The sequence below is a fragment of the Maylandia zebra genome, linkage group LG10, assembly GCF_041146795.1.
Source record: "Maylandia zebra isolate NMK-2024a linkage group LG10, Mzebra_GT3a, whole genome shotgun sequence".
Lineage (NCBI taxonomy): Eukaryota > Metazoa > Chordata > Actinopteri > Cichliformes > Cichlidae > Maylandia > Maylandia zebra.
This window is the reverse complement of record NC_135176.1, coordinates 9,102,229-9,160,798: the sequence shown is the minus strand read 5'-3', so window position 1 is coordinate 9,160,798 and position 58,570 is coordinate 9,102,229. Positions and strand designations below refer to the sequence as shown.

Genomic DNA, 58,570 nt, shown 5'->3' with positions numbered 1-58,570 from the left:
AAAAACATTGACATGTATTAGCCTGGAAAAGGCCACAAACTCGTTCCTAAACCTTTGGGACAAACCTTTGGGGAGATTCATTGTCCCTGGAACAGTGGTGAACGTTCCCAGTAGTCGGCAGCCTACCAAAATTACTCCCAAGAGCACATCGCAGACTCATCCAGGAAATCAGAAAAGAACCCAGAGCAGCGTCTGAACTGCAGGCCTCACTTGTCTCAGTTAAGGTCAGAACATCTTGATGGTCAGAGTCTGTTGAGAAAATATTCTGAGGCAACTAGACAAAAATGTAACTTTTTGGATTGCCTCCCGTTACACGTGGGGTCAAACTAACACAGCATTTAATTAAAAATTAAAAGAACATCATACCAACAAACGCACGGTCTCTGAATTAAAAGAACTCAGCAAATAAGAGGGGGGCAGAATTCCTCCATGACAAACATCTAATTGCAGTTTTTGCTGCCAAAGGTGACACAACAACTTTCGGTTTAGGGGACAGTTACTTTGTTATCTAGTGCCAGGTAGGTTTGGGTAGTTTTTTCCCTTAATAAATAAAATCATTTAAAAACTGCAGATGAACAGTACCTGAAGGTCCCATTGTTAAGAAATAGGAAAAAATGGAGATTAAGGATTCATCTGTCCCTTAAGTTGATCCATCTACTGTTCACTGAAGCCTCATCAGAAATGGCTTCAGTGGAAGAGTGGCTCATTCACTCATTAGCGCTTCATCAGCATTTAAAGAAGGGAAATGGGGCAGAGGTAGGCCATTACAACAGAAGAGCTGTATTAAATATAGACATTCGAGCTTGAGATTGTACAAACTCTGTTTTCCACATATATTTGCTCATGTTTTAGTAAACCTATTCCCCATTTTCCTAGCAGCATATAAGAAAATGTGGGCCTGAGCTTTATAACCTCAGCTAGTTTCCCTAGATTTGATTAGCATACACACAGTAGCTGTGAACACAATGACAAAGTTGTTTATCCGTTCTAAATGTTTCTCACAGTTGCATTCAAATACATGTTTAAAAGAGTTTAAATCTAATATTTCACAAAATAAGAAAGGTTTCTGAATTCAGCAAGAATGTAGATTTGTATAAACCTTTTGTGTAACATATATTAACATTTGCAAGCCACTGGAACTCTATATACTTTAAGTGAAATACAATTTTGAATATTTTTAAAATAATAGTTTATCTAAAAAGAAAAAAAAAGTTGAAGGATGACTCCATACAAGGTCAGACTGGATAATAACTCAACTGTGTCACAGCCAACAAAATTCAAACCAGACCAGCTGTGGTACTGTACTTATGCTTACTGTTGGTAACTTATTATGTGTTCTCACTTTGATGTGCTGTAAGAACGGTTTTGACTGTTAGAACAGCTCTTTCTGAAACAGACTGGCCTTCACATGTTGGACGCACAAACACACACACACACACACACACACACACAAAATCATGTTTCATTCTTAGATAATGTATTCTTTGCATTGCTATCTGAAATGACTGAATTGGGTAAACTGTTCCACCAGCATGATTACCAAGCAGGAAACAAACCGAGAGGCTGGTTGGAGCAGGTGCTGCTAATCAACCATGAAAGCCATCAGCCCAACACATGCTCTGTTCAAGTGTTTAATGTCCACTGCTAGTGTGTGTGAAACACAGACTTTTAATGTTATTGATAATGACTGCTTATGAGTATGCATATCCTTTCATGAGATCTAATTTCCTTGACTTTATCCAATGGAAGTTCTTTAACACTCTTTTTAACAGATGTCCAGCAGATGGTGGTGTTGGCCACTGTGTGGAGTGGAGAAATCAGCTGCAGTTCACTGCTGTCTTACTTCTTTATTCACGTTGTGATTCATGCAGTCATATCAAACAGTGTGTACATAGGTCTGTATTTGAAAGTATTGTTTTAAAATTACATTTATTTACCAAACTGACAGCCAGAGTGATAGTAGCTGATTTTTGTTTTGCTTTATTTTATTTTGCACATTTTTCTTACATTTAGTTTTGTTTTAATTAGTTCGCAGGGTGAGTTTTCTTATTTTAGTTTCCATTTTTTTTAAGTGTTCAGTTTACTTTTATTATTTTCAGTATTAGTTTAAATTTCATTTATAAGAGACTAAAAGTGAAGGCATTTCCTATACATTTGTTCTTTGTTATTTTAGTTAGTTACCTAAGTGCATCATACCATTTGAGTGTGTTTTTCTGGCACTGTAAAACATGCTTTTCTATGACTCACAATTAATCGAAATGCTGTTGATGGACATATTTAAGAACTGTAAAATTAGTTCTTAAAAATGGTCCTGAATTGGAATAATCCTCACTGATTCTTTCAAAATAAAATGGAGCAACTGAAATTCACCTCTTAGCTAATGTAAAATGTTGGTATGTATAGTTAGTTAAAAAAAAAATCAGCAAAAGCAAAAGCAAAGCATTTTTCAGAGCACCAAAGCAGATTTATGACTGTCACCTTTTTTTTTAACTGACCCAAAATTTCGAATGCAGTATTTATAACTAAAGTAGTGAAAGTAGGAAGCACACAGAAGACTGTATTTCTGGATAAATAAGAGCTAAAAACTAAAAGGTTTCCACTGGGAAGTTGTGTAAAAAATACCAGTAAAAACAGCAATCAGTGATGATCAAATTATTTAAAACCTGCTTGCTGTAACTAACAAAAGACTGCAAAGTTACAAAATTCTTAAGAATGAGTTTCCCACCAGTGGAACATCTCACAACTAATTATGCTAAATATTAACAGGACTGGGCGAAATAACAGAGGAACTCCCAGAGCTTTTCTAAAGTAAAGCTGTGGAGTGGGTCATCAAGTTGTGAAGGCTTTGTGGGCACATAGGCCAACAATTTAAAATTCTATGGACGCTTAATGATTTTATCATCTACAGAAGTGTCATTAAAGAAGAAAAACTCATACTGAATTGATCCTTCAAGTTACACTAAAACTGAAATCTTTTTTTTTAAATCACAGAAGTTGCATTCATGGATAAAGAGAGAGACCATCTGGCTCAATAGCCAGCATCTGTGATGGTATCTGCGCACATGGTATGAGTAATTTGTAAATCTGTGAAGGTCCCATTAATCCTGTGAACAATATATACAGGTTTGGGAGCCACATATGCTGCCATTCAGGGAAGAACTTACTTATTTCAACAAGACAATACACACCACACTCTGCGGGACACAACAACAAAAAGACCTCATGGTGAAGGAGTTCAGGTGAACTCTCCTGCCTGTAATCCAGAAACTGTTATCTAATGAAAACATTTATGATTGGATAATTACTACTGGGCTAAATAAATAGCCTGACTTGTGATGTTTTGTCTCACTGATGTAAAAATCGCGATTGTGCAGAATTATAGAAAATACTTAAGGGTTTACAAAGCTATGTGTACCTGGGATAAGTATCCAAACAGTGCAATGAGACAAGTGTCTTGTTAGCTATGCTGCAGGCCTCGTGGGCAGGCTTTCCAGGTCAGAGGTCGCGGGTCTTAAATGCTGTTTTTGGGGCTCACCCTCTGAAGACCTGAAGGGATGCCTGCTGGGAATCCTGGCTAGCAAAGCAGATGGAATTAGATTGTCTACGGTCTAATTTAATCTAAAGCCGGGAGCTCCGTGCCGCGTGTTGTGCCTTGGCTGTCCAATAGTACAACAGTTTAAAGGGCTTAAGAGACCATGAGGCTGGGAAAGGATCATGTCGTCCTCAGCTCTCTGAGTTGTGTCAAGCGAGCTGACCGTTGTGCTTATGCTCCACTCAGATACTTGTGGGATTTCTTACATGATGTACAATCATATTTCTGAGGTCAATGGCCAGTTATTTTCAAGTATCATTTAAAATGGAAACAAAATCTTGGGGGAAAAAACTGCAGCAAAAACAGAAAATGGGGAGGAAGAACAACTGGTGAGACTGATTTTTTCTTTTTTTTTGTTGTCCTTATCAATACGGTACATGTTTCACGAGAAAGAGCGCACATGAGGTAAAAAAATAAAAACTGCTCAAAATTCACCTTTTTGTCATATGTGAGTTTAATAGTTATGTCCCCTACAAAGACACAGGATCCAAAAATAGCTGTCGTTATATTTCGAAACACAGAATAACCATCTTTTCCATTTTGCTCGGTGTGTTTGATTACTAGAGCATGTCCTCGAGTAGAGAAACTTTTAGCATACTAGTATTGTTTTCTTTGTAAAGCCCTTATTACAATGATCCCTCTGTTTCCGCTTTGTAACTTGATTTTGAAGGCAGAGAGGAGCTGAAATTGGCGTGGTGTCCTGCTGGCATTTCATCATCAAATCTGTGCTGTTAATACAGCAAGGCTGAATTCACAAAGTGGTGGACCAACAACAACAATAACTCGAGAGTGAGACTTTGTGTCTGTTTCATTCCATTACAGCAAGGCTCCTACATGTACTTCTAATATATTTGTGAGAAAGTTACAGTGTCGCCTTGAAAAGATAAAGCAATTCAACAAGCTGCTTAGTTTAATCGACTTACATTTTAATATTTCATATAGCAATCTAAGCTTGTCGGATTTCCTAGTAAGTCTCTTTTGTGTTTCAGTCGAGATTTAGGTCTGTCCAACTTGACGTGTTGTTTGTGAGTAAATATTGATTAAACTTCAAACATAAAGAGACTACTTATCAGCGTCACCTTTCTCAACCCATGATTCTAAATTTAAAGAACTTGCTTATACTGTATGTGCATTAATAAACATAACATTTTAATACAGCCGGGTTACAGATTATTTTAAGCCGAACTAAAGTTGTTCATTTTGACTTTAATAGCTTCTAGTGATTTGAGGCTGACTCAGTGGTGTACCAAAACAGCTAGAGTGAGGTTTCTAATCCCTCTACTTGGTTTTTCACTTCTGCACTGTCTGATTTCTATGTGCTACCATGTGCGGCTGATATTTGGACTGGTGTAATTTTTTTTTTTTTTTTTTTTTTTTTGGCCAGTGTAAGACACAGTTACATTTTCCCTGCAAATCAGAAGAGGAGAAGAGACAGACAGATGGAGGAGAAGGAACACAGGGCTACATGAGAAGTGACTCACGTTCCATTGTATAATCAGGGTATATTAAAGGAAGGAACATCACACCCTCATTGCAGCAATAAGCCATGTGTACTGCTACTTAACGGTTGTGGAAACCTGCAAATTCATCCCACCCCCACAGATATAATATGCACTGTCCTGATATGAGGACAGACGACCTACCTCGGCTTCGACTTTGCAGTAACAAATTGTTATTCCTTCATTTCTGCCTCCATGCATCCTATGGCTTTCGATGCTCTGTGAGGATGACAATAAAATCACTTTTTAGTCTCTTTTGTGCCAAATATGCATATAAAAGTGTACTAAATATGCACATATCCTTTATTCTCTGGGTGTAAAGCTCACTTTTACTCAAAGTACACCTTGTATATTTCACTATGCAGTTATGATGTCGCCTACAGTCTGTGAGCTTGATCTGATGAGCTGAGGATTCAGCACTGATTCACAGTCTTTAAATAAATGTAAATACAAAGAATGTGGGGATATACTAGTCGGCACTCTTGTAATCATATTGCTAAATTTCCTATCCAAATAGTTCTTCTGGTGCATCAGCTTTGCTCCGCACAGTATAATGACAGTGTATGGAGCTGCAAGTGAGGTGAAAGGTGGTGATTATTCTTGGTGTCCAAAGCTACTCTAGAATTGCCCTGCCTCTCTGTACAGATCTGCAATCAGAATAGAAAAAGTGGGAGTATGCTGAGGCCTGGACGTCCTCGTAGCACCACAGCAGTATATTTTGCATTATTTTGCAGTTGCTTTATTATCTACTTTGCTGCCAAAAAGCGATTTCCACTATTTGCTAAAATGACCTGCTGGCCTATAATCTGTCAAACATATCTATCATGAATGGTGTCAAGTCATTTTGAAACACAAAGATCATTCCTGTTACAAGGTAGGACCTATACAAAGTCATTTACATAATCTTTATTTATCTAGGTATATTGGTGATTTTAGGCCTATTTGGGGGGGGGGGGGGGGGGGGGGGTACTTAGCATCCCTAAATTGCACTAAAAAAATCACAGTAGTAAAGTAATATTCATTCAGTAAAGTAATATTTTTTGGTATTACTGAATGGATACCAATGGATATCTGTTGGAGTGGGTACAGGTTACAGTTAACACAGATTTAAATGTCCACAGTTGTTGATGTGGTGATGTTACAGTGCAGTCACACTGAGGTTTTTAAGTAGAAGTAAGAGATAAGTAGTTGCGTAAGTAAGATGGACTGTCTTTATGTGGTTAAGAGACTGAAACAGCACATTTCTCCTCTCACTCACTTTTCTACAAATAGTTCTTTAACTTACTTTGAAAAATTCTGGAGAACATTGTTGAGCCTAACGGCCTTTACACAGACACCTGTACTGTATGCATTACATTATGATTGGAGGCTGAGCCCCCCCTAAATGTTTCATCCTAGAATCGCCCCTGGATTTAGGCTTCTCTACCTGTGACCCTGCATACTAATCTTCTCCCAGCTGAAAAATGGTCACAATAGGAGAAGCACGGACTTTTAAAACAACAAAAACCCTGATAAGTGCCAGTAAGCACGTGACAGTGGATCAGCCTGCAGTATATCAAAACTGTTTAATGCAATTAAGCCGTCGTTAATTGTATTATTAATACGCTTTTCCTAGCTTGCAATACAACAAAAAATAAATTAAAATAAATAGGAGGACACCCGGATGAAGACAAGTTACTTTAATACTTCTCAAAACCTTCATTTTCTTCATTCGCTTTCTTGCGTGAGCAACTAACGAACGACAGAGGAGTGCACGTTGGTGTAACCCATATGACTTCATTTCCCAGATTGCACCGCGCTCCATGATGTTCCCAACAGCTGACAGACGGTGGAAGCCTCTGTCAGAGCTGTGTCGGTGGAAGCTTTGAGTATCCTCTCAGTCGAGCCTCACTGGACTTTGGACCCGGGTCACCGTCGAGCACCTTATTTTCATCTCTGTCAACATTTTTGTTTGCACACAGGGCTTCCATTTCTTTTCTTTTCTTTTTTTTTTTTTTCCAGATTCGGAGCTGGGGACAATTGCTGTCAGCTAACTTCCACAATAGGTCGCTGCGTCGCCGGACTGCTGCATATGTTTGATTTATTTTTATTTTACATTTTTTTAGCTTAACACTTTGACTCCAGCCCTTCCAGCCGTGCCCAATGCCGAGGAATGGATAGTGTGTCTGCTAAAGGCGGAAAGATGGTCGAGAGTGATGAGCAGCCGGAGAGGGATAGCGGCGGTGGCGCAGCGATGGCCGCGCTACATCAGTGCGAACTGATCCAGAATATGATTGATATCTCCATCTCCAGCTTACAGGGGCTACGCACCAAATGCGCCGCCACCAACGACCTCACACAGCAGGAAATACGAACTTTAGAGGTAATGAGCTTCCCCCTCTCCTCCTCCTCCCGAGCACGGGCTCCGTGCATAAGCCCCGTCCGGAGATAGAAAGCAGTATAGCCAAATTGCGGAGTCATGAAGCCCCAGCGCTATGTCCGCCTCCCAGGCTGAATATTGGCTGAGGCGCCCTATCAGTGTCAGTGAGCCGAGCACATTTTGTCGCTTTACGGGCTACTGCTGGCTCGCTGTGTAGAGGTGACTCAAAAATAAACATTAAAAAAAAAACACAATAAAAGGAGCTCATAATGAAGTTTTGCTTTGTCCCGTTGGGTTTTACTATCCCTCTAGAATATTCTTTATTTGCCCGGAGCTCCTTGGATAGTTCCCAGCACCGTGCCGTGCAGCTGTATTGAGCCTGGCCTCATGGCACACATTCAATAGACACTCACGGCTTTTATTTATATAGATATATGTATATGTTCGTGTATGGCGCTCTGCACTTGGTTTTGCCTCCATACAGTGGGGCCTGTGAGACAAATACAAATGTACGACGCGATCCATGTGGTTACCCCCCCTCCCCAACCTCATCCAGCAGGCAAAGGCTGGTGTGCTGCTGCTGCTGCTCTCCTGCATCTGGATGCCGATTCACCTACGTCGTGCGGGGATGACTTGACATTGCTTTGCGCGTTGCTCTTTTGGAGCAACATACCCTACTATAGCAGGCGGCACGGTGGAGAAGTCATGCCTGGTGGCGTGCAGGCGTCAGCACAGGACGCACGCTATATTGCTCTCACTTCGCATGTTTCAGGAAAATTCAAATGAGGGACGGGGGAGTGCGTTTTTTCGGTTTACCACATAATGATAACTGATACATGCGAAACAGGGTTATACATATAGCTCTCTTCTGCAGTCGTTTCAACAAAAGGGCCAGTTGTTTTTTTTTTTTGTTTTTTTTAAATCTCAGCCCTGGATGTTGCTGAGGAGGGTGATGGGAAGAGGAAGGGGGGGGGGGGGGGGGGTGCTGTGGCATATAAATGGCTGATACAGACAGTATATTTTGATGAGGCTTGAAGATGTGGAAAACAGTTGAATATTACAAGTTCAAAGCCTTCAAATGTCACAGTGACATCCTGGAGACATAATAGATGATGGGGGTTTTCTGGTTCATGGTTTATTTAAAGCCTTGTACCTTAGCTAAAAGGAATACTCACTCCTGATTGGCTAGAGGCTATCAATTATCCATGTCTCTTTTATCTCTTTATAACCAAACACCCCGTGAACAACTGGGCTGTTGCCCTACATTAAAAAAAAAGTATTGCTTTCTATTCAGCCTCACAGTGATATAATGAGCTACTTTTTAGAAATACTTAGCGCGGTCCAGAATTGCTGCTAATGAAGGAAGAAGCCCCTTAAACGACAGGTTACACTGTGTCCGTAACCTCTTAGAATCACAAATACAAATATCACCAGCAAGGCCTGGGGGGGTAATAATTTACCCAAAGGCAAAGGAGAGATGACTGAGCTGTTTTATGGACTCAGCTGCAGCTTTTTATCCAGTTTGAGAATACTGTATGAATCTCTATAAAATAATTTGGTTGCTCCCTCGCTGGCTGACAGGCATCAGGTGCGAGTTGGCAGCTATTCTGTGCAGGAACAAATTTTTACAGGCTCGAGTAAAGAAGCCTGGTCTTAAAAGAACATTCAAATTCTTCAACTGAATGAAACCAAAGCAAACAAAGCAAATCAGTTTGGATATTTGTAGCCTTTCTGTTCGGTCCCAGCCGAAACCCAAAACCATATATGTGTGTGTGTGTGTGTGTGTGTGTGTGTGTGTGTGTGTGTGTGTGTGTATATATGTGTGTGTGTGTGTGTGTGTGTGTGTGTGTATATGATCAAATATGGGCCTGAGCTGAGCTAGATAAACGGGTTCAAAACAAAGAGTACAAAGCGAATCCTGCTCCACATTTTCACCCCCTCTTCATCTGTGGTCATGCATACCTTGTCTCTGGAACAGGATGTGATCTGGCAGAGTACTTCCTGAGAAATGCTGTCATGTGGACACATTTTGCACCAGCATTGTTCTATATGACAATGGACAGGCCGTGCCGCTCTCACATGTTTCTTGAAGGCTCCTGGGTCTCTTTCCTGTGCCTATGAGACCGTTATTAGGGGCTGTCTCTGAAAGTCAGAAGTGGAAGCAGTGGATGTGGTTACTTCAAGTCAAAGTTTGCTGCTTTATAGACCTCGCAAGCTTTCAGGATCCTTTCCTGCTGTAGGATCAGAATCAGAAATCAAACGAGTCCTGAAGGGGAGATAAAAAGTGCATCAGTCTGCGTTTCATTATCTGATTTTATGCCTCAGCTGTACGTGTGTGTGTGTGTCATTGTATTTTTTCTTATTTCCACTGATTATAGCTGTACTTTTGATTGTTTAAACTGCTTCAGCGACTAGTTGGCAGTGAGCTCACGGTGCAGCTGTTCATACACGCTGCGTTGTTACTGCAAGTGGCAGCATAAAGATAAAAAAATCTGACAACAATCGACTTGTCTGAGAACACGTGACTCGTAATATCTTAGATCACAGCTCTAGTGGAAACGTGCAGTCACCTCTTGGGTTCCTTTGTGTAATTCTTTGCCATGCAATGACTGTGTTTGTGTTTGCTATGCCAAGCCAGCCTAAATGGATCCTCTAGCACAAGATTTTAAGGCTGTTCAAATGTTGCAGTTGCTTTATTTGTCCTTATTTTCTAATTTTGTAGACCGTTTTTAGAGAGTTAGCAGACTTTGGAGTGATTTTGTCATGCTTTTCTTAAACTGGATGCTTCCTACACAGTAAAACAAATGGGGTAGTAACAAGAATTGGGGAAAAAAAAGACTGATGTGATGAAATCTTAAAGATAAGCAGAGATCTTTGGCAGGAGGGGAGAATACAGTTGCGGTCTGCTGATATAGATAGTTTTCTGTCTCCGAAAAACTCAAGACAAACTGAAGAAGACATTTGGAAGTCCTATTTGCTGTTCTCTGGGTGTGTTCTTCAGAAAGCATCCATTTGTAACATGAAGGATTGGTTTAGTAGGGTTATCAGACGGGCATGATAATGTTTCAATCATGATAATGTATCGTGCCAGAAACGCTGCTAGGGTTAGATGTCTTTCAGGCTGAGGAGGGCATTAGGGATCCTCTGCCGATCAGCGGTCTTACTTCCCACAGCTTTACTGGCACGCTCTTTTGAAACCACCTCTTGCCTTCATTGTGTAGTTTCACTTCTCACTTGGGCCCTCTGTTAGATTCTTCTTACTACGTTCCCCGTCTCTTAGAAGTAAGTGGATTAGTGCATTGGTCGTAGATTTCAAATGACTCTTAAGAAGTATTGTGTGAGAGGTGTTGCTTTTCCAGGCGTGCGCGAGATGTGTCTGATGAGGTGGGGCGTGCAGTGGTTGCAGCGGCATGCCATGGTTCTAAAGTTCCAGCAAGCACTCCACCATGCAACCGTCATATCAGAGGAGGTCTGTTCTGCAGCGAGGCATGGATATCGTTCCTGCTGGAGCTGCGAGTACTTTTAATTTGTGTGTTGAATTTGAGCAGTCTGTGTGAGGTCAGAGTAGTTGTCACGCTTGTGGTGCGAAAGGGTTATCTTTCCCATATTGCACTGGAGTGCAATCAAGAGCAGCTTGAACTCACTTTATTCTCTCATTGAGAGAGCTTTATTATTCCACTTGAACTGTGTGTGTGTGTTTGTGGGGGGGGGGGGGGTTTCTGCCTTGCCAGTGAGAGGATAATGATACTGGCCTCTCAAATGGAGTGCTAACTGGTACTTCACTTTTCACACGTTAATCCCACTCAGGCTTAGGCTCTGTCTGCCTCTCGTGGTGCTTCTGTTACATTTACTGTAGCTCTTCATGTATGCTTGACTCTTGCTTTATTGCATCCACGCATCCACTTGCTCTGCCTTTTAGCACCTTGTTTGTTCCTGAGCCGTAATCCCAACAGAATCTCAACTTGGAAAACAAATGCACCCTAATATCAAGTGCTTTGCTCGTGCACGCTGGCCTTAAATGGTGTGTTCTGAGGTGTATGTATGTGTGTATATGTGTGTGTGTGTATATATATATATATATATGAGAGAGATATAGATATATACATTGATGCTGTAAGTCTTTCCATAAAAGCAGCCTGTGCCCTTACCTTTCTTTTTCATCACCTCTCTATGTAATGCAAACAGCAAAGCGTCACTCTGTTTTGTCTCCTCACAGTGTTGGAGAGAGTTTGCTGCGCGCTCGTGGTGCGAGCTGTTGTGGCTGCATCTATATTTAGACATCTTTCTTCCTACGCATTTTCAGGGTTGGTTGTTAAATAAGAAAATCAAATGACGCGCAAAGAGCCCGTTCGAGAAGGGAGAGCAGGGAGGAAAGGGGAGGGGAGAATCAAAGCCAATCCGCTGTGCTGCTTCTCATGACATGACAACTGCTGTGTGTGTGTTTGCTGTTGGGGGGGTATAAAGGAGGAAACACAACTGTAGTGACTATATCAGCCCTGACCCTTTCTCTGTTTGTTGTTGTTGTTTTTGTTGTAACCAATAAGATAGAAGTACATACTGTTGAACAGTGTAGGCAGATGTTGATCTATTCTTAAACCGACTGGGGGTGAGTTGAGGATTGCATCCTGTAATTTTGAGGCCTGCTGTACTTTTTTCTTTTCTGGGAAGAAGGGATTTGCTTTGTCTAGCTGTAAATCATACCTGGTTGTAATTGTCTAAAAATAGACCTTTTAAAATGTTTAAAAGTGCAATGCCTCACAGCAGCTTGTAAACCTTACATTTTAACTGGCTAAACTTGCCACATGTTCTCCTCTTAGACGTGTCTTGTTTGGTCTGTCTGAGGCTCAGACAGACACGTACCCCTGGACCTACCACTCCCACCCAGCATCGACTTGCATGGGTGCTAACAATGATGGAGGAGGGGCAATTTATAGGCCATTGTCTTGGACTGTCAACTGTTTATACCCGACAGACACACCCCCACCTCCCCTCTGTGACCTGGCCCCTGCATAAATATGTCAAGATTAGATTTTTTTTTTTCCTGTTTTGGCCAATGGTGACAATGTAGCATACAGATATGATGAAGCAAATCTCTGGGACACAGTTTTAAGAGGTGCTTTGACTTTAAGTGCTCTCTACTTTCTGTTCAATCTCCACCAAAACTTATATCGGTATCTCCTCTTTGGGTTTTTCTTACCTAGTCCAGAGGGGCCACATGGCTAATGATATATGACATAAGGCGTGTTCTTATTCAGCGAGCCTGTTCTGACGACAAGACGTGAGTGCAGATTTCTGGGCGGGAGAGCTGACCTTCATCTGCGAATAACATTTCCGGGGATAGAGCATTGTTGCTCAGTTCTGTGATAGGGCCACGCTTATAGCCTTGGCAGGTGCACCGAAGTGGCTGTGTCAGCAGGAGCCTTGAGAAAACAAAACAACTGAAGCGGTGGGATGTGCTCCCCGAGTCTGCTGTGTCAGGCTGGCCTGTGCTCGGACTCCCTTCTCCTTTCCTCGGTGCCCAACAAACCGGCTGTCACTCATCCCCTCGCAGCATTAGGCTGTTGCCATGGTGTTGTTTAGCTCTGCTGACAGGTGGGCTCTGACGCCATTTCCCCCCCTCCTCCTCCTTCCCCCTCCGGGCCACACGTCAAACACTGCTTTCTTCCCTTTGCACCAAAAATAATATCCACCAGGCCAGCCTGCCATTATTTTGTTGACGTGTGCGTGCCTGTGCTCTTCTTATGCACAGTACTGATATCGGTGAGGGGGTTTCGTGCTTGTGTCCTCCTGTCTACCTTACCCATTTAGATGATAATGGGTAAAGAGACTGCTCTCTGTGGGAGGAACAATATAAAAGAAATGTTGGTCGTGTTTTTGCTCCTACACATTGGGATGTTTATATGGTGATATGTATGTTGCCTGAGCTCTGTGTTTCACATGTTTGGGAAAATCCCACTGAAATGTTGCTGACGACTCAGAAGAGGGGTTGCTAGGTAACCTGACGTCACAGGGCTGCACTGGTGTATAGGGAGGTAAAGCAGGAGGCTAGCTCATTAGCCACACTGAGCAAATGCCATGCTAGGCCTGATCTAAAAAACCAAAAGGACTACAGGCTCTGTTATTCTGAGTTTATAATGGATTGGATGTCACATTTATCACAGGTTCACTTTGTGCAGTCCTGCTTCTATCTCCCATCTACTCCGTATACATGGGTCTGTGTGTGTGTGTGTGTGTGTGTGTGTGTGTGTGTGTGTGTGTGTGTGCACGCCAGTACATTTGCATACATGTCCATATGTAAAAAGGTTTCCAGCAAAATATGTTCCTGTCTTTTCACTCCTCCCAGAGAGGGAGCTGGTCTTACTTACTGGCCTCTAAGGCCAACCTCTGGCAGCTGAATGCATGTTCAAGTCAGAAATGCTGCTCTGTTTTTGTCCTTTTTTAGTAAAGCTTGCTTGCACTCTTTGGCATGTAAGACCTAAACGTTTGTATTTAGGCACATTCGATTTAGCCAAAGAAGCTTTTATGACAAGGTGCTTTCTTGTGTGCTGGTAATATTTCTTTTTCATTGGATTACATTCAGTTTTATTATTTTATAATGCTCTCACTGCAGCTGATGATTGACGACTGCTCGCAGAGCTAAAAAGCTTCAGTCAGGGTCAACACGTTGAGAATTTAACTTCTTTCTATCATCTTTCATCTCTCTGGCCTCCAGTGGAGAGGCTTTTGTTGGCTGCTGTGAAGAAGCCTTTTTACATCCCAAGGCCACACTTTCCGAGAGAAGCGCGGTATGCTGTACGAGTTTCTGTCTGGTCGGTGAGTAGAGGAAGCTCAATGAGCAGAGAAAGACACACGCTCGTCGCTGTTGCCCAGGCACTCGAGAGGTGCACGGTGGGTCGAAAGGTAGCTGGTGCCGTTCAGCTCATCTCAAGGTGCTGCCTGCTGTAATGGATTCTTACAGATAGACGGTGAGATAAGGACACTCTATACAGTCACGCTGAGCTGCACAATGCAGGCCGTTGCAAACCAATACCACGGCGAGCATTGTTATACTTACTCACAGGACCACTGCGCTCAACGTGGGTTTTTTGGAAGGCATCAGATTAAATTGTTACAGCTTTACATTTTATTTGTGCAGACTCCAGTGGAATCATTTGCATTGATAGGCCGATCATTTATTCCTCTACAAAAACAAGGTAAAGCAATATTAACTGATGGGATGTTAACTGATGTTGGGTCTGATGTCATGTGACACTACAACAAAGGTTGCACCCAGCCTGCTAATTAAAAAAAACTGAGGAGAAGTAGGTGTCTGTGCATCTTGTTGAAAGGAATACTTTATTTAGAACCTGACAGAGTTACAGCTCATCTCAATATACTGGACAATAGTTTTATATTGTACACATAAAGGTGTACAGCTTACAGTGGTGTTCTTTGGGTTATACACCTCTTATTTCTTTCTCCAAACATAAGCAGCATTTCTGCAGCCCAAGAGCTCTAGTTTTGTCTCATCTGACAAAAGGACACATTTCCAGTACATATAATCTTTCTCCAGGTTGTCCTTTGCATATTTCAGTCTGGCTTGAAGGTGTCTCTTGGTTTGTCACCTCACAGTACATTTCTGTGCAGGGTTCCAGTGATTGTCTTCTTTGAGATTGCAATTCCATACTTGGCTAAGTCATTCACTAGTGTCTTAGCAGGTGTTCTGGTGTCTTTAAACACATCTCTCATTAGTTTTCTTTCTCTGTCAGACTTGTCCTGTACTGTGTTTGAATATCTTGATGGTATTGCTCTGTGGTAACTTTGTTTGTCCATCTACCTTTTTTCTCAAATCTAAACTGATTAGTGTCTCAGTTTTTAACTTGGGAATTGATTTTACAAACTCTGGGCATTACAAAGTTAAAGCACACCGTTGCACAGCAGTGCTTTGTGCTATGGCTCAGTTAAAAGGTCCGTTTTTCAGAGGGCTAATAATATCATGGTCATTTTCGCTTTCTCTGTAATAATTCTGTAGTGCAAATAGAAATAATTCATGGTTTCTAAAGAAATGTAGTATGTTTAGAAATGCTATGATGAAAGCCCCTAGCTCTATTAAAAATAAAGAAAAAAATTAACTTTGAAAAAAATTAGAAAAATGACATGTAAAGGAGAGAAGAATTGGCCTCATAGAGGCATCACATTGTGGACACATTGTGCACAATGTGTTAAACCTGGAAAGAAAATGATGGCTCCTTGGCTCTGTCATGAAGTGGAGGGTAAAAGATTTGTAGAAGCTCAGAGAAAATAAGAAAGTTTGAAGGAAAATGCCCGTGGGACGAAACTAGTCACATGGGCACTTTCTTTCCATCACTCTGAACTTTGATGCTTCTCAGCTGCAAACAGACACATTTGCTTTGGCAGCACTGCTGATGCTCTCATTAGATGACCAGGTCATTGTTCCTCTGGATAATAATAGCAGTTTATATCTAATTAGCTTGTCTCTTTGAGGGCACAGGGAAACATTGGAGCTGTCACTGCAGGTACACTGAGCTCAGTAGAGGGGGAATAAACAGTAAGCGAGGGTGTGGAGATATTCACGTGTCTGACTTTATCGTAACAGAGGCTCATCTGGTGTCAGGTCAGTGTCATGTCACTCGTGTGAAAACAGCAGTTTTCGGTCTGTTTCTGCTTTAAAGGTGGTACCTCTGCAACAATAAAACCCTGCCAACACAGGTGTGACAGATACCCTTCACAGTGAATGCCTGCTCTTTCTCATGTAGCTCGTAGCAGACTCCCAGTCTCCCCCGCTAACCTGCCCCTCCCTTCTCTGCTATGTTCTCTATTGCTCCCTGCAGGTGAAGCTGATGAAATACATCTGTAAACAGCTCCAGTGCAAGCAGAAAGTGCCAGAGACAGAGAGGCCCGAGGCCCTAGACAGCTATCCACACTTGCGAGACTGGTTACGCACCATCAACCTGCGACCAGAGCTCATTGAGGTAGGTCATCGTCTGGGCGCCAGTACTCTGGCCGGAGTGACTGGCGTTTGTCTCCCGTTTACAGCTGTTCTATAAGCACATCAAAGACTGCGTATAAAAGTCTTTTATATGCAGTCTGTGATGTGCACTCAGTCAACATTCACATGTGCATGAGGAATTAACCAGCGGCCGTCAAAGTGCCTTTCAAAAAGAGAAGCTGCTTCATTTTTGACGTCCTGAGAACGGCAGCGCCAAAATCTAAACTTGAGCTGATTCATTTCAGATAACTGTTTCTACTGTCAAATTTTATTTTTTTGTTACTGAAACAAGGCTCACAAAACTAGCAAAGCAAAAAAAGCGAAACTGGAAGAGACATGCTGGTCTGTGCTCGGAGAAAGTCTTGAATGCTTCAAAAATCTCATTCTCAGCCTTCTGCTGCTATTTATAGCTCCATGCCATGTTTGTAAGAGGGAAGAGAAGGCCCTTTTTATACAAGTGTACAAAGTGTACTTATCTTTATTATAGTTCTTTAACTGATCCACTCTGTGCCTTTTCTTTTTCATTGCTCTAGCATTGTTGATGGTTACATGTACATTAAAAAAAACCCCCAGGTATATTAAAGTCTTGTTTTTCAGTAGATTCTTTTAAAATAAGATAATGACCTGTTCCTTGCCTAAACATACACAATTAGCATTTATTTAGGTGCTGGATCACTTGGGCTGTGGTGGAACCAGGGTAAGGTCTGTTTCACTTTCTGTCGGTCTCCCAAAAAGACAATGACCCAGAAAATAAAGAACTGACCTTGGGTGTGAGAACCATGTAGTGCAGTAAAATGTTTAATATGTGTTTTTCAGCACCGCTCAAGTGTCCCGCTCCTGAACTGTGACTCCAGCCTGCTAATCTGCGGCTGACACTGACCTCTGACCTCCTCGTGTAGCAGTGGGGAGTCTTGAGCAGAGAGATTTCCTGCAGAAAGCCTCCCTTATTAATGCAATTTCAGAACTCGCTATTTGCTGTCACTTCTGATCATGATGAAACTTTAGAGCATTGCCGTGTGCAGTCTTCCATTGCAGAAGCTACCAGCTGGTTAACTTATCATTTTTGTTTCAGTGTTGTTTTTAAGCTCCGCTATTGTTTAGTGGCTGTCAGCTGTTTGTTTGTTTGTTTTAACGCCTGGATTTATCATTTTTCTTATTGGGTTGTCAAAATTGTCTCTCCTTTCTCTCCCCCTGTCCTGTCCTGTCGTGTCCTGCTGTAAACTGTTTTAATCCATGTCAGCTCTTATGTGTTTTTGTCGTTCCAGTCCATTTGTCTTTGTTTTGTGACCTGACGGTAACCTGCTTTATTTTTAAAACTCTTCTGCACTCGTTATTCTTTAATATGTGCCGGCCTTGTATGTGCTTTGTGTTGCGGCCTTGTTCCGTATCTGATTATTTGTGCTCTGTTTACTGTTTAGTCCATTCACTCTTAAACCTCACTTCCTTTCAAAAGAATTTAGCTTTGCACGAGACACGATGAGGTTTTCTGATGAAATAGAAAGTGCTCATTTGTATGTCTTGTAGACCGGCGGGGACATCCCAAAGGACGAAGGACTGTAGCGGCATTTTGATGACCTATTTAGACCAAATATTATTAGACTGAGAAGTCTACAGCGCATCTCCTCACTTTATACTATGATGGCTAGATTATGTGATGGACAGTCCAGTTTTATTTGTAGCTGAATTATGTAGATGACTTAATACAGAGAATTCCTACTGGGGATTCTAACCTGTGAAGGGCCCATATTACAGTTTTTTCTGAATGCTTAAACCCTAACTGTGATTCCTGTAGCACAATCTCTAAAACTATTCAGACTTATAGCAAAACCACTCACTGAGTTTGCAAAACTAAAAGCACAAAAACTGCTTTGCACTCAGTTTGCAATTTTGTAACACACACTTTGCAAAACTGTAGGCACAATTAACTACACAACACTCAATTACCAAATTTCCAACACACTCCTAGCAAAAGTATACACATGTATGGCTATCATTAACACTAATTTGCCAACTGTCTGGCACACTTTCACATGTCAAAACTTTCTTAGATAATTAGTTCACTTTGCAATCAGCCTAAGCACTATAATACAGGTAAGCTGTGTGTGCGGAGTACAATGGAGGGAGCAGAAAGAGTGAGAAGTAGAGGAGGCCGAGGAAGAGGACGTGGAGGTGAAGAAGTAGGATGAAGAGGACGACAAGGACAAGGAGGAGCAAGAGGAAGACGAGGAGGGGGGAGAGGAAGATGAGGAGGGGGGAGAGGAAGGGTAGGAAGAGTAAGAAATAGAATTGCTGATGACATCAGAGCTACAATAGTGGACCATGTCATCAACCGTGGAATGACCCTGAGGGTAGCTGGCCAACGGGTCCAGCCTAAACTGAGCCGCTACACTGTAGCAAGTACCATAAGGACATCTTGAAATGAGAATCGGTTAGTACAGTCACTTCGCACAAAGATTTGTAGCACTGCCATATGCCAATGAGAAACACACCAATACCATTGATGTAAAAATACTGAAATTGTTACTTTACAGAATTGCTAGATGACCAGATGCTGGGGGCAGAGGAAGCATGTTCACTGCAGACCAAGTAACCCATATAGTCATTATGGCGGTTGCAAATAATCTTATACTTGGAAATAAACACTTGTTTGTTTTGATGTGTTTGAATAAACACCAGTACTTGAAGTTTGGATCCCTCTATGCTTATGGATCTATGACAGAAGTATGAGCTCAAACTGACATAGCCTACCTTGTGCACAGAGAAAGCAAAAGCCAGATGTGTTTTGTATTCATACCATCAGTGTGCAGTTGCCGCATTGTGTGCTTAGTAGATGATGGCTTGTGTGTACTGTTTGATACGGAAACACCATTTTTACGAAGGTGTGAAGAGTTAATCTAGCTGTGTTTGCTTTTGCAAGAGAACTACAATGTTTTGATTATTGGGTGACAGGTTTTCTTATTTGTGTGAAGAGTTTTGCAAAATTAGCCAATAGTTACAAAAAATGTGCTTACGCAATCAGAAAAAACTGTAATTAAAACAGAGCCGACATAATACTGCATGTATAGGAGGCCCCAGTGAAACGGTCACGTATGCAGGCTTTGCTGTAACTATGTTCTGAGTGAGGAAATAGAATGAGAGTAGAGGGCCGACAGCAACTTTAAATATCACATCACTCACCCCTTACATGTGTGTGGTTTAGTGTGTGCGTGTGCTATGTTTTGGTTCTAGTGTACACACTAGTGTGGGAGGTTGCCCTAGTTTTGTGATCAGTGTTTGCCCCTGAGAGCAAGGGTTTAACCTGACTGATAAGTGATTGCGTACTTCCCCAGTCAAAAGAAACATCCTAAACTCACTGGATTTGGCCCTATTTCCTTCTGTCATCCATCAGTTGTTGATTGCACTGTTGTTTTATTTCGCCGCTTCAGTAACTCGGCTGTAAAAAGAAAGCCCCGCCCTTCCAGGTTTGTACATCTCCAATCTTGCAGACTACATTTTTTTTAAAGCACATAAAAGGCTGGAAACAGAGGAATATGAAAGGAAAACTGCAGTGCTAAATGCTTAAATAAGTGGGAGTTGGTAGTACACTGGAGGTCATAAAGAACGCCTCCACTTTTTTCAGTTTTTATTGAAATTTGAGGAGATTGACTTGAGCGAGCAGCCTCGGTGATTCACTGTAATGCTACAAGTTCAGATAAAATAAATGCATTAAAAAAAGTTTCAATAGTCAAGAAATGGAATAATCATCCAAATGGGGTTTGAGTATCAACCAAAGTGGAACAGTCTGGTTTACGACACCCTGTGATGCCTTATTGTTGAGTTTTACTGTCTGCTGAAATAATAAATTTTCAAAAATGGGAAGTAAAAAAGGAAGACAGCCTGGGTGGTTAGCAAGATGACCCAAAACATTAGAGAGGAACTAGACAGCGGGCTAAAAAGGAAAGCCACACAGAGACGAGTCTTAACCCTTTCATACATAGTGGTCACTACAGTGGACAGCTATTCAGAGGCTGTTTCCTTGTATTTGTGTCAGTGTTGATGGTTTAATAGCACATAAACCACTACATTGGACACTGCTGTGTCACTCCATAACCGGCCACCCACTGGTCGTTTAATTACTATAGATGTATGACGTGTTTCATTGTAATCATTGTTATTTAACCCTTTCATGCATGAATTATGACAACCTCTGTCAGGATTTTTTTCTTAAGGATTTTTATTCATCTTTTCATGCGTAAAGACGAATAAAAATACTTAAGAAAAAAATCATGATTGAGGTTGTCATAATTCATGCATGAAAGGGTTAAACATGTGGCGCTGGTTTAGATGTGTAGAATTGGGAAAGCAAAGCAGAGTAGATGTATAACAAAATTAATTTCATAATTAATAAATCCGTGTTTAATGGTTTGTTACCATTAACCTAAAAGTGAAGCTAAACGTGTGCAATGTGACTTTATTTTGAAATTTTATCAACTTTATTTTTTTGTATTTTTTTGAATTTAAAATAACACAACAACTATTTGTTTAACAAATGCTTTGTGGCTTTTTTTAAAGTTCAGCGTGATGCCTCCAGAGCTTTGTAAATGATACAGCGTAGTGCATTTAAAAAAGCTATTTGCATGGTTTATCTATAAAGCTAAATGTTTATAATACTTGTTTTAAAGAGTTGTCACTGTGGCTGTGACACGTGCATCAGTGGACTAACACTAAAGGACATGTTGTGCGTCTCTGAGAGGCCCATGGCTCTGTATAAACCGCAGTATTTGCTGCTCTGAACATTGACCAGTGACTAGGCCTTCATCATTTACATAAATTTTTATATGCCCCAGTGTCATGAGAATGTAAATGTTGACAATGCTGATATTGTCTGGTATCAGCTGTGATATAACGCGTAATACAATATAATAGTCAGTCAAAAAAGTATCGCAAACTATTTACAATTTGCCTATTATAAAGTGCTACAATAATTTCCACTCTGAAACAAATGCTAGAAATATCGCAGCTGCTGAGTGGATTACATTTAGGGTTTAATTTCAATTTGTAAAGCAGTCATGATTAAGCGTTCTTTGTTTTAATTTCAAAACTGATAACTTTTCAGTATTAATAAAGATACAGATTTAATGCTTAATTAAATACTGGTCAGCTAATGTCAATCAAAACTAATGTGAGCACTGTTAACTTTAACACACTGCTAATCCTCCATTTGGATTTTTTTTTCTTTATTTATGACACCCAATACTTCATATTATTTACAATTCACAATTGTGTCCACATAGAGTATCCAAGCCTATATGAATTTGTGTCTTTATCCGTTCAGCCATTGGGGAAAAAGATTATAAAGCATGTGCTTCTGTTTTCTTACTTTGCGGCCCACTAGTGCTTCCCAGTTCTCACAGTGTGGTGTGTGTATTAACTCTGCATCTTACTGCATCACTGTTTACTTCCTGTTTTACTGTTGTCAAAGTTACCTTCACCATTGTACAGTCATTACACTTGTATAAGAGGTTTCACATAGACAGAAAATATTAAGCCATGTTTTTTGTCAAACCCCAGCTCAGGTTTGATCTTGGTGTTCAGCTTCTGCTCTACGCAGCTAATGAAAAATCAGATAAGCTGACAAAGTAGTGTTTGGAATACCCCAAACAAACAGGATTAACAGTGATTTCCAGGAACTGTCCCGAGTCAGATGTTGAATAACCTGCTGAGCACTGCAACATTTTGCCCTTTTTAACGCTCAGTTTCAGCCTCACTACAAACAGTGTTGTTGTGGCTGATTGAGGGTACACTCGGAACAAAAAATATTTTTTATGAATGCCATATAAGCATAGTTCTTTTGGGCTATTTTGCTCTCTTTTGTTGTACAAAGCTTGTCACTAACATACTGCTTCACGTTGTAATAGATTAGAGCTCCTGTCATGGGCTTTTGTTTTGCTCCTCTGAAGGCTGTGGAGGCAAAGCTGTCGCTGGATACCTTACTGCAGATGACAGGAGCTCAGGTGAGAGACACGATGCGAAGACTTGGGTCCAGCTCAGAAGAATGTGGCAGACTCGGTGCTGCCCTCTCTTGTCTAAAGAGTGCTACTGAATCAGGTATGGGTTTACACTTTGATGTTCCTAGAGTATATTTCCCACGGATTTTCTATTAGTCTTTTTATTTATTTATTTTTGGTCTGTTTCATGTCTCTTCCAGGAGGCGAACTAAGAGATGACAGCAGTCTCTGGCTGTCTGAGCCCACCAGGAGGGACAGCGGCTCTCTGCTGACAGCGGACCAGCTAACCAACCTGGGGACCCCACTCCGCACACACAGCCCCTCGCCTCTAGCCCGCCCATCCACCATCCAGTCCACCCCATCCACTCCCTGCGCAACCTTCCCCCACCCTCGCTCAGGCTCTGTGTCAGCGGCGCCCACGCCAGACGCACATAGCGACAGCCCTCTCACAGATCCATTCCCTATGTCCTTCGCCCGCGCAGCCCGCCTCCATGGGCACATTTCCACCCCACCTATAACGCCTCCTTCAAAGAGGCGTCACCGGTTGAAGCCTCCCTGCACCCCTCCCCCGCCATCCCGCAAGGTACTGCACCTGCTTCCCAACATCACACTGACGCGCAGCAAAAGCCACGAGTCCCAGCTGGGCAACCGCATCGAGGACCCTCCCACCAACAAGTAGGTGCTAAGCTGTTAATGGGTGGTTTGAAGAAACTGCTCAAGAATTCACCTCATTTGCAGCTTTTTATAAGTAGGTCAGACTGGAACTAAGTGGGGAATCCTCAGATGGCACTGTAATTGTGACAGATTGCTTCTGTTGTGGGGAGTGTGTATGTGTTTTGGGGGTTTTCTGTTTGCTTTTTTTGGGGGGGGGGTATCTTTTATTTCACTGAAATTTGAATCTCAGCTTGTTTTTGCAGGAAGTGTTTAGTTTCTGCTGCTTCACAGAAAGGAAAAGGACAAAATTCTGATTTGTGCTGGCCAGCAAACGGCGTTGGCCAGCTGACAAGCCGTCTCACAAGGGATGTTTTTTTTTTTTTTTTTTCCAGTTTGTTATTACTATCAACTGAAAGAGCACTTGTTGTTTGACATTTTATAAAGGACTTGATAAAATGCCCCGGTCCTGCCCGATGTCTCACTCTTAATTTCGCCTTGCGCTCTGTCGGGACAGAAGCAGTTTTCCTTAGATATGTCCTCATTCGCTCTCTCTCCCTCTTCCCCTTCCTCTTTCACATCCGTTCACATACTGCCTGTTGCTCCTTTGCTCTCGCTGTATGAGTGGAGCTAATCCCCACGCAGATTCCCAGAGATTATGAGTCATGTCAAAACAGGAAGTATTTCCTAGTTCTAATGCTCAGAGGTGGCAAGAAACACACAGTTTCTCTCTATCCCTCTCTCTCTTAATATCTAATGTTTTTTTAACCTCTGTACTAGGACTGGCTGCCCAAGCACAATGCAATCACATGTTTATCCATAATATCGGTTTGTGGAAAACTTTATTTAAAAAAAAAAATGGAAAAAATGGCTAACATAGGACACTATATGCTTTTGGAGGTTTATTCTCACTCTGCATATGTTGTGCAGTATATTACAAAAGTGTTACTTTATGTAAGGAGGTCGCAAGTCGCAGTACTAGACTGATAGTCTTTTTGCAAATTTTTGTGGCTACTCACGTGTTTGTGTGCATGTGCGTATAAACCACAGACCTGGCACCGCTTAGCCCTTCACTCCTTGTGACTTCACTCTGGGTGTTAAGGATGTCACCCTGCCCTTCGTGTGCCAATGCAATTAAGGTTCTCCAACGTGCCTCTCCCAGGCCCTTACATAATTTGTCCTGTGCAGTATAGTAAGCAAGCAGTTCAGTATACAGCACCTGCTGATTCACTCTTCTTTCTGTGCGTTTCCAGGTGTGTTAAAAAGAACAAGTTGTTCCTGAACATGCAAGTCAACGGTAACGGATGTGAGGATTCGCCTTCTCGCTACTCCGCCGTGTCTGCAAGGACACCCGGTGCCACCCCAGCTGCCAACACAGCACCTTACACCCTTCCTGGAACTCCCACACTGCTGGAGGAGCACAGCACAATTAAGAGTGAGTCAGCTGCATGCATGCACTTTTAATTTTGCTGAATATACCTGCTTAAAGTGGACTTATTGTGCTAATTTCCAGCTTCGTAGATCAAAATGGTTCTTGTATACGGGGCCTTGGTGCAACTTGTCAGTTCATTCTCTTAAAGACAGCTTTACTTTGTTTGTCTGAACAGATCTAAAGAACAGGTGTACTCAAAGCTTAAGACTGTGTTGTAAATGACCACATTAAGAACACAACCACTAAATGAGATATAACAGTAAAAAATGCAGTCTGAAATCTGAGCTTTTGGCTCACAGGAACTGCTACTACAGATGCACTGACATCACTATTTGAAATTTTGGCAATATTAAAATTGGAATCCACAGAAAAACAGGAGTAAAGACATGATAGGTCCACTTTACTGACACGATGTAAAAGTCTTTGGTTCTGCAACATTGCTATAATGATCTTGTGTGTGTTTTTGTGCTTGAATGTAAATAAAGGCTTTAACTTAACATCACCTCAGTCAGCCATCCTTGTAATCATTACTCATCATTTGCATTCTTTCTGTCTCTTTCTAGATAATGTAGCAGTGCATCGCAGCTCCCCACAAGCAATAAGGAGGGATATAGGGCTTGCAGTCACGCACAGGTAGACCTTTCAATGCCTAGAAAAGATAGATTTGCTGTTAATGCAATAATGGCTCAAGAGTTGGGAGTTCGTCCTGTAATCGGAAGGTTGCCGGTTCGAGCCTCGGCTTGGACAGTCTCGTTCGTTGTGTCCTTGGGCAAGACACTTCACCTGTTGCCTACTGGTGGCGCCAGTGTCTGGCAGCCTCGCCTCTGTCAGTGCGCCCCAGGGTGGCTGTGGCTACAATGTAGCTTGCCATCACCAGTGTGTGAATGGGTGGATGACTGGATGTGTAAAGCGCTTTGAGGTCCTTTGGGACTAGTAAAGCGCTATACAAGTCCAGACCATTTATAAATTAAACTTTACAGCGATCTAATACAGAGCGGGTCCGTAAGAAGCTTTTATGTTTTGTTTTTTAGGTTTTCCACCAAATCCTGGTTGTCCCAGACATGTCAAGTGTGCCAGAAAAACATGATGTTTGGAGTTAAGTGCAAACACTGTCGGTGAGTTAATTACTGTCACAAACACAACCCAAAAAAGTGGTGAAAAAAAAGGTCCGTTAGAAGGCACATGTATTTTAGGAAGGTGGGAATCTGATGTCTTGGCTAAATCTTGATCTGGGTGTAAGGCATGTTGGTGCTAATTACGAATTACCGCTAAGCCTCTCATATGCTGCCTATGTTTTTGTTTTTGTTTTTTGCTAATGCAGATTAAAGTGCCACAACAAATGTACAAAGGAAGCTCCATCCTGCAGAATCTCCTTTCTACCAAGTAAGTTTTCTTTCATCCCACGCTGTGCAGCTGATGGGCTAAATCTATTTGGCATTCATGCCTGTTTGTGACATGATTGGTTTTCTCCCACAGTTGCCAAAATTCGGAGGACCGAGTCAGTTCCCTCTGATATAAACAACCCAGTGGACCGGCCGCAGGAAGCACCGCAGTTTGGCACACTACCAAAGGCTATTACGAAAAAGGTAAATTAAAAGAACTTTCAGAGAACTGCCGTGTGTGTAGTCCCTTTTTAATTACCTTGAACTATTATGCCAATACATATACCTCCATTATCTCCATCATCTGTCCATGCTAACCATTGTAAAGATAATGTATCTGAAATCACACCTGACTATTAAAGTGTGCACTGACAGGAAAATAAAGCATAGAGCTTGTTGAAGAAATCTTGAAGGCAATGCAACATGGCTAATAAATAGCAATCATGCTTAGTGTTGTAACCTTCCATCCCGGTCCCAGCAGGATCATCCACCAGTACTGAACCAGCTGGACTCCAGCAGCAACCCATCCTCCACCACTTCATCCACACCTTCCTCCCCAGCACCCTTCCAGCAGAGCAACCCCCCCAGTGCCACACCACCGCCCAACCCTTCACCCAAAGGTCATCGAGACAGCCGATTTAATTTCCCGGGTAAGCTTGGGTACAGAATCACAAACACAGATGCACAGATACACATGTAGAGTATATACTGAAACATGCATGCTGACATTGTTCTGATTTTTCCTCAATGCATTTGACGATGAATCTTTTCCGGTTCAGGAGTGTGGCGCTCCCACAACTACTTATCCTTTTTCCCCAAATACACAATATTAACACTAAAAGGAGTTTTTAAGAAGATCTCTTAATTCAAAGCTTCTCTAACCAAAAACCCTTGTGTCCCTTGCCTTGCTTATCACTCTTCCAATTCTCTTTTTCTTTGAAAAAGCTGCCTGTTACTTTCAGCATAGACAGCAATTTATCTTCCCAGGTGAGTTGATGGTCCAAAAGTGTAATACTACATTGTTAAGATCCCTTCATCCCCCTCTCCCTCCACACCATGGCTTCTTTACAGTTTTCTGTCTCCTGCATGTTTGCTTTTAAGGGTTATAGTAGTTAGATTAGCTGTGTTTGACTGTGTGGCAGCATTCTGATGCCATCTGCTGGAAGTAGTAGGAAATTGCATGAGCAGTCATGTTCATGTGTGGTGCTGGCTCTGTAACTTTTGCTCCCATTGGTCATCCCTAACTGGTGTCATTTTCCTTGCAGATGTTTCCAGTCCTGCAAATTTCCACTCAGATGTTCTTCAGGACAGAGTGTAAGACTTTTTTGTCTCAAGCTTTAATCCAAGTTTTAGTGACTACACAGTGGTTTTGGTTATTTACAACCCTGTTTCTTAAAAATGGCAGAATGCTCTAAAATGTAAATAACAGCAGAATGTGATGATCTGCAAATTATGTAAACCACATGTTTAATTGAATAACACAGCAAAACCTTTAAATAAATGTAAAATGTTGAACGTGAGAAACTTTATTTTGCTTTGAAACTTCAAAGTTTGTCAATGACACTTCAATTAAAGATGATCCAAAGTAAATTCAAACTTATGCACCCAATTCTTGTTTTTTTTAAAGGCTTTAAAGAAGTATGCTGTACAATCATTCCACTCTGGAAACAGAACAGTTCAAAGAAATCATTAAAACTGGCCTGCCTGCAGTATAGATCTGTCATCCACGGAAAACATTTGGTGCTTTTATCGGAATCTCACCTTCACCATTTGTCATGATGTCTTTGTACTATTTAAAATGAAATATAGAGCTTAAACGATCTGCAGATCATTGTACTCTGGCATAACTTGCATTTTGTGCAGTGTCACTCTTTCGGAAACAGCCTTTTATTTATTTTTTTTGTCTTGCTTTGAACCCCTCTGATATCAGTGTTCTGTGTCACAGCAGTGAGATAGAGCAATCATCAGACGACGTACATGATGAGCTGGTAGAAGATGACGATGAAGAGGTAATGCTGGAGATGCAGTCTACAAATATTCTTTTGTTGTACTGTTTCCTGGCTCTTTGCTTATTAGTCTGTACAGTGAAGCTGTTCAGTGTCACACCTTCAGAAATTGGTTTTGTTTAATTTTGTTTTCAGTTTTTAGACACTCATACTTTGATTTCCTAAAAGGTTGGACAATTGTCAACTGGGGTATGAAATTAGCTCAGGTGACTGAAGATTGAGATTTAATTAAAACATCCAAATGTGACTAAAAGTCCCTGTGACATCTGTTGATTAGAACCTGCTCAGGTGGCAACACTGGCTTACAAAATGTTCATCGGCAGTTTTAAATTTATATTTGGTAGATTTTTTTTTTTAAATCAACTTTTACAAAAACCATCGCCACACTATTGCAGGAAGGGGATGAGGAGGTCGAAGATGAAGATCACGAAGGGGAGGAGGACGACGATGAGGAGGATGATGAGGACAATGTGGATGGAGGAGAAGATGAGGACGACAGAGGGGAGATCAGGATGCACATGGGCTCCGACGGCGAGTGCGACGAGCTGGATGATCTGCCCAACTCTCGGGGAAACCAGTGGAAGGGCCCCATCTCCCGCAAGGCCAGTCAGACCAGCGTTTACCTGCAAGAGTGGGACATCCCCTTTGAGCAGCTGGACCTTGGGGAGCTCATAGGAAAGGTGAGGAATCTACCCAACGAATTCCTAGTGTGTTGCATACTCGAAAAAAATAAAAAATCAGACAGTTTGTGTTTTGTTTATCCAGGGCCGCTGGGGAAAAGTGCACAAGGGCCGGTGGCACGGCGAGGTGGCCATCCGGCTTCTTGAGATCGATGGGAACAATCAGGACCACCTGAAGCTCTTTAAAAAGGAGGTGATGAACTACAGACAGACCAGGCATGAGAATGTGGTCCTCTTTATGGGAGCCTGCATGGCTCCACCCCACCTGGCCATTATCACCAGGTGAGAACAAAAATATCACAGGTTACCTCAAAAACGATTCTAAACCGGATGCATGTGTTTGCTTTAATAGAATGATTTTCCTCTAACTCCTGCAGTTTTTGTAAAGGGAGGACACTCTACTCAGTAGTTCGAGACACTAAAAACACTCTGGATATTAACAAGACAAGACAAATTGCTCAGGAGATTGTAAAGGTATTTGTTTCTTTTTTGTGTGTTAATTTGTGAGAAACGTGACATCTTAGGGGGGAAAAATCATGTTACGTACTAAACATAGCAGAACTGTGTAGTCAAAGATATAATTTTCTATTACTGTGTTTTCCTTTGTCTGAACACCGTTGGCCTGGACAGGGAATGGGCTATCTGCATGCCAAAGGCATTGTTCACAAAGACTTGAAGTCAAAGAACGTTTTTCATGACACCAATAAGGTTGTGATCGCAGACTTTGGCCTGTTTGGGATCTCTGGAGTTGTTCAGGAGGGAAGGTAAGAAACATGTCCACCGCTCCACACCCCAAAGAGACCTTAAAACTATGACCTTAACTAAAGCAGTGCTAAAACCACTCTATTACCCGGGGACGCCCACTGATCTGTGATAAGCTGAGGTCTGCAGTGCTACTTCTGTAGGCATCTCCCTTGTCAGCCAGTAAAAAGAGGGAACTCTCCTGATTGTAAAATTTCAATCATTATCTGGACACTCTTGATTTCTGAAGCACATTTTGAGCGCACATCTTACTAATTTTTTGCCTCCTTTTGTGTATGGTTCATTAGTAGCTAACAGGAGTAAGGGACTTTATTTAGTGAATGCATTTTGTCCTCTTAATACATCTTTTCCCCTCCATTTAAAGTGTTACTGAAAACTGCATTTTTGTTTTTGTTTTTCCAGGCGTGAAAATAAACTCAAACTTCCACATGGCTGGATTTGTTATCTCGCACCAGAGATTGTGCGCAGAATGAGCCCAGGTAACAATGAGGACCGCCTTCCTTTTTCCACCGCAGCAGATGTGTACGCCTTTGGGTAAGTTCTTCATGCACATCTGGTTGAGTTCTGTCATAACTTTCACTGACTAAAAAGGAAGTCCACCATTTGAATTTCAAACAAAATGCTCTTCCTTTTCCCCACTTCAAGCACAATTTGGTATGAGCTTCAAGCTAGGGACTGGCCAATCACTAACCAGCCTGTGGAAGCTACCATCTGGCAGGTGGGGAGCGGAGAGGGCATAAAGAAGATTTTGGCAGAAATCAGCCTGGGAAAGGAGGTCACTGTGAGTTGGACCATGAGTGTGTCAGTCATTCAGAAATGTAGATGTTTGTTCTGCTTGTGTAAGAGTGGAAAATACCCATGCTGATGCAACGATATCAAGATGTTGCAGTAGTTTTTAGGTCAATCGATTGTAGTTCACAGTGCGGTGAGTGCGGGTCAATGGTTTGCCAGTCACATTGAAACGAAGTGGTTTCTTGTTTCAGGAAATCCTTTCTGCCTGCTGGGCGTACGACTTGAGAGAAAGGCCGACCTTTACGCAGCTGGCTGACATGCTGGAGAAGCTACCCAAACTCAACCGCAGACTGTCCCACCCTGGACATTTCTGGAAGTCTGCAGAGTAGGTATCCCAGAAATGAAGGATGGTGTGAAGACACTGGACCTGTGAACACAAAAACCTTTCTTTCCTTTTTCTTATTTGTTTATTGAGAGTAGAATATCAGATCAGAGCTGGGTTCAGCCTTAGTACTGGGCTCAGATGAAATGTGAAATTTGTAATTTATAGCTGGAAACATGACTTCTGAACTTGAATTCCTTGCACAGCACTGTTTATTGAAATGAGACATTTTTGGCAAAAATAAGTCTGTCATACAGAACTTTGTTACATTTGTGACCAACAGACTATAGCTAGAGTGTAACTGGGTAATGCATAGATATCAAATTAAAACTCAGCTGAATGCATGTAGATATTTGGACGTAAAACATCTAATCGACTCTTTGCTTTAGTCTTTTCATTCTTACATAGACCACCTTAACTACTTCATGCAACCACATATGCCTCTTTTCCTGGCACTAGCATTAACTTTGTTATAGCCTCACGTCTCCACTGTTTCCTATATTTTATGCAGTATTGTCCAGAAGTGTTCAGCCACTCCTCACTTCTTTATATTTTGCTTTCAATGAGTCATAATAGTTTTCCTGGCTTTTTGAAGGTCTTTCAGAGTTTTCCTTTAATTTTCACTCATTAGTCCCGTGTATGAAACTGATCATTTTCAGAAGAAAGTAAGGAACCAATTTTAAAATGTGGCTTTAGGCACTTTGCTTAGCAGCCTGTTGCAAAAATCTAAAATCTCTTACCATTTCTTTAGTTGAAGATTGAAAGAAAGCAAAAAAATACAGATGAGCGTTTATGAGTTTGACAGACATAAAATTGTATTTTTGCACCAACAAGGTGATTCCCAAAGATCGTCACTAAAAACTTTACATATCTCAGCATGGTGTGCAGTGTGTCCATTAAAAATTTTGAGTAATTAGGCAAGTAGAGGACAAAAGAATAAGTGGTCATTATAATAATATTAAGTCATTATTGAAGCAGTGTGTGATCACCTTGATAGAATACAGAACAAAAAGCAGCCAGCATCCAAAGAAGTGCTCCAAATGTCCTTCATGAAGCCTGAAGACTACTTCAGGAATAGTTATACCAAATATTCCAGAGCCACTCGCCTAGCTTGGGAGTCACTGCACCTAGTGCTCCGATTACCACTGGGACCACCGTCACCTTCACCCTCCACATCTTCTCGAGCTCTTCTCTGAGCCCGTGTTCCTTCTTCCTGATGTTGCTGTCATTCGGAACCGCTACATCGATCACTACAGCCGTCTTCTCATGTTTGTCTACCACCACTATGTCCGGTTGGTTAGCCACCACCATTTTGTCCGTCTGTATCTGGAAGTCCCACAGGCTCTTAGCTTGGTCATTCTCCATTACCCTTGGGGGCATCTGCCATTTTGACCTCGGGACTTCCAGGTTATACTCGGCACAGATGTTTCTGTACACTATGCCGGCCACTTGGTTATGGTGTTCCATGTATGCCTTGCCTGCTAGCATCTTGCACCCTGCTGTTATGTGCTGGATTGTCTCTGGAGCATCTTTACACAGCCTGCACCTGGGGTCTTGCCTGGTGTGATAGACTCCAGCCTCAATGGATCTTGTGCTTAGTGCTTGTTCCTGTGCTGCCATGATTAGTGCTTCCGTGCTGTCTTTCAGTCCAGCTTTGTCCAGCCACTGGTAGGATTTCTGGATATCGGCCACCTTCTCTATCTGCCGGTGGTACATACCGTGCAGGGGCCTGTCCTTCCATGATGGTTCCTCGCCTTTCTCCACTTTCTTGGGTTTCTGCTGCCTGAGGTATTCACTGAGCACACTGTCAGTTGGGGCCATCTTCGTGATGTATTCGTGGATGTTCCTTGTCTCATCCTGGATTGTGGTGCTGACACTCGCCAGTCCCCGGCCCCCTTCCTTCCGCTTAGCGTACAGACTCAGGGTGCTGGACTTGGGGTGAAACCCTCCATGCATGGTAAGGAGCTTTCTTGTCTTGATGTCAGTGGCTTCTATCTCCTCATTTGGCCAGCCTATTACCCCAGCAGGGTACCTGATCACGGGCAGGGCATAGGTGTTGATAGCCCGGATCTTGTTCTTACCGTTCAGCTGACTCCTCAGGACTTGCCTGACCCTCTGCAAGGGGTTCAGGCCTATGCAGAACAGCAGTGGGGACAGAGCATCTCCTTGGTAGATCCCGCACTTGATGGTGACTTGTGCTATAGGCTTGAGGTTGGCCTCCAGTGTTGTCCGCCACATCCCCTGATGAATGCTCCCAGGGTCCTGTTGATCTTATATAGTTCTAGGCATTCCAGGATCCAGTTGTGGGGCATTGAGTCATAGGCCTTCTTGTAATCAATCCAGGCAGCGCACAGGTTGGTCAGTCTGGTCCTGCAGTCTCGGCTGACTGCTTGGTCTGCCAGTAGCTGGTGTTTTGCGCCTCTGGTATTCTTGCCCATCCCTTTCTGTGCCCCGCTCATGTGTTGACCCATGTGCCTGTTCATCTTAGCCGCTATGATGCCTGACAGGAGCTTCCACGTGGTGCTGAGGCAGGTTATTGGTCGGTAGTTGGTGGGGACCGGTCCCTTCTGGGGGTCCTTTAGGATCAGGACCGTCCGGCCTTCGCTTAGCCATTCCAGGTGTCTCTCGTCAACTAGCAGCTGGTTCATTTGTGCTCCCAGGCTCTCGTGGAGTGCAGTCAGCTTCTTCAGCCAGTAGGAGTGAACCATGTCAGGGCCTGGTGCTGTCCAACTCTTCATACTGGAGACCGTTTCTTGGATATCTGCCACTGTGATGGTTAATGGACCCTGTTTGGGGAGGTCGCTGTGGTCTGCCCTCAGATCCACTAGCCACTGAGCATTGCCGTTATAGGTTGTGTCCTTCTCCCATATGCTCTTCCAGTATTGTTCTGCCTCCAGCCTGTTCTCATATTGTTCCCCTGCCACTGAGAGTACACCTTGGCTGGTTCCGTGGAGAACAGCTGGTTTATTCTCTTGCCTTCTATCTCTCTGGTGTACCTCCTCAAGCGGCTGGCCAAGGCTGTGAGCCGTTGCTTGGCAGTTTCCAAGGCCTCAGGTATGGACAGCTTCCTGTACTTCTTAGGCACCTTCCTCATCGCGCCTTTCTGCAACTCCGATAGTTGGCTAACCTCCCTCCGTGCTGCCTTGATCTTAGCCTCTAGCCTTCTTCTCCATGGAGGGTACTGCCCCTTGTGGCTGTTCAACTTGTAGCCAAGCATCTCACTGATCACTGCTGCCGTATTGTAGATCAGCTTGTTAGTGTCGGTAATCGTGGCTGTAGGTATCATCCATAGTGCTGCATTAACATCATCTAGGAGACCTTCTGAGGGTACTTCACGTAATCTTGGTAACCGGCTACGGGAGGTCCAGGTTTCAAGCTTGGCCATGATCCTATCTTTCAGGTCAGTTCCTCTTGCACTCAACGATCCTTCTCCTATCGCACTTGGGGCTTGGTACCCAATCTCGGGTGGGGGTGATGATATTTCCCCCCTGACCTGGCGTCCTGGCTCCCCCTTGCCGTAGCATTTATGTTGTACCTCGTCAATCTCTAGCTGTGAGAGCAGTCCCTTCTTTCGAATGTTGGAACACTGAGCTACTAGTTGTTTCACCGTCATTGTGGATGTTGGGTATCGAAGAATCCATAGGTCCCTCATCCTATTCATGTAACCCCTTCCGCCAGGGTTACTTGCGTAGTAGCATTCCAACAACGCCCTGTTTTCATATATATATTAGGGGTGCAACGATACTCGTATCGATATTGAACCATTCAATACAGTGCTTTCGGTTCGGTATGCATATGTATCGAACAATACAAAATTTTTAATTTATTTTATCAACTTTTCTTCTGACAATGCTGTCTGTGTTGAGCGCTCAGTGGTTCTGCGTTCGACTACTCTGCCTAGGCTGCACTGTCAAGCGCAGATCCACTGATCGCAGGGCAAGCTAGCGAGACAGAAGCAAAGCTAGTTGCAACATGGCAAATTGAACCTCCCCCACCCTAATTCAGATCTGGCGTTTGGAACTATTTTGGTCTTCATGTGAAGTATAACCCTGAAGGTAAGCGCGTCATGGACAAAAGTAAAACACTATGTCGGATGTGCCACGCAATGCTCAATTACATTAGAGGGAACTAGTGCGTTAGCGCAGTTAGCTTGTTAACGTGTTGACGCCGTCCAGCCGCACGCACGGGGCGATCCGCAGTAGCTCGTTAACGGAGATTTGCCGTGTTGTGGCGTTAACGTCATTTCAACGAGATTAACGCTGACAGCACTAGTGGGAACACAACGAATGACAGCACATTTACTCCGACATCATCCTAGTGCAAAGTGGAAGCAGACAAAAACAACAGCACGCATGCTAAAAACTTTACCCGAGTCATTTAGACAGCCGTTAGCACATGATTCTCCTTATGGGGACCTGATATGTTTAATATGCTGCTGAGAGTATACACCAGAAGAAGCGTATAGTATAGCTTTTATTTTGGAAAGAGCCATTTCTCTGAATCTGCGTTCGACTACTCCGCCTAGGCTGCACTGTCGAGCACAGATCCACTGAGCGCTCAACACAGACAGCATCGTCAGAAGGAAAGTTGATAAAATAAATGTAAAAATTTGTATTGTTCGATACATATGCGTACCGAACCGAAAGCACCGTATCAAACGGTTCTATGTATGTGTGTGTGTGTGTGTGTGTGTGTGTGTATGTATGTATGTATGTATGAATGAAAACACCCACATTTTGCTTATATGTGGGTGAAGACTTTTGCACAATACTGTATGGTTTGCTTTTTCACACACTTTTCTTACATTTGCTTCAAGACTGCTGCCAGCAGTCACTGGGCTTCACTCTTGTTTCTTAAATGGTAGCTTTGCACAGCTGACTTTCAAATGACTTCTAAATCACATTAAACATGCTTTAAACCTTTTAAATCTCATGGATGTCCTCTAACTAATCAGTGCGTGCGATATCTTGCATTCTCCAATGTAAGTCTGTTAACTTTTCACTAACCGTCTAATGTCTGTTTTCTTTTGCTTTTTTGTCTTTTTCTTTTTCTCTTGTCTAATCTAGGTTGTAGCCGTCACTCTGAAACAAAAGCAATGCAAAACAAAGCCTGGGTCTGCCTTGCATGCTCCTGAATCCTTAACTCTTACAGGATTGATCAAAGCATTGCCTCTGTCTGAAACAGGCGCCACTTCCACTAATCCACAGTCCGATCTTCCATGTTATTTCCTTGTTCGGAAGAGAGGATCGTTGGACTGAGGTGTGACGGACAACCGTTGTCGCCCATCACCCTAAATCCCTTCATTCCTCTAAAAACAAAACAAACAAAAAAAATTAGCTCTTTGACTTCCTTCTGGTCTTCTCCTGTAATGTCAGTCGAGACTCTGAGGCTTCTGACTAACTGGCTTGTGGTGTCTGTGCTGAGACTGACTGGTGTGCTGTGGTCTGTGCCTGCTGATGGCTGCCCTATCCTCGGCCCTGCTCAACTTCTCTGTGCTGCTGTGATGTGGTTGTTCTTGCCTGGGGTGGTCCTGACCACATGGCTCTCTTTCTATCTAAAACACAAACACGCACGCACGCAAATACACACTGCTGGACAAAAAATGGACCTTAATACCAAACACCCTGCTTCATTTATCTCTTCACTCCCTGGGTGGTGGTGGTGGAGGGTGTTTGACACAACTTTGACATGCTGCTTGAGTGATGATCTTAAACCACCTGCCTCCTCCTTCTCAGTTTTTTTTTTATTATTATTATTTTTATTTTTTTAAGGATTGTAGGATGGCATGTCCTGAGAAGTATAAATCCAATATGCACTTTGTCAAAATGGAAAAAAAAAATCATAGACTCTTCTTTTTTTGCTTCTTTTGTTTTGCGTATGGTTTCTTTTGCAGTGTTTATTTTTCCCTTGTGTTAGCTTATTTGTCATTTTTGGTCTGGTGAATTCACTGTTTATTTGATGCGTTCCAAAAGGGGGCACTGATAAAGACTTGCGTATGCTAAACGAGCTGAAGTGGAAGACAAAAAATGCAAACAGAAAACAAAGACTATCTACACGAAAATAGAAAACTACAGTCTATTTCTTTCTGCAGACTTTTTCTTAGCAATGCTCATCTGCTGAAGTGTGAAGTGCACCTTAAAAGGAAGTTGCTTCGAGGAGCTGAGTGATCGCATTTTCTGTGCAACAAAAAAAAGAAAGAAAGAAAAGAGGGAAGGAGAAATCAGGAATCTGGTGCAAAAAGTGTCCTATACCTTCCTTAAACAGTACCTCTTGTGCGTGCTTGTGTATACTGTTTGTGATTGCTGGCTTCAGCTGGTGTGCTTGTGGTTGTGTGTTGACTGAGTGAGTGTACTGTGTTGGAACATGTAGGGTTGTTTTTGTTCTGTTTGATTTTTTTTTTTTTTTTTTTTTTTTTTTTTTTGGGGGGGGGGTGGTATTTGTGAAAGACTACAGTAAATGTTGTGTTGCAAATCCAATGGTATGTAATGTACTGTATATACATTATTTAATGTACAGCAAATTAAGACAATTCTTCTAATATTTCTACAAACATTTTATATGTAAAACACATGACAACATTTTTGAACTGGTACTGCTCTGGCTATTACAGATGTGTATATATATTTATATTTTTTTCATGTACAGAATGCTGTACAAAAGCTGTACAATGTTTTGTTTTGTTTTTTAAGTATTGGCCAATCCGTGTTTTTGTTTTCTTTTTTTTATGTTGTTGTAAAAATTCATATTTTTGTATTGCATGTGATTACCATTCTGTACACGCAGTTTGTGTTTTCATCCATGGAAAACAATAAAGTGAGGCTTGTCATGTAAATACAGCTGATACGGTTATTTTGCAGCTGATGGTAAGTTGGTAAAATGTGTTTTCCAGCACAGGTATTCAAAATAACTGGACACTATGCATCATATCAACACGATGGCATCAACTGACCACATCCCAAAGGTGCGCTGTTGCACTGACGTCTGATGAATGTGGAGGCCATCTGGTCAAAATGAAATCACTTTGTTTAAGAAACTAGTTTGAAATGATTTAAGCTTTGTGACATGGTGCTCATTAAGGGGTGGACATGCTCAGGAACAATACTCAGGAAGGCTGTGGTGTTTAAATCATGCTCACATGGAAACCAGAGAGTGCCAGGAAAACATTCTCCACATCGTTACACCATCACCAGCATCATGAACAGTTGATACAAGGTGAGATGGATGCTTTCATGTTGTTAATCACATATTCAGAAGGCAGCCAATTGCTTGGTCCCAGAGGGCTGGCAGATTTGGAATCGCAGCAACGACAATAAGGAGGGGGGAAAGCAAGACCGGGGTGAGTGGATTAAATATAATATTAACTTACTAAACACTGCTAGTTTAACCTTAACTGTGCGAGAAAGAAGCCTGAATAACGTAACTTCTGCTACCATTAAATTCATTCTTTTGTTTGACATTTGGCATTAACTTGGCTAGCTGTGCATTAAGTCGCCATGTTTCTGTTTGTTCATTTGTTTTTGTGATGTCAGATTTTTTTTTGTAACGTGGTGATCAGTGCTGGTTGGAAGGACCACCACTGAATTTTTATCTTTGGCCCCAACAGACTGTAGAAACACCACTGCACATTTTTGGCCAGAGAACTGCAGCTTGCTGGATGTTTTCTCTTCATTGGCCCATTCTCTGTAAACCCTGGAGACTGTTGTGTGGGGAAATTCCCAGTAGATCAGCAGGTTCTGAAATACTCAGATCAGCCCATCTGGCACCAACAAACATGCTACTTTCAGTAGAAATGTGAAAGAGATAGAAAACTGTAGAAAGATAAAACATTCTTCTTCTTCTTCTTCTTCTTCAGCACATTCAGTTTAAATTACATGAATATGCTAAATCAAAGCAAGTTTCAATTTTAAATGTGATTTGTTTATGTCAATGTTTGAAATCTTTTAACGCAAGCATTATAAAGTACAGTCTTAGTATCTAAATTATTTGGGTTTCAGTATAAAAATGCAAATAAAAATAATTTGGATATAGTACAAATAAAAACTAATAAAATGCTGATAACTTTGAACTGCTGTAGTTTAAAAATGTATGCATACTTGGACTTTTATGCATATTTTATGTGTATACTTTTGAACATCTCTCCTTTATTACAACACTCCATAAACACTTTGGGAAGCTGGTTTAGCTCAGTGAGTGAGCAGGCAAACATATGCCTGGTGGCCGGAGAGCAGTAGGCTTGAGTTCGAGTGCTACCCACGACTCTTTGTTGCTGCATGTCTTCCCCTCTCTCTGTCCCCGTTTTCCTGACTGGACCAGTTTATTTTTTAAAGAAATATTGAAATATTTTTTCCATTCTTTGTTTGAGACAACATTACTGTTCCAGTTTTCTTTTTTGTGTTTTAATTTCTCTGAGTTAGCTAGGAGAGCGTCGAGTGGCAGTCATAAAATTAATGTCCAAAACAAAGAAAACAAATCCAAACCTATAATAAATTATAGATATTATCTAATCAAAAATAAACTTCCATGGTTATTATAGGTGAACATTATAGATGCAAGCCAAGAGCAGGCTGAGCACAATCCCATTTTTCCTCTAGGTGGCATAACGACCCAAAAGAAAGTGTTTGCCATCTTTCCTTTTATGGTAAAGACATGATGAGGCACTGCTTCTTTTTTAATGGTTTTGCACATTTTACATTAACTTTTTTCAAATATGTAGTAACTTGATGGGAAACATGTAAACAGTGTGTCTTAAATTTTAAGCTAACTTCCTCAGTTTGTACAAATTTGACATGTTAAGAATAAACTGCTTAGAATTTACCAAAGATGGTGCTACTTTTAACCTCAAAAAGACAAATTTTTGGCTACGAGTTGAGAATTCATTTCATACAAATGTCTAATAGGTTTAAAAAATGTGGGGCAGTGACATTAATGAGCACATAAGCTCAAAGGTTAACTTCACTGTGTGATCATAATATTCTGCAAACACTCATTTATTAGTTTTCAATTTCATACCTTGGTAGCAGATGAGAGAGGGTGGCCAGGTTTTGCATTTGGTCTCACTCTGAAACAGTGACAATAATCGAAAGGCTCACTATGAGTCGGTAAACACAAGAGCTTGAATGGTTGTAGCTGGAGGTATATAAATAAAAGGAAGCAATTCCAGTTTCCCTATTTTGGTTAGGAAGCTTTTCTGTGACCTTCAGTCAAGTTTACGAAGCCTCGGAAGGTGCCTTGATAATGAGCACTTGTGCTTGCGTTTGGTCTTTGAAATGTTTTATCTGAAGAAAAAAGAAGAATGGTGAATTGATTTCTGTATACTGGCATCAATGGCAAAGAGAGGACCTTGTATATTCTACTGCAGCTAAAAAGCTCTTTGACTCAAACTGGTACTGGGTCACATGACCAGCGTTTAGTGAGGGAAAACTGTTTCCATTACTGCAAGGTCAGCTACAGAATGACAATTAGTCATTTGTTTGATTTTGTTACCAAATTAGCAAGCTGAAAATGTACCAGCATTACATGTGCAACCAGTGGTATGTGTTATGCCAGGCATGTTCAAATCAAACCCAGAAATCACACAAAAAGCCTTCACACACACATAGCCACAATTTGGTTTTGAAACAGAGGGTAAGGTGAGAACACAACAGAGATAGTGAGAGAGCTTTCTCGTGGTCATTCTAACATTTGCTGAGTGCACCACTACAACTGTCAACCATCAATTGATGACCTTGGGACTCTCCTTAATGAAGCTGTCCACCAACACAGCCAGCAAGCTGGTTATTTATAGAAGTGAAGGTACTGAAAGAGAAAAAAAAGGGGAAAGAAAGTGGGGCAGCTGGACGCACGCAAAACATCTACAACAAACACACCATGATCTTACTAACAAATGGGGACTTTCCGTCATTCAGTGAAAGGTGAGGGGGTTTTGAGATGAAGTCATCCTCTTTCCTTTTGTTCTCAGTTCCCCTCATACATATTTAGCCTTATCATCCTTCTCATGTTTATTAGATTAAGTCAGCTTTTAGGGCTCAAAGAGAATTAATACTCTTTGTCAGAATATTTGGCCACCGCCAGTCTGAGGACCAAGCAAATAAAGGACTATAGATGGTAGATTATAGCAGCATGACAGGTTGTGATGTTGCCTTTAATACCTTTAATTTTGCTTTTGTCATTTTTTTAATTACCAGTTTTTACTGTCTGGTGTTGTTTTCATGCTCGTGATAATTAAATTGTCTGCAGCACAGCAGGTTAAGCAGCAGGGGGTCCAAACTTTTCTGTGTCTACTTCACCGCCTGCAGAAAACATCCAGTTTATCTGCAACATCTTACCAAATTAAACATTCCCCTCTAAAGCTGAAAGTTATGAGTGCAGGTGCAGACTGCCTAAATAGCCAGAAATCACATGGGAAACTCAGCATACAGTAAGAGAGGAAAATAAAAGGGGAAGTTGATAAAATAACTCGATTTTTAATGCAAATTTCTTTTTTTTTCTTTTTTTCTTTTTTTCTGTTGGTGAACTGATGCGGAATAATGTTTTTCATAAATGTTTTATGTCATCTATAAGTGCTTGTTCTGTTGTCCTTTTCCGCTGCATGTGGTGTGTGGTAACCAAGTGTCAGAAAGGTTGTATGCTGTTTGTTGTATGACATTTACCAATGCCTATAATTAAAAGTGCTCTGTGAGCGGTCGGAGAGAGCTCAGACAAAAATATGTAGGTGAAATTGAAGACGACAGATATAGGCATGATTATTATTGCTTTAGGTTTTAAAAAAAAATGAATCTCTGGCACGTCAGTTTCTGTGAAAGGCCTTAAGAACAATAGAATTGCTCAAAATAATTGTGTAAAAAAATAGCACAGTTTGCAGCTCGACTGGTGTCGCTGCTTTGCAAATTGTATTGATGATTATGCAGTCCTAGGTAGGACAACAATGGGTTTTACTGATTATTTACGCCTCCCTCTTTTTATAGTATGTCACCCAACAGATGTCTGCGTGATCAACAGCAACACAGAACAGAGCACCAAAACCACTTCCTTTTCTTAATATAGCCTAAATGGAGAAGTAAGAATGAGTCAGAAAGACGAGTGTGCCGTTGATTTAGATTACTGTCAAATCTCCCAGCATCATTCACATCTCTTCACCTGCAGCATACTGAATACGTGATTATAGTATTCACACAGAGCTGTAGTCTTCTTGGAACTATATCAAGATCATCATCAATGTAAGTCGCAAACTTTATCTTTAAATGCGCAGCTTGATTATAAATCGAGTGCCGATCTCAGTTAGAAGAAGCTCTTAGTAGGTTGCATGGCAGCAAGCTTCCCACCTACGTGGACCTTGGACACATATATGGACTGTTTGAGGGTTTGATAGCCGTTTAATGTTGGGAGCATAAAAGGAAAATTGTGTTTTCGCAAATATAAATTGACACTGAAATACAGAAAAAAATACATGTTTAAAAAAAAAAATTTTTTTAAATATGTAAACATGTAATTAATAATTTTCCAAAGATTCACAAATTCACATACTCTTTTTGAGTACCTAAGAGTATCCAACCCTATAGTTAAAAAATGTACTCATTACCTAATGAACAGTTTTCAAAAAAGTGATTTTTTCAGCTTTAGTTTTTATAACAAAACAGAATGGGATGTCGTATTTGATTAAATCAAATCTAAAGTGTTAGTTTTCATCTTGAAGTGTTAGCCAGTGTTAATGGTGCGTACCACCAGTATAAATACGATTGTGTATATTAAACAGGATTATGCACACTTTTTAAAAAAATTGTCCAACTCCACAGATGTAAGGATGAAGTGATGAAGTTTGAGTTTAATGAAGTTCAAAACTATGAATTTGTAGTTGATTTATGAAAGCTGTATTTACATAGATCACTACAGAACTCATTATAGGTGTTGGGGTAAGGCTGGGATGGTCAGGGCGCCTGACAAAAGTATACGACAACGATCCCTTCCATTTTAATACAGCTCACTAATACTCTATGCAACTGATTGGGACCCACACTTTGGAATTTAAAAAGAAATCTCCAGTAGACTCACAATGACACTGTCACTGACTTCTATTAAATGCAAAAAAACCAAGAGGTAATTATTAGTAATAATCGTTATTATTAGTGTGCTTTTGTACCTTTAATTTATTTTTTTGTTTTTTGTTTGTTTGGGGTTTTTTTTGGGGGGGGGGGGGGGTATTTTTGGAAATCAAACACACTGAGAAATTACAGAAACTATGATACCGCAGCTGACAGCTAAAGGAGAAGTACTCTGAAATAGTTAGCATCAACATTTACATAAAGAGCCATAAAGCCAATAAAGCTGATGAAGATGGGACAAATTATTCTATATGGTCCTGAACAGCTTGAGAAACAACAATGCTCTGTGATTAGTTTTTAAAACAGGAGCTGTCATATACACTAGGATGTATTAGAGGAATAAAAACTGTAATAATTACATCTAAAATGTTCTGGAGTCTATGTATAGAATATTAGAAAATGCAAAGGACAGCACATGTCCCTTGTAATTGTACTAGTCTCTTTCCTGTTCCTGTTCTGACATTACTGCAATAGATGGATTTTAAACCATGTTGCTTTGCCATGTCTTCACAGATACAAACATGAACGGCCTGCTCATCCTGGGTGTATTGCTGTTTATCCCAGGGCAAAGTGATGCTAACAGAATGACTCAACCCACCCTTGGATCTAATGGCAATCAATCCACGTATCGTTCATCAACAGCAACCTCCCCTGGTTCCAGAAGCAAGGCTGAAAGTGTATCTCAGCCTGCCATCAGCTCTGCCTCCACTACCAGCATCACCACCACCACCACCACCACCACCACTGTGAAGACACCAACAACCACCCATAGTGTTTTTCAAAAATTCAAAGCTGAATGCCGTGATCTGTACATACTGTCTGGCGTACTGTTATTAAACTGCGTTCTTTTTATGATATTGACACTGATACTGCTGTGCAAGGTGTGCAAGTTGAAGAGACGTCTGAGAACCGATGGCGAACCTGTCAGCAACGACGAGTACTGGATGGGGACTGAGAATAAGGCCAAAAGCAAGCCTGACTCTGAGAGAGCAGCCAAAGAGACCACCATGTTAATGGCTGAGGTAACTCCAGCACAAGGGGAGACAAATAACGGCACCATCAAGGAAGACAGTGAGAAGGTAAAGGAGGATGAGAAAACACCAGAGGAGAAGGCGGTGGGAGATGCAGCCAACAGCGAGGAGGCTTCAGCTACACCTGTAACTGCAGCTGAAGATTCACCCTCCCCCAACCCACAGGCGGCCACCGAAGCCCAGCTCAGCCAAGCTGTGGAAGCAGCCTCCTCTGAGGGCAAAGAGGAAGGTGATGCAGAAAAGAAATAGAAGATTCCTATCTCATTCCTAAGATTCCCACCACTTCTAAATACTCGGGTTTTATGGATCTTACACTGTGTGTTTCGTACTATGAGTAGCTCATGAAATAATTCCCCCTATTTGTGTTCTTATACAGCCTACATCACTCTTTTTATATAAGAAGCTTAATATATGAACATTTTGTTTTCTTTGCCAAAGGATGTGATGTGGAGTTGTGTATAGCTGCCCTTATTTCACTTTGGCTTTAAATCCTTTAACTGTAATTTTTTTCTCCAGACAGATTTCAATTTGATAATCAACCAGCTGTGTGTATTCTAAGCTTGTCAACCATTTTATTACTGGGAAAACAATAGAGTGATGTTGCTTCCAATTCTTGTGTGTGAAAATTAAAATATTTTAACATTAGAATAAGCTTTTTGTTTCTTTCCCCCCAGCTCACCTTGTGTGTTTGTGTTTTTCCTCTCTTACTCTAATTTGACAATCACGCAACCAGCACAACAGAGATCCATCATTCAGAGTCATCACTGGCCCTTCAGCTGTGTAACGAGCTGGCATTCGTGTGTGTGTGTGTGTGTGTGTGTAAGCGGTCTGCTTGATTAGCAAGCAGAGAATGTGCGTCCTCCAGGCAGTGCCACTCAACTCTAAAAGAATGCTCTCTTTCACCTCAGCCAGAGCTGACAAAAGACATACATAGAAGCACAGACACACACACACACACACACACGCAGAAAACTTTTCCAAAAAACCAATACGGGGTTGTTTCCGCTGTCATGTGCAGAACTTTGTTTATCCACTTGCAGGTGACGTCATGATGAATGTGCACCTTTCTTTAGCAGTTCTGAATAGTTTGTTCTCTGCTGAGCTGGGTAGTGCATTTATACCACTGGCACTGAATGCAAAAGTAGAAGAGATAAAAAGTAAAAGAGAGAAATAAAAGCATGGCTCTAGGTGATGCATGTACATTAATGAAATAATGAGTAAATAATTTCAGCAACTCTTTACTGCCTGTATGGTGCAGCAGGTATACAAAGTCAAATTTGGGTTATTGGGTGTTCTTTTTTTTTTCTTTCCTGCTACTGCTGCAGTATTTGGCAACACTGCACGAGCTGAAAGCAGTTTTATAGCACGCTAAGGGTGGTGGTAGACAGATGTGGAGTGATCGTGAAGCTTCTTGTAAGGGCCAGTTACAGGATACATGTAACTTAACCTCATCTCAGCAAGCTGCTAAACCCAGAAAAGAAAGTACAGAAAAGAAAAGGTGGGGAGGAAGTAACAAGCACTTTGCTGAAATGTGTTTTTGGTTAAGGTGACCACTGAGCTGAGACAATAGTTTTAAAAAAGAAGATTTCAATTAACTGCTGCCAGGGTTCTGCAGTCAGAAATGTGAGCTGTCTTTGTGCAAAAATAATTTTTGTCAAATTTGTCGCACTTGAAAAGTTGAAAGACTGATTAACTGTCTCTTTGGACCAAGTCTAATTTTGTGGTAGCAATACAGCAATGCAGTGCAGAACGGAGAGTTGCCTGTATTGCTGATGACAGGTAGGAAGCTGCAGCAGAGGGAGAGTGCTCTGCAATAAATCATGGTGCTCTTTTGTGGCAGCCTCCAACATTTATGAGGAAAATAAGACCCAATTGAAGCACATCATTACATTTGCAAAAGGAGGCTTTAAGAGGGGGTGTAGATTATGTGAGATAACTGATAACAGTCGATCCTATTTAAATACAAACAGGGCTGAAATCCGAGCACAGCAGCAGCTGTCGTTTTAAAATGCAGAGGGAAATCTTGAGAGCTGCCAGGTTTGGAAGGGACCAAGTGGTTTCCTTTGTAGTCCTTTTTATGCAGAGATCCCTTCATTATCCGCTACATTTCTCCTTACCTCCATCCTAATGCACCCCCTCAACCCCCACCTTACCCACTCACAAGCACCCCAGCCCTCCCCTTTTACTTCCACTGCACAGAGTAAATCCAGAGCTTGCAGTGTGTGATCACGCCAACCCCAAAAGATCCATAAGAGCCGGTAGTAAACTCTCAGCTTTTCAAGGAGCAGCCAAGGACCAAACTGCAAAGAAGTGAAGGCAGCCTGAGAAAAAAAGATACAAAAAAAAAAATGGTCGAGTAGGCAGAGGTCAATTCTATGAGCGGAAAAGGGTGAAAAAAAAACACCTTCAGCAGAACACCAGCTGGTCCTGGGATCAAAAGCAGAAAAGGACAGGGGAAAGAGGGGGCTGGACAGCGAGAAGGAGCAGAGAAAAGTGAGTGGAATGATAAAATGAGAAGGTGAGTTCTGAACAAATTTAATCACTCTTTTTACTCACACGTTCTGCCACACCCTCGGCTCAAAGATACTGCAGTTTCAACAGCAAGCAGCTCGCGACTGTGTCTTCGCCTGCCTTCGGACCGGCTGATGCATGAGCTCTCTGTGGAGTCATTAATAAAAACCCATCTACTGAGCTAGTTCTCCTCCTCTGAGAGCATGGGAGTGACTTTACTGACAAGCGCTGATGACTGAACACGCAAACTGATGCCAGGGAAAATGACAGCAGGGATTTCTCATCCTTTTGTGATGGATGATTTTCTTCAATAGATTAGAAATATCCTCCTTGAGTTCAGATCAAGCGCTTATCAGTTCTACAAAAGGACACAATTAAGCACTTTCCTAATGTTGCATATAAAGGATACTGCTACAGAATCTCTAAAGACATGGCTGCATAATTGGGGGAGTCAGTTTGGTATGTGACGTTAATGTGTGTACCTGCAAACAATGTAGTGATGCACAGGAAACATTAAGCTACCTGTCTGTGCACATGTGTGAGAGATGTGTGTATGTTTGTGGAGAGAAAGTGAGAAAGAACCAGCCTGTATAGTTTGAAATGCTTCTCCTGCAGGCAGCAAATGTTTGTATCCTTTGTTCACTATTTTCACACCCTGCAGGCCTCGCTTTCAGTGTGCCTTCTGAAAATGATGCTGTGTACAAATAACACTGGTTTGCTGTCTTTCTTGTAGGTGGAAGCTTTCTCTTCTGGAGCTCGTGCTCGTGTTATGGCTTGGGTTGCGAATTCTGGCTGTGTGTCCCTCCGTGTGCTCCTGCAGTCGCAGCCACAGGGAGGTAGACTGCTCCTCGAGGGGTCTAAGAAGTCTGCCCAACAACTTACAGTACAACCTGCGCTCCCTTAACCTGTCCCACAATCGATTCCACAGCCTGGATGACCAACTTACCGCTTACACCCATCTCCGCGTTCTAGATTTGTCTCACAATCGGCTGAGCCGACTGCCCGCAAACCTACCTCGTTCCCTCTGGCGGATTTATGCCTCCTCCAACCGCATTCAGTTGTTGGACAAGAATGACACGGTTTACCAGTGGAACCTGCAGCTGCTTGACCTCTCCGACAACAAAATGGAGAGAGCCACCTTTATCAACAACACGCTGAGCAGTTTGTGCACGCTCAACCTCAGCCACAATCACTTCTGGACTTTGCCCACCAACCTACCCGTACGCCTGGAGATTCTTGACCTGTCCCACAACTGGCTAGTAAAAGTACTTCCCGGATCTTTAGATCGGCTCCCCAGACTAACTTACTTCTACCTGCATGCTAACCGCTTCTCTGCAATGCCTCTTGGAGTCTTGGACAAAATGACATCGCTCAAAGTCATTGCTTTGGGAAACAATCCTTGGGCTTGCCACCTTTACGCCGACATCAGTTACTTGCTCTCCTGGACTCAGCGTACCCCCGCACGTGTCCTGGGCTGCCCATGCCACACTCAGCCCGTCTGTGGAGGGGTGCGCCCTGGCAGGACGGGAGGGTGGCATTATGCCTCCTACAACTTACCCCCATTGGCTGCCAGCGCCAAGGATCTGACCTCTATGACCCCCAAAGCTAGTGTCACCGGCTGGTGGTATCTGTCTGTTTCTACCTCGCTGAACACTCCTGTTGCCCCAAGAGAGACATGGGACACAAAACACCACACTTTCACAGCCACACCCAGCATCAGCATGGCCACCCTGAAGTACAAAACCACAGGCACACACCTAACTATTGATCACATGTCTGCAAGTGTTAGCTCTGATTCTCTTCATGTCTCTGCAACAAAGCAAACCTCAACCACAGACACAAGTCTCCTTACAGAAATGACCGATGAAGATAACACGACATCTGCCACAGATCAATTTTTTACCACAGATAGTCTGTCCATCCAAACAAAGAAGACAACCACACTTCGCACCAGAAGTGTGAGGAGGCAGAATCCATCCTTTCCAGGTGGTATCCCTAACAGTAGCCCTGCTCTTGTTTCCTGTTCCTGGGATTTATTCCTTCATAGCTCAGCGCTCCTGTCTCTCATTCTGATTCAAGTCCATTGAAAGACGAATGAAAAGGCCCAACACCAGTTTATAGCACAAACAAGTAGAACAGACACAAAACTGAATACTGCTGCTGCGCTGCAAACCTTGCATATATATATTACCAGCTTTACAGCTTTAATTTCAATGACAGGCTTGAGCTGGGTGTACTGACACTTTTAGAATTACATGTGCAAAAACAAACAACTTTTCTAACATTTTTACAAGCCCTGCTTTGAATGTCTTTTTAAGATTGTAATGAATCTAGCAGAGCACATGATGGCACTATACATCCAGGTACCAGTCTGTTATGTAACTGAGTGCCTGGTGCTTCATGGGCAGCAACAGTCTATTTCCAGGCTGTCCAAGGTGCACTTCAGTACACACTAATGTCCCCAATTTAGAGTTTTAAATGTTTTATTTTTTTAACATTTTTTTATTGTTTCCCTATTTGTTTCCCCAGTTTCACTCTAGATGTGTATTTTTGCTTTGACTTTGTGCAACATTTCATCCTGTTAACTGTTTCCGCTCTCACTGTAGCTGTCCTTGATGTCTGGCCTGCTCGTTTCATACAGGGGTCAGGATGTGTGATCGAAATGTCGGGGACACGCACATAACAGGAGAGAACAGAGACTCTTTGGAGCAGAGGGCAGACAAATGGACATTGTTGCGTCACTACAGTTTAACAAAGTCCAAATGCTTGGCGCTGCTTCTGCATTTTGATCACATCTCAGACTTAAGTGTCCTTCATGATTCAGTGACGCTCGTGAAAATTATCTGCATGCTGACTGAACGTCGCAGGAATGCTAACTTACTTGTGTCTTGCCGCAGAGCATTAAAGCGCAGACACTTTCGTGATATTCAAATCTCGACTGCATTAAACGCCAATGATGTAGCAGCCTGCAGGTTTTTTTGGGTTTTTTCTTTTACAATTTTAGTAACGCTTTTGCATCTAGACCTTAAAGCTGCCAACAGAGGGAGAAAAGCACCACAGAAATCTGCTTTTGATAAACTGGAGAAGAACTAATGTCAGGAATTAGTTTATTGCTGGGTGCTGCTTCAAAGTGCTTTCTGTAATGTTAAATAAAATGTTGGCTATTTACACCTTCTGATAATTGTTTTCATTTCACCACTCACCACCTCCTCTTCTTTTCTTTGCTTTATCCTACCCTGGAAGACAGTTGTTCTAATTTAAAGTGTTCAGTGATTAAGTGTTAGGGGGAGAGGCCAAACAAACGGCAAATTAATGCTGAGCTTAATCTTGGCTTGTTTCTACACACTTGCTCTATAATAGGCAAATGAAGGAAGTGAGCGGCCACGCTGCATCTCCAGTGGCTGGATTTTATTCTCTTGTTTTTAAGTGTACTTGCCTTGTCTCACAGTTAATCACGAATCAGAACACACACAGAGTGTTTTCTGCTGGGTACTGTCCAATCGCTTTTCTTCCTTTACTTGGAAAAAAGGGGGTAAACTGAAAAAGAAAATATATCGTAGAACAGACACTATCCCAGAGGTTCAGGTGATTCGTATGACCTTTATCAATGGGTGCAAGACAAGTGAGGACAATCTCACATATGGGAACATCTGGGTCAGACAAAGAAGAGCTCCTCTCTGGCGGTGAGTGGCAAACGAAGGCGCGAGCCTCGTGAACAGGTGACAATATGGTGTTGTGTTTCCACCAGCACAGTCAATGATAAACACCTGATGCAATGAGAGGCCAAGAACCTGAACAGCTTACCTTCTAAAAACAAGGTGAAGTAAAGGCAAATAGTCTGTATTCTCTTGTGTGAATCCTTTTTTAATGTCACAGAAAAATCCACATAAAATACTAAGAAGAGATATTTGATGTGGCTCAGCCAAAACTAGCCTATATAACACTATGTAATGCAGTTTATGTTACTGTTTGTTAAGTCTTATGCCACAAAGATTAAAAATGTTATATTGTTAGTTTCAAAGTAAGAGTTTGTGACCAGTAATAACATTTACAAATGTCATCGTCCTGGTCCCCAAAAGTTTTTGTGGCATAAGCAATCGGGGAATAAAAAAATGCTTTTTTGTAAAAAAAAAAAGAAAAGAAAAAAAAAAAGATACATTTTATGCATACATGTATTGATTGTTACATAAACCTATTTTTGGAGGCTTCACACATTTCAATTGATGACCCCAGCCTTATATATATATATAAGACTTATATATATATACATAAGAGCTCAGAAACAAATGATTGCATTTACCGCTTAAAACCAAATATAGAAGGAAGCTGGTGGTTTGTGGGCTGATTATCAGAGAGCATGATTCGAGGTTCAGAAAGAGCTCTCTTTTCCATTCTTGTCTTCAGTTTATTTTCACTTGTGCCCGTGTGAAATATTAACTCATGTTACACTGCAGCCCTGCTTTATAAAGCTGGAACACAAAAATCCATAGTGTGGATGTAGTGTGAGCTGAATTTTTGATTTTGAGTTTATATGTCTTCTTTTTTTCTTCTTCTTCTTTTTTTTTTTTTTTATCTTTCTGGCTCCCTTTAGCTGTGGGACTTTAAAACATCCCTTCCAGGTACTTTAGCTGCCAGTGTGCTGGCCTGCTCTAGCCAATTATTTTCTCTGTAGACTTCACAAAGTAATGTCAGATTTCTCCTCTGCCTTCTCCTAATAACTGACAAGGTGTAGAAGGCTAGCATCATTTACTGCTGCCCTGCCTCCCCTCTTCATCTCACCACCCAGGCTTGTTTTGAGTGAGCTCGCTTCTTTCTTTCAGCCACACTCAGAGACTTCACTCCACAGCGTGCTTTATTGTACTGCCCTCTTGTGTTCCCATACAATTAGTTTATATCAGCTTTATATGTATATGAATGGGTTCAGACAGGGCCTCACAGAAAGGCTTTAGAAATACATCACATAGCAAGCAGTCACTGTGAGTGCACAAAAACAGTTTTGACTTCATTTGTCTTTGTTGCTGGAAAACTCTATTTTCTTGTGTTATAGAAAGTTACAAAGCCAACATAGCTAAGAGTTTCTTTTATTTAGCTTGTTACTGAACCACCTTTTTCTGAGATTCAAGGAGAAAAAATCTCAGAGAAAGCAGCTGGGCCTTTTAGCTGTTCCCAGTCCAGACTGAAAAATGAATACAGTCTGTGCTTTAAGTAAGTGAGGTCACACAGGCACGGAGTAGGTGGTGGTGATTTCTTGCTGTTTATTTGATTTTTAGACACACTGCTTATAGAAAAGAAACACACACACACACAAGCACACACGCACATAAAATAGGAAACTTGCAATCAACAGAACTATCATTATGCATCAGGTCAAAGTGACATGAGCTCTTATTGTCATGTGCTCTTAGCGCCCTCTTGTGGTGAAGCGACGTATATGAATGTTTATGCCAAAACGTAGTTAGAGACTATTCTTAGAAGGATTGTGTCCTTCACTGGCCTGCAAGTGGCAAAGACTGCTCTCAGGGACCTTTAGAAAGAAAGAATACACACACACACACACACACACACACACACACACAGACAGACAGACAGACAGACAGACAGACAGACAGACAGACAGACAGACAGACAGACAGACAGACAGACAGATAGATAGATAGATAGATAGATAGATAGATAGATAGATAGATAGATAGATAGATAGATAGATAGATAGATAGATAGATAGATAGATAGATAGATAGATAGATAGATAGATAGATAGATAGATAGATAGATAGATATACTACCATGACAGAATTTGGAGCTTAACTGGGAGCTTTATGTGCAAGCAAGTTTTTGAATCGGTCAGAAATGGAGACTGTTTGGAGTGTTCTCTTTTAACCTCTAAGTTCCACCCAGAATGCCATGTTTAATCACCAAATAATACAAAGAGAAAAACAGGCTTGTTACCAGTGATGCACAGAATCATCCACCTTGAAAAGCCAGCAGCAGGCTGCTTATGGCAAAAACAATGGCTGCCAATTTTGATCTCCTTAGAGTCGCGGTATCAATCGTAGCCCAGAATTAGGCTGGTACCCAACCAAAGGACGCTCAAACGCAGCAGATAAAGTTTATCTGATAAAGCTAATCTGTATTGACGGCTTGGGTCTACTGTGTATGCCAAGGCCCAGCATGTCTTTGAGCCAAGAGCAATGTTTTCCAGTCTGATCAGCTGAAAAGCGAAATGTGTAGGAATCTGGAAGAAATAACAAGGCGTACTCCAGCAGCCGGAAGACTGATGAGACAGGCAAAATTCAACCTCGCAGCATAGTGAGGGGGAAGCAAAGGATATGGTATCTCTCTCTCTCATCTCAGTGGCACAGACAAGGCAAGGTCAGTGTTAAGGTCAGTGGTTGCAGAATAGGAAGTGGTTAGCAACTGAGAGAATATATGGTGGCAGCCAGTTAGAGAAGAAAGAATGCGAAAAGGAAACAGGAGTGAAAAGGCTGGTTAAATAAACGGAGAGTGAGCCAGAAGGACAGAGAGCAACACTTAGCCAGAGAGGCTTGGTTACCATTCTCAGGCTCTGTGAGGTTTCTAAAAATGTTTTAGGCACACATAAACAAAGTACAAGTGGATAAACATGGGTGAAGTCCATCAGTCCAGTCATCCACAGGCTTCCCGTGTTGTCCGTTAGCAAAGGAAAATGCCGTTAAAAATATCTCATACAGATTTAGAAATATTAACTTTGATTTAAAACAGGTTCCAGCTGAGTAAAGCATAAGTTAACAGCTTCACAATGGGTTTCTGAAAAATCAGGGATGGTCCATCTCTTCTCCAAAAGGCCAACACACACACCTCTCTTCCTACTGCTGACTGTACAGGTAATAGGATTGCTCCTTGTGGTGCTTTTATGCCATTTGTCATCATCTGTAAGACACAGCTCTCTCTCTACAAACAGCAGCCAGAACATTCCAGGGAGCAGCAGGGGCATGAGCTTATCTCCCAGCCCAGTGGAGCAGGTAAATGACGTCGTCATCATCCTCTTGTGTTGGAATCTGATCGGCCTAAAAAGAGACCCAGTTGCAAAAGGGTGGGCTATTAGGGTCAGAAAAATGCAAATTGTCTTTCGTGGAGCTCACTTTTAATGGAGGTGATTCTGGGGGGAAAACGCACTGGAGGATCTTCTGTTCACACACAGTTAGAACAGTTTTTGTAACCTCCAAGGGAATAATCAGTGGACTTTTGAGGTTCTGCAGGTGCTAAGCGGGTATTTTTTGAGAATTTGCCAGCCAAATTAGCATTAGGGCAGCCTTATATGCATAAAGACTTCAAAGTAAATATTACAGGTTCTTTTTTTTTTATATGCAATGTCTCTGAATATCGCTGTGGCCCATCTACCTGGAATGCTAGTGCGTAGCCTCTGGCACAGCTTAATTAACTCATCTGTGTGGTTACAGAAGGCATAATGGGGGAGAGAAATCACTCATCACCAGAACATCCTTCCTACTGATCTGACTTCTAACACTTTCTCTGTGTGCTAACAAAGAGACACAAGCCCGGTAATCCTCACAAATCGTGATCAGTTGACAGGGTTTACACACAAACCACCTTTGAAGAGACATACAAATCAATGTGGAGAACATAAATTTTACTCATTAAATCAATCAGTGGACCACTGGTTAATCCTAGCCAGCTGAAATGGACCTTCAGAAGATGCCAAATTATTCCCGGCAAGATGAAAGACGTAGTTTAGAGTTTGGTGGGTGGCTAATTCCTGAAATAGGACTGTCAATTATGCATGTTTCAGTCTGGCCCTCTCCCTGCTGCCTGAGAGGTACTTAAGCCGAGCAAAGAAGAAGAAGCACAGAGGAGAGGACACTAGAGGGAGACAATTTGTTCACATCTGCAGCCTTCTCCACAGCTTTCCTCGGGATTCTGAATTCCACTGTAATAGGCCCTCTGGAGAAAAGCACCCAATCCACAGTGATCAATATGAAATCATTCACCAGATCCAAAGGATAATATTAAACACATTTAGGATGTGTCTGGATAGTTTCCCTAAGAAATTCCTGTTAGACAGAAAGTGCTTTGATTTGTCTTTTGATTTTTATTCGCAAAACATGCAGGCTAAATAACATGTGGTGAACCTCACATGTAAAAAAAAAAAAATTGCCCCACAGACTTACAGTTTCAATTTCAATACATCCGTATTAGATGTCGTTCCTGGTGTTTGTGGCAAAAAAAAAAGCCTCTTTGAAATCTGAAAGAATTTTTTTACATAGATATCTTGGTGGAGAAAGGGGTTACACATGATGGAAGAACAATTTCTCCAAGGTCAAGTGAAGCTTCTGAGGGTGTAAAGTGATTACTGCAACAGGAAACAGGATGCCTCTTCTCAAAACAGCATCTCATAACACTGTCAGTGAGTCTGTTGCTTCTCTCACTTTCTTTTCCCCCCTCAGCTCTTTCACACACTATCAAGTTTACTTCTTTCTCAATCCCCAAATCCTCCACTCTTTATGCAGAGGCTCGGTTAGTTACAAGCTTCTTCTTTCTTTTTTTTCCTCTCTTCGCATGCTGAATTTGCTCTCTATTGAGAAGCTGTTCATCTTTCAGAACTGAACAGTTACACCAATGCAAATGCAGGATTGAAGAAATCTTGAATTGCCCTTGAAGCTCCAGCAAATGACGATGAGCTCAAAGCATGCAGGATGCAAATATATCTTAAAAGACTTTGTCCCTGCGTTAATCAAAGCGTCTTCAACTGCTTCAACCTTCTTCTTTTTTTCCCGTTTTCCTTTCTATTTGTCATAACGTGAGCGCCCAAGTAATGGAACCACTGCTCGGCATCATTTTCAAGGAAATTTGTTCACACGTAGGCCACTTTGTTGCAGGATATAACCCCTCTCTTTCTTCCTCACCCACGACTAAACACTCAGCTGCTCCAAAAGCACTGCTGTCAAGTTGCTTAAAGAGCTACAAACATTTTAGGCGCTTTCATCAGGCGGTGCTGACTGCTCCGATTAAAGGAGAACACTGTTCAATTTAAAACAATCTATATGTGCTTTTCCTTCACTGAGTGTTAAAAAAAGATCTGGACACAGAAACCCCCTGTGAGCGTTACCCCATGGAGATCCAAAGGATTTCGGCTCGTCTGCTTACAGGTTGCTTTGGCGCCAAATCTGGTCGGCAATGGATCGATGAGACGTTGCGAAACAGCACACCCGCCGTACCCTTTTCTGTCACATTTAACTCGCCTCTCTTCATGCCGTAACAACCGCGGATGGAAAGGCAATAATGCTGTTGTTCACAAAACAGAATAATTCACAACTGCACCGTGAAGCCCGGGCCTCCAGTGTTTTTGTTTGAGCATGAAACAGAAGTTGCTCTTCATGTGTTAAATCCACTGTGATTTTTGCACACCTTGTGATGGGGCTTTTAAGCCCGTTGTTCCTCCGAGCTCATATTCCACATCAATTTATAACCCAACCACCCACCCTCCGCTAACTTTTCCTCTGTTCAGCTGCTGGGTGGATGCGATTTTCTTGCACTCACGTTTCAGGCACGTCTTTCAGGAGACCGCTGCGCATATGACAACGGTAAAGCAATCATAAATGCATCAGCAAATGGCATGGGACAAAAACAATGGTGCAAATAAGGCATAATAAGTAATAGTCTTTCACACAAGGTGTCATATTTCCATTTTCTTTGACACTCGCATACTACAAGGAATTACTGGCATTTGCTTTCGTACCTTTGTTTTGGAGATACAGACAGCTGCAATGTGGAGAGTCCCCTAACTAATGACAGACTTATAGCTGTTCAACTGACAAAAGTGTTGTTATTTGGGTTTTATCTAAGTCATTGTTTCAAAAACATGCTGCCTGGCCAGATAAGAAATTCCCTCTGGTAGAACCCTGAACACTCAGCAAAGACAGGCCTGTGAATAATAAAATAGGATAGCTAGTCATTTCCCAGAGAGTATGAGGCATCTTCTTGGCTCATATCAATGAAAACTGCGGTCATTTAATATTGTCAGCTTGACATCTCTGAACAGCAATCAGACAAATGTATAATATATAACTGAAACAGATTGGACATGTATTTTTTATTGTGTTCTATTGATAGCACGTTGCGCAATTAATGCATAGGCCCATATCTTAAAATATCTTAAAAATGTCTTTTGCACTCATTTATTCTTAATTTCTTAGCCTGCTTTGTCATCACCTTCTTCAAGGTCATGAGGGGGCAGAGCAAGCTTATCTCCACATACACTGCACAGAGAGCAGGGCTAGCAGCTCATTAGAGGTTATCTACGTGGATGGATCTATAATTGCATCACTGTATGTAAGGATACAAGCCTTTATTGATCTCCATGGGAAAATTTCTTTGTTGGCTGTAGTAATGAATGTAGTAGTTGAAGGTGAGACCCCACCATCAGCTACAGAGGCTCTTCCTCTTCTCTGAGGAAGAGCCTCTGGAACATGTTTAAATAACTTTCTTTAAGCCCTCCTGGAAACACGTTTTAAATTCAGATTTTTTTGCCTATTCTGAGCCTCGTTTGAGCATTTTTTAAAAACATTATAACATGTGAGCACAACCTTGCTTGTTTGCTTGTACAGCAGGATTGCATGGATCATGTCTGAAGGGTCCATTTGCAAAGACGTCAATAATTTTAATGCATCAACTAAAAATAACTATATTGACATCTTAGTAGTAATAATGTATAACAAATCATCTTGCAAAGACGAATCTGGCCACCGGTAACATTTATTATACTTATATTATTCAGTTATTGGCGCTCAAATATTCTTCACTTCGAAAAAAATGATGCCCCCGTGCACCTGCACAATACTTATTTTACACTTAGACCACACTCTTTGCTGCTCCCTGTCGAATTAAACCCTGCTTATTTCTCAGTAGACACTTAAAAGTCGCGACCATATGTTATGTTTTATTATTAAAATAGTGACTGTCCCACTTTTTTACGTCTTTCTAGCGCACTAGATTACACGGCGGAAGAATAACAAACGGTTGTAATTAATAAGAACAAAAAAATAATGTCTGCATGTCGCTTTTGCTTTTGCAAGCCTTACCTTTCAGTGGTAAAACAATTTGTAAACAGTATTAATTAAAAATAACATTTCTCATGCTATGTGTCCACTGGCGTAGAAGAGCAATAAGCCACTTTCACCTCTAGTGGCTTATTGCTTAATTAAATGACAAATCGGAGGATTGGTTTGCAGATTGCCTGAATTGACGTCAATTGGATTGGTTAGGTGACAGAGCCAGGCTCCGCCCCCTGTGGGCCAAGGTAGAGCATGCTGAGAGAGGGAGGAGGGAGCAGGGGGCTGAGCTGATCCCACGTGTGACGCTTTCATTCCCGGCTCAGTAATATTCTCATAGCGGGGCTTTGCATATCTCCTGCCGTATCTGTGCGTGTCTGTCACTGTTACTGTAGTCCCAGCCTATAGTTTGGAATAGATATGGAAGGAGACGGGAGTCAAGCCACATCCGGAAGCCTAAATGATTCACAACATGACCCGGGGTAAGGATATATTTCTAAATTTAATCCTTAGGTACGATTTTTTTTCATGTTACAACATCTTGGAGAGGACTTCGACTGCCGTGCTGGATTCGTCCCCCCTCCCGCACCCCCCTCCCAACAGTACGCACTTAAACCGGGCACGGGTCTGTTTCCAGATGCAGTTTTAAAAGACCTCCGCTCCGTAGCAAAGAGTGGCCTGCCCCTTTTATGTAGCCAGAGTGTAATTACTAAGCGCGAATGTGTTTTCATAGTCTTCCTTTATCCTTTAAGGTCGCTTTTAGAAGTAGTTAGTCGTCAAAATGGCCGAACTGACATCTGGACTCACTTCTGTTGTGTTTTCCCCTTACAGTAAAATGTTTATCGGTGGCCTCAGCTGGCAAACCTCACCAGGTGAGACTGTTATTCTCTTTTACACCGTAACCAGCATTTCTTGTTGTTTTTTTTCTTTTTCCCCCCTCTGTCGCTGTGACTGAGTGCTCGCTGTAGCTGCTGGCGGCGGTGTATGTGCGAATGTGCACTGTGCAGTAGTGTACTGTATGGGATATCTCAGTAGTGTGTGCGCACGATGTTATTTTTGATCTCCGTCCATCTGAAGTCCTCTATTCGACCCCTATGCGCATCGCGGGGTATTTTTGAAATACAGTGACAACAGCATGTCCATATGTTTCTGTCAAAATGACCCGACATATTTTTTTTCTTCTTCTCTCTATTCACAGACAGCCTTAGAGACTATTTTAGTAAATTCGGAGAAATAAGAGAATGTATGGTGATGAGAGACCCCACGACAAAACGTTCAAGGTAAATACAGGGCTTTTCTTACTTTTCCCTTTCCAGTGCACATAGCGATATCGCTTTACTTTGACCGTGCTCAGTGTTTAATCCAGCGTGTATGTGTGTTTTGTGTGCCCGCGCGCCCATGTGTTCGTGTTCTCGCGCGCGTATGTCTG

General features: G+C 41.9%; 4 protein-coding genes across 24 annotated transcripts in view; all 4 read left to right on the top strand.

Moving 5' to 3' along the window:
- The first annotated feature begins 3,734 nt into the window (after positions 1-3,734).
- On the top strand, positions 3,735-37,285 carry ksr1a (kinase suppressor of ras 1a). 10 transcript variants are annotated; one of them, XM_076888990.1, is made up of 22 exons: positions 3,735-3,921; positions 7,197-7,453; positions 16,282-16,422; positions 22,379-22,526; positions 22,627-23,101; positions 24,331-24,512; positions 25,073-25,142; positions 25,541-25,624; positions 25,831-25,892; positions 25,986-26,095; positions 26,370-26,541; positions 26,837-26,878; positions 27,157-27,205; positions 27,822-27,900; positions 28,293-28,577; positions 28,663-28,859; positions 28,955-29,051; positions 29,208-29,341; positions 29,742-29,873; positions 29,985-30,120; positions 30,323-30,456; positions 35,520-37,285. In XM_076888990.1, exons 2-22 carry the CDS (start codon positions 7,244-7,246, stop codon positions 35,524-35,526), a joined length of 2,946 nt encoding a protein of 981 aa, XP_076745105.1. In that variant the 5' UTR covers positions 3,735-3,921; positions 7,197-7,243; the 3' UTR covers positions 35,527-37,285. The 10 variants fall into 10 exon arrangements, with proteins under 10 accessions (XP_076745105.1, XP_076745109.1, XP_076745106.1 ...); XM_076888994.1 differs by lacking the exon at positions 7,197-7,453; XM_076888991.1 differs by lacking the exon at positions 3,735-3,921 and having other exon boundaries at positions 6,889-7,453; positions 26,373-26,541.
- Positions 37,286-41,525: 4,240 nt separating this feature from the next.
- Positions 41,526-44,233, top strand: LOC101484605 (uncharacterized). The gene is made up of 2 exons (XM_004557372.3): positions 41,526-41,669; positions 43,065-44,233. The coding sequence occupies exon 2, from the start codon at positions 43,073-43,075 to the stop codon at positions 43,829-43,831; it is 759 nt and encodes a 252-aa protein (XP_004557429.2). The 5' UTR covers positions 41,526-41,669; positions 43,065-43,072; the 3' UTR covers positions 43,832-44,233.
- A 1,579-nt stretch (positions 44,234-45,812) lies between these two features.
- LOC101484889 (oligodendrocyte-myelin glycoprotein-like) lies at positions 45,813-49,231 on the top strand. The gene is made up of 2 exons (XM_004557373.3): positions 45,813-46,100; positions 46,827-49,231. Exons 1-2 carry the CDS (start codon positions 46,093-46,095, stop codon positions 48,178-48,180), a joined length of 1,362 nt encoding a protein of 453 aa, XP_004557430.1. The 5' UTR covers positions 45,813-46,092; the 3' UTR covers positions 48,181-49,231.
- Positions 49,232-57,411: 8,180 nt separating this feature from the next.
- msi2b (musashi RNA-binding protein 2b) overlaps positions 57,412-58,570 on the top strand; it is a 277,906-nt gene continuing 276,747 nt past the window's right edge. For 8 of the 12 annotated variants that reach the window (XM_023152789.3, XM_004557380.3, XM_004557383.3 and 5 more), the window contains exons 1-3: positions 57,412-57,623; positions 57,973-58,013; positions 58,340-58,421. In XM_023152789.3, coding sequence (XP_023008557.1) covers positions 57,562-57,623; positions 57,973-58,013; positions 58,340-58,421 — 185 coding nt within the window. In that variant the 5' untranslated portion in view covers positions 57,412-57,561. The remainder of the gene's footprint in view (positions 57,624-57,972; positions 58,014-58,339; positions 58,422-58,570) is intronic. The other 4 variants (XM_076888988.1, XM_076888986.1, XM_076888987.1 and 1 more) reach the window with 1 other exon arrangement.

What these genes read in the sequence shown, in the direction of transcription:
- LOC101484605 (XM_004557372.3), top strand. Translation starts at nt 43,073, where the DNA reads ATGAACGGCCTGCTCATCCTGGGTGTATTGCTGTTTATCCCAGGGCAA.
- ksr1a (XM_076888990.1), top strand. Translation starts at nt 7,244, where the DNA reads ATGGATAGTGTGTCTGCTAAAGGCGGAAAGATGGTCGAGAGTGATGAG. An exon ending in TGCGACCAGAGCTCATTGAG is followed by an intron (nt 16,423 to 22,378) that starts GTAGGTCATCGT and finishes GCTCCTCTGAAG; the next exon opens with GCTGTGGAGGCAAAGCTGTC. An exon ending in GGGCTTGCAGTCACGCACAG is followed by an intron (nt 25,143 to 25,540) that starts GTAGACCTTTCA and finishes TTTGTTTTTTAG; the next exon opens with GTTTTCCACCAAATCCTGGT.